Raw genomic sequence first — 72089 nt, forward strand, 5'->3', positions numbered from 1 at the left:
TGAATTGTGCTGCTAACAATATAGGGGTGCATATATCCTTTCTGATTGATGTTTCTGGTTTCTTGAGATATATTCCTAGAAGTGGGATTATTGGGTCCAATGGGAGTTCCATTTTTAATTTCTTGAGGAAACTCCATATTGTTTTCCACAGTGGTTGCACCAGTCTGCATTCCCACCAGAAGTGCATAAGGGTTCCTTTTTCTCCGCATCCTCGCCAGCACTTTTTTGTTGATTTGTTGATGATAGTCATTCTGACAGGTGTGAGATGGTACCTCATTGTTGTTTTGATTTGCATCTCTTGGATGATTAGTGGCTTTGAGCATGTTTTCATGTCTATCAGTCTTCTTTATGTCCTCTTTTTAAAGTGTCTATTTAGGTCCTCTGCCCATTTTTGATTGGATTGTTTATCTTTCTTTTGTTAAGTTGTGTGAGTTCCCTGTAAATTTTGGAGATTAAACTTTTATCAGAGATAACATTGGCAAATATGTTCTCCCATGCAGTGGACTTTCTTATTGTTTTGTTGATGGTTTCTTTTGCTGTGCAGAAGCTTTTTATTTTGATGTAGTCCCATTTGTTTATTTTCTCCTTAGTCTCCATTGCTCTAGGAGCTGTGTCTGTAAAGATATTGCTACGACATATGTCTGCTTTTTTGATGCCTATGGATTCTTCTAAGATTTTTCTGGTTTCCCTTCGTATGTTTAAGTCCTTTATCCATTTTGAGTTTAGTTTTGTGTATTGTGTAAGTTGGTGGTCTAGTTTCATTTTTTGCATGCACTGACCAATTCTCCCAACACCATTTATTGAAGAGACTATTTGTCTCCATTGTATGCTCTTGCCTCCTTTATCAAATATTAATTGAGCATAATGACTTGGGCCAATTTCCAGGTTCTCTGTTCTGTTCCACTGGTCTATATGTCTGTTCTTGTGCCAATACCAGGCAGTTTTGAGAACAGTGGCTTTGTAATGTATCTTGATATCTGGTATTGTGATCCCTCCAACTTTGTTCTTCTTTCTCAGGAGTACCGCAGCTGTACGGGGTCTATATTATTCCAGGTGAATTTTTGGAGAGTTTGTTCTAGGTTTGTGAAATATTCCGTTGGTATCTTAATGGGGATTCCTTGGAATCTATAGATTGCTTTTGGTATTATGGACATTTTAATGATGTTGATTCTGCCAATCCAGGAACACGGTATATTCTTACATTTGTTTATGTCTTCCTCTATCTCTTTTTTAAATGTCCTGTAGTTTTCTGAGTAGAGGTCTTTTACCTCCTTAGTTAAGTTTATTCCTAGGTATCTTAATTTTTTGGTGCAATGGTAAATGGGATTGTTTTTTTAGTTTCTCTTTCTGTGAGTTCATTATTCGTGTATAAGAAAGCCATAGGTTTCTGAGTGTTAATTTTTTATCCTGCTACATTGCAGAATTCATTTATTAAGTCTAGTAGTTTTTTAATGGAGTCTTTGGGGTTTGCTATGTACAATTCATGTCATCTAGGAATAATAACAGTTTTACTTGTTGTTGTTTTTTTTCAATTTGGATGCCTTTTATTTCTTCTTCTTCTCTGATCGCTATGGCTAGCACTTCCAGTACTCTGTTGAACAGGAGTGGTGAAAATAGGCATCCCTGTCTTGTTCCTGTTCTTAGGGGAAATGGTTTTAGTTTTTTGCCCATTGATTATGATGTTGTCTGTGGTTTTGTCATATATGGCTTTTATTATGTTGAGGTATGATCCTTCTATTCCTACCTTGCTGAGAGTTTTTATCAAGAAAGGGTGTTGGATTTTGTCGAATGCTTTCTCTGTGTCTATTGATATGATCATGTGATTTTTGTCTTTCAATTTGTTTATGTGATGTATCACATTTAAGGATTTGTGAATATTGTACTAGCCTTGCATCCCTGGGATAAATCCCACTTGATTATCGTGTATGATCTTTTTAATATATTGCTGGATGCAACTTGCTAATATTTTGTTGAGGATTTTAGCATCTATGCTCATCAGGGATGTTGGCCTGTAATTCTCTTTTTTTGTACTGTCTTTTTCTGGTTTTGGAATTAGGATAATGCTGGCCTCATAAAAAGAGTTTGGAAGTGTTCCTTCCTCCTGGATTTTCTGAAATAGTTTGAGGAGTGTAGGTGTTAGGTGTTCTTTGACTGTTTGGAAAAACTCCCCTGTGAAGCCATCCAGACCTGGGCTTTTGTTTGATGAGAGTTTTTTATTACTGCTTCTATTTCATTGGTTGTTATTGGCCTATTGAGGTTTATTTGATTCTTCCTGATTCCGTTTTGGGAGATTGTATTTTTCTAGGAATTTGTCTATTTCATCCACATTGTCCAGCTTGTTGGCATATAATTGATCATAGCATTTTCTTACAATCCTTTATATTTCTGTAGTGTCCATGGTTACTTCTCCACTTCCCTTTTTTATTTTATTTATTTGGGTCCTCTCTCTTTGTTTCTTGATGAGTCTGGCTAATGGTTTATCAATTTTGTTTATCCTTTCAAAGAAACAACTCTTGGTTTCATTGATTTTTTTATATTTTTTTTAGTCTCTATGTTATTTATTTCTGCTCTAATCTTCATTATTTCCTTCCTTCTACTTACTCTAGTCTTTTCTTGTTGTTATCTTTCTAGTTCTTTAAGTTGTAGGTTAAATGGTTTGTTGCTGGTTTTTCATATTTTTTGAGGTATGTCAGTAGTGCTATGAACTTCCTCTCAGGACTGCTTATACTGTGTCCCAGAGATTTTGGGTTGTTGTGTGTTGATTTTCATTTGTTTTCAGGAATTTTTTTATTTCTTTCTTGATCTTGTTGATAACCTATTCATTGTTTAATAATATGCTATTTAGCCTCCATGAACTTGAGTATTTTGGGGTGTTTTTACTATAGCTGATTTCTAATTTCATTTCACTGTGATCTGAGAAGATGCTTGATATTATTTCAATCTTCTTGAACTTTTAGAGACTTGTTTTGTGTCCTAACATGTGGTCTATCTTTGTGAATGACCCATGTGTACTTGAGAAGAATGTATATTCTGCTGTGTTGGGGTGAAATGTTTTATAAATGTCTATTAAATCCATCTGATCTAGTGTGTCCTTTAGAGTCTCTGTTTCTTTGTTAAGGTTTTGTCTGGAAGATCTGTCCAGTGAAGTCAAAGGGGTGTTAATGCCCCCTTCTATGACTGTATTGTTGTAAATCTCTCTGTTAAAGTTCTCTAGAAGTTTTTTATATATTTAGGTGCACCTATATTGGGTGCATATATGTTTATGAGGTTTATATCCTCTTGTTGGATTGATCCCTTTAGTATGATGAAGTGACCTTTGTTGTCTCTTATGATGGCTTTCATTTTAAAGTCTATTTTGTTGGATATGAGTATTGCTACTCCAGCATTTTTTCTTTTCCATTTGCATGGAAAAATTTTTTCCATCCCTTCACTTTAATCCTGTGATTAAAACAAAATTCTTTTGTTTTAAGGTGGGTCTCTTGTAGATAGCATATAATTGGGTAGTTTTTGTATCAATTAAGCTACCCTGTGACTTTTGATTGGAGCATTTAATCCATTTACATTTAGGGTTATTATTGAGAGGTACTTATTTATAGCCATATTGATTTTGTCTGGCTAGGTTTCCCTCTCTGTTTCTTCTCAGCAATCCCTTATAGCAATCCCTTTAGCATTTCTTGTAATGCTGGCTTGTTGATGATGAACTCCTTTAACCTTTTTTTTTTTTTTTTGGTCTGGGAAGCTCTTCAGTTGAACATCTATTTTGAATGATAGCCTTGCTGATTATAGTAATCTTTATTTCTATCCTTGCTTTCCATTATCTTGAGTACTTCATGCCATTCCTTTCTGGCCTGTAGAGTTTGTGATGAGAAACCAGGTATCAGCCTTATGGGAGTGCCTCTGTAGATAAGAGTTTTCTTTTCTCTTACTGCCTTTAAGATTCTCTCTTTGTCTTTAATTTTTGACATTTTAATTATGATGTGTCTGGGCGTGGGTCTGTTTGGGTCCTTCTTGCTTGAGATTCTCTGTGTCTCCTGAACTTATGTGACTTTTTCCTTTACCAGGTTAAGGAAGTCTTCTGCCATTATTTTTTCAAACACCTTATGTATTCCTTTCTCCCTTTCTGCCTCTTCTGGCACACCTGTTACTCTAATATTGTTATGTTTCACGTTGTCCCACAGCTCCCTTAAGCTGTCCTCCTGTTTTTTAATTGTTTGTTTTTTGTTTTTGTTTTCATTTTGGTTGTCTGAGTGAGTGATATTTTCAACTCGTCTTCTAATTTACTGATTTGGTCCTCAACTTCCCTTAATCTGCTGTGTATTCCTTCCAGTGTGTTCTTTATTTGTGTAATGTCATTTTTTTATCTCAGACTGTTCTTTTTTTCATAGTTACTATATCTTTTTTCATACTGTTTAGCATTTTTATCATCATTATTCTGAACTCTGTTTCAGATAAATTTCTTTGCTTCATTTATCTCTTCTTGTAGAGAATTCTCAAGTTCTTTCATTTGAGGGTTGTTTCTTTGTCTCCTCATTTTGGTTGTCTCTCTGGGTTTGTGACTATGTTTTAGGTAGATCCTCTATACCTCTCAATCTCTAGTGCAGGAGAGTGTTAAAGGCTATTTCTGATCATTGGATCAGGCAAAGACTCAAGGCCTCCAGTGACTGCCTCTGTCTACAGACTAAAAGGATTCTGACTTGAATAGCCCCAGGCAATCATCCTCAGGTGTGGTGAGAGTTTTTTTCAACAAGATGGGACAGTTGCTTCTCCCTGGAAGCTAATTGTTACTTTTAATCTCTTAAGTGGCTTAAGGGCAAGGTGTTTTCCAATAGGGTGTGTCTACTGTCTTCCCCCCAGGCAAGGCAAATGTGTATGTGGGAAAGATGTCCTCTGCTGCATGAGGGAATGACTCAGCCCAGGAAATCTGGGGTATCTGCCTTCTAAGCTCTATCCCCCGAGTCCCCAGTCCTGGCTTCTGCTCTCACAGCTCCAGTCCACTTCCTTCTGCCAGAGCACAAGATGGGTGGCTCCACAGGGAATTTTTGTGCATTGGCCTTTCAAGAGGATGCCCAAACTTTCAGTTGCCACTCCCTGGCAGACAGCACCCTGCTGCTTTTCACAGCTAGATGTTATGTGGGTACCCTCCTCATGTTTGGTGCTCTCTGCTGGGGAGCCCAGCTTGGGGATTAGATCCCAGTGGCACCCCTACCCCCCCACCCAACTGAGATATCTCTCTGGGTCTTCAGTTCCTGTCTGTAGGCACCCGGCCAGCCCTTTCACTCCACTCTTACCAGTCTCTATGTGGTCTCCACCTTCAGTCCTTGGGTATCAGGGTTCTCTTTTGTGAGTTTTTTGATGATTATTCCGGAAGCCTTTCCATATTTCAGTTGTAATTCCAGCTTGTTCGTGGGAGCATGTCTGTGCAGCATCCACCTACTGTGCCACCATTTTTAACCTTCCCAATGGGTCTTTAAGTAACATGAATCAAGTGACTGTCTGTTAACTTGAAAGGCAATTTTTGGAAAATGAAAGGTCATCCTTTGAAGAAATGTAGAAATTAAAACATAATTAGTAATAATAAAAGGCAATATCACCTAATGAATGTTTTGGAGAATAAGCATTCAAACAAGCCTTGGCTCTACCAAGTCCTCACTGGCTGTGTGACATTGGACAAATGACTTCAGGTTACTGAGTTTCCCCTCTTGTAAAATGGATACAATAGCAGAACCCACAAGAGAAGATGGTTGTGAGGAGCCAATGAAAAGATGTATTTAATAACTTGGTTAAGTACCATAAACCTTCAACAAAGTGTGTCTATTCTAATCATAATTATTATATGACAACACTTAAAAAGTTTCTTCAACTGTGCTTATGAAGACAACTGGCAAAAGCACAACAGTGGATGACACGTTTAGGAATGGAAAATAACAATTTCTTGATATGAACTAAAAGATAACAGATTCCACTATTTAAGTAATGGGAACATTAAACTGAGGACATATACCTAGGGTTTAGGAGCAAGCTTCTTAGTCTCTGATCCTTAGCTTCCTTGTCAACAAAAAGAGGCCCTAATCTCCATAGCACCAAGTTGTTGTAAATTAAGTAAATGTTACCATGTTTGTAACGCACTTAGCATGATACTTGGCACATTGTAAGCAGTCAATAAATGGTAGCTGCTGTTGCTGCCTATGTTGCTGCTTTTATTTATTTATTTATTTATTTATTTATTTATTTATTTATTTAGAGCCACAACTTTTGCAGTCATTAGTGGCCATTGTGCAGGCTACTGAGGTTAGAGCTCTGGGGATATCATCCAAACCAGTTCTCAGGCCTCTAAACCCTGGGCCTGAGAACTTCTGGGCCATTTAAAACACAAAAGGGATGGTAAGGGGCCCCCAAATGCCTCAGCTTTTCAAAGGGAACCCCTGCGCCTGGAAGAAGTTTTGATTCCGGGCCATCCGGGGTAGTGCGACGGGGAAGCCCCAATTCTGGCCCTGCCATCTTATGGGTTGGTGCTGATTGGGGTGGAGGCACGCTCGATGGGGGCTCAGGCAGCTGTGCGCCCACTCAGTCCGGTCCCTGGAGGTGTTACCAGGTACCCACGCCTCCCAGCGTTTTCGAGTGCTGGCTGCTAAGCTTGAAAAGGGCCCGCTGCTGGGCCGGGCGTTTTGTGTTTGCCAAACAAAGCATGAAGGGAGAGTGAGCAAAGGGGGCGGGGTGGGTGCGGCACAAAGGCCAGGGGCGGACCCGGGGCTGGGGAAATACAGTTCAGTGGGTTTGAATTGATATGCTCAGCCCCTAAAGCCCCAGGCTGGGCGATCACAGGGTAGAAGGCCTAGCAAAGAGCACTCCACTGCATTGATCCAATCCCAAGCCAACAAGCGAGTGAGCGAAAGACTGACTAGGAGAGGGATGCAAGGGGGGAGGGGATGGAGGAGGGGATGTGAGGGTCTGTAAGGGCCGCCAGCCACAGATTAGGCACTTTTCTTAGAAATACAGGAATCTCCAGGTTCGAATAAGGGCCCTCCAGATGAAGCAAGCCCTCGAATCCACTGAGTTCCCCAGTTCTGTGGGTAGCGGGCATACTGCGGGGACAGTTCTCTGCTCCTTTTCTGGGGAGCAGCTGCGGGTTAGGGAAAGCAGATGACTTTGGTTCTTCACCATGCCATGCCGTGCTCCTCACAGACCCAGCACGTACCTACAGTGTCTGACACTGCTTATTGATTTGAAGGGGGCAGAAATTGAATGGACATGAGAAGGACGCATGCATAGATGTGTGGTTCAATCAAATGGGTTTCTGTACCCGTTTAGGCAATTGTCTAATAAGTATTTTTGACTCTGTGGCATTGTCTCTTTTGAACGTTATTATGAGTGTTTTATTTTTCCTCTTTGTACCTTCTTGCGTTTTCCAGATCACTGAATAGGGTCACAAATTATTTATATACTTAGAGACAATATCAAAAACATTGTTCAAAATATAAATAAGACAAACTGAGGAGAATGAAGAGGGAGGCTTCTGAGACATTGAGGTGATGAAATGTAATAATGATGATACCTTACATAACACCAGTAAGTTATCTTCTCACATGCATGGCTCACATGCATTGTTTACCACAACCACCCAATACTGAACACAGGACCTGGTACATGGTATTGAATAAATAAATGGCTGGATCTGCTGCTGGTGGATTCCAATGCCATTGAACAAACAAATTAGCTGAGATTCAGAGAGGCTAAATGTTACAGAGCCAGAACTAAAATCTGTCAAATGCAAATCCAGGGCTCCTTTCCCTACACCCCATAGAATCCTGGAGGGCTTCTTCAAATACAGGCTATTTCATTTCAGTCCTCTGTGTTCATTTCATGACCATGAGGCCCCAGATTTCCTTTCTGAAGACACAAGGTTTTGTTTGTTTTTGTCGTAATGACACACTCAGCATCATTAAGTGTCCGTGAAGATGAATCTTTTAGTTGCATTAGAAACATGGTTTGTGACCACTGAAAGCCTTGGGAAACCAAGGTCTCCTAGCAGGAAGAAGCAGGCAGCTAATAGAAAAGGCTTTCTGGGAGCAGGGTTTTTGCATTCTCTTAGAACCCATTTGAGCATTATTGCTAAGGAAAAGCTTAAGCAGTGTCTGAACGGCACTGTATTTTTAGGTATAAACAGTTCAAATCTAAGGGGTTCTTACCCAGAAAAAAAAATTTCCTATCCATATCTGTTTCCCTGACTTTGTAAATTGAAACTGATACAAAATACTTTAAACTTTGCTTTGATTTAAAGTTTACTAAAAAAATCATGCAAGTAATTGAGCAAGAGTAGACTTTCTGATGTTAAGTCACTATTGTTTAAACCATTTTATATGAAATCTTTGAAACAGGTTTGCAACATAATGTATTACAATTCTTTTTTTACAAATTTCTTTACGGTGATGTGAATTTCCTTGCTTCAAAATATTCTTTGCCAGTCTTTTGTTTTCACTTTGAAACATTCATCATAATATAAATCTACTACTTTATTTTAAAATTTCGTTCTTACATGTGATTTTGTGACATTCTTAAGCCTCACTCAAAAATTTTATCTTAACAATTCATCGTGCAAATCTACACTAATTTAGTCCACCTGTTTTGATGACAAATTTCTTGGTTTTAATAGGAAATATGCCATGAATATTTCCTTGCAATATTTTTCTCTCACTGAAAAGCCTATGAATGAAATAAGACCTCAGGATTGCAGGAGATAATTTGCATACTAATTATGTAGCACAATGTAGAAGAAAGAGAGGGAGGAAAATATAGAGAGAAACTCTGAAAGTTAGCAGACAAGGGTTCCATGACTTCAAAGCAATGTGATCCTGAGCAAGTTACTTTACTGCTTTACCCTCCCTGGGTCTTAGTTCATTCATCAATCAAAACACTGACAGTTATTAAGAGGATAAAATGAGAGATATATATAGAGAGAGTCTGTCACATTAGGTGCTCAAGAAATGCTCATTTTACTACTCACAACAACCCTCAGCTTCCTCCTTTATAAAAAAGAACCAGTTTCCTCAACTATAATATGTGGATAATGACACAAAAAAGGTACTATAGTATATGATATTTACTAAGAAGAGCATGGACTCTATTAGACTCAGACTGTCTGAGTTCAAATTTCAGCCCCACTACTGGCTGTATGACTTCTGTTCCCCATTGTACTCCTGTGTAAAGACTGGGTGGTCAGGGGCTGGTGGGTGTGAGTATTCAGTGAATTAATGCAGCATAGAGCTTCCTAACCTTTTTATGCCTGGCTTCCTTTGGCAGTCTGCTAACACCTCTGGACCCCTTATCAGAATACTACTTTTTTAAATTAAATTTTATTTGGGTGACATTGGTCAACCTGAACATATATGTTTCATTGTGGATTTCTAAGTTACAAAATCTGTATATACCATGTGTCCACCACCCAAAGTCAAGTCTCCTGTCACCTCATATTAGAACCACCTTCTCCCCCACAACCCGGTAACCACCACGAACACAATACTTTATATTACAAATGGAAAACTAGTTATAATTACATTAAGTTATCAGTGTATTTTTAAAAATAAATGTAAAAAGAATTAATGCCGGTCCTTCTCAAACTCTTCCAAAAAATTAAAGAGGAAAAATACTTTCATACTCACTTTATGAGACCAGCATTACCCTGATGTCAAAGCCAGACAGACATCACTACAAAAGAAAACTGATAAATATAGACACAAAAATCCTCAACAAGCGCTTACAGGCACTATGGTGAGCAGGTCCTAAAGGGGCTCTTGAAGCTGAAAGGCATCACAGCGATTACATGATCCAGCAGAAGAAGAAAAAGAAGGACAAAGACAAGCCAAAACTCCTGGAAGCCATGGGAACGAGCAAAGAGAATGAGAAGAGGCGCAGCCTGGACAAGCAGACTCCGTCCCAGGAGGCCTTCTCTGTAGGAGAAGCAGTAAATGGAAAGGATCCTGGAGAATGGCTCTGAAACCCACAAGCAAAGAGTGGACAACTTCAACAGATGACTGGACTCACTCATGGGACACTGTGACACTCGCAAAGTCAGTTGGATGAAGTAGCCTCCCAGCCCGGGAAATGGAGTGGCACCAAAGAGAAATGAAAGGCCAGATTTGGATTATGTTTGATGCCTTTGGTATTTTCTAGAAACATTCTTTTATACACACCATTGAGTTTTCTGCTGAGACAGTGCTTTTCAAAGTAGTGTGCCCTCATTCTGGAACTTGATTAAAGTAAGACTATCATTTTACTCTATTTTAGCTTCTCAGTAGCATATTGAAGATAAACTTCTTTAGTTTGGACTCAAATTATTGAGAGTTTATCTAGAGATTAAGGTTATTTCTATGTAAGTTCCATGGAAGTGTTTTTACACTCAAGTTGCATCTAACTCATTTTGACAGCCATCCACCTGTCTTTGCCTGGATGAAACTGCCTCCAGAGGAGGAGCTGCAATGTGCAGATCCCCTTGGGGCCCTGCATAGGCTGCCCTTCCAAACTCCCTCTAGCTTGGGCTTATGCTGTTCCATCTAGGGCCTGTGGAAGCCACTTGCAGCTTTGTAGCCTTCAGACTGCCACCGGGCCAGGAAGAATAACCATCCAAGGCAAGGATGGAATGAACACTTTGCCCCTTTCTGAGCTGAGCTGGTGGCTGCCATGAAGCCTGTTCTCCCAATATCCCCATTCCAAACATGTCAAGTGGGTATTGCTATGGAAGACATTGCCAGATAAGCACCACATTCTTTGTAATGGAACCTAGGCACTGTCGACCTCACTAGTGTCACCCCTAGGCTCTAGGCAGCTTGCCAATGTTTATTCAGAATTGGCACATACATGGAACATGTTTGGTATTCCTGGCCTAAGGACACCTCAGGATCTTGGGACCAGGACAGAGCCCCAGCACAGACAGACATGGGTGCAATCCAAGGGGAGGACCTAGGTTCCAGTGCTGGAGAGCCAGGGTCTTTGAAGCTCTGCATGTCCCCACTGCATGAGGATCAGACTGCATATGCTACTGGGAAAAATGGTCTCTGTTGACATAGATCTGAAAAATAAATTCAGAGGAGAGAAAAATCTAAGTGTTGGGTTTGGGGCTGTCATATGTGAACTACAGAATAAAGCAAAACCAGTTATTAAAAATAATCCTGAACAAAATAGCAGCAAACCAAATCTAACAGCACATTAAAAGGGTTATATAAACCATGACCAAGTGAGATTTGTTCCTGGGCTGCAAGGATGTTTCAACACATGAAAATCAGTTAATGGGATATACCACATTAATAGAATAAAGGATGAAAATCACATGATCACCTCAATAGATGCAGACAAAGCAATTAACAAAATTCAATACCCTTTCATGATAAAAACTCTCAACAAACTAGGTGTAGGAGGAACGTACCTCAACATAATAAATACTATATATGACAAGCCCACAGCTAATATTTACTGAATTGTGAAAAATTGAAAACTTGATCAGAACATCTCTGAAGTCAACCCCCCTTGCCCACTCGTTCACAATATGCGGGTGGGGAGAAACCAAGATGGCGGCATAGGTAAACACCGGAGATTGCTGCCTCGCACAACCACTTCAAAAATACAACTAAAAGATGGAACGGACATCATCCAGAACCACAGAAACGCTGGCTGAGTGGAAATTCTACAACTAGAAGGAAAGAGAAAAGCATACCAAGACTCAGAGGAGGCGCAGTACAGGAGTAAAATACTAAGCTGCGGAGTGCATGCGGAGCGGGCTGGCAGCTGAGGGTGCGGTTGTCCTTTTCAATCGGGAGGGAGTCTCAGGCTCTGAGCTCCAGTTCCAGGTGAGTCTCTAGGGACCCAGACTCAAACGGGAGAAGTAGGACTGTCTGGCATCGGTCAGAACCCTAGAGCAGCTTTCTCTCCAAGGGGCTTGCAGCAATTACTGGGACACTGAGAAGCAGAGCCTCTGAGAGCAAGATTGAGAACAGCCATAACTGCTAGCCCCGCCCTGTTGATCTCATGGGACCCGCCCCGCCCAAGCCCTGCAGGGAGGCTTTTGCTGGATAGCCTCAGGCAAAGGCTAGAATAGCACCTCCCTAGAGATCCAGGAGCCAGGAAGCCCAGGGGTCAGAGTGGGACCATTCAGTTTGCAGCTCTGTGGAACCATAAAAGACACACTCAGGGGGCAGACTCAGTGAACACCAAAAAACCATTGAAGCAAGTCTTTCCCCAGAGGGGTGTCCCCAGCACAGAAGTTCTCCCACTGCAGACACAGCTGATTCTCACAGCCGATTGGCCTGGAGGTCAATTCCTCCCGGTGATAACTACAACAATCAAGGTTTAATTACAACAAGACTGTGCACAAAGCCCACAAGGGGGTGCGCCAAGAGTGTCTACCTCAGGTAATTGGGACACTTAGCACAGAAAGGCACTCTATCGACACAGTGAAGCATAAAAAATGCTGAGACGGGAGAAACTAAGATGGCGGCATAGATAAACACCGGGAAATAGTCGCCTCACACAACAATTGATAAATATCCCAAAGGACGGAGCAAACATCGTCCAGAACAACAGGAAGGCTGGCTGAGTATAATTTCTACAACTAGAAGAAAAGAAAAGCACGCTGAGAGCCAGAGGAGCTGCAGAGGCTGAGTGCAGAGGTACGGCGGCGGCTCGCGCGCGCGGAAAGGGGGTGGCACCTGAGGACGCGGCTGTCTTTTTGAATCACAACCTCCCGACTGCTCTGAACTCCGGTTCCGGGAAGTCTCTGGGGACCCAGGACTCATACGGGGAGAGGCTGCTCTGTCAGGCAGCAGCGGGCGAACTTGAGGGCGGATTTCCCTCAGAGGTGCTTGCAGCTGTTACCGGGACACTGAGACGCGCGACTCCGGGCGCGGAGAATCAGCCATAGCTTCTTTCTCCGCCCTTTTGACTCCGAGACCCCGCCCCACCCAGGCTGCAGCAGAGGCTTTTGCATGTGAATGTACCTAACTACAGCCCAGCCAGGCAGACCCGGAACTTCCAAGAGAAGGCCCAAGGCCCCACAGCGGCTTGCATTGCTTCACAGCTGAGCCTCTTCGTGGCTCCGGCTGTGTGGCCTCAGGCAGGGGCTGAATTAGCACCTCCTTAGATCCAGGAGCCACTGTACCCAGTGGTCAGAGGGGGACCATTCTCCCACTTCAGACACAGCTGCTTCCCACAGCCAATTGGCCTGGAGGTCAATTCCTCCCAGTGATCCTACAACAACCAAGGCACCAAGAGTGCACCAAGAGTGTCCACCCCAGGTAACTGGGGAGGCTGAGCCACTGGGCCCAACAGGACACCTGGCGCGCAGGGCCACTCTATCAACACAGGGAAGCAGCCAAAATGCGGAGACAAAGAAACAGGTCACAATTGGCAGAAACGGAGGAAAGCAAATGACTGGATATAGAGTTCAAGGCCACGTTTATAAGGTTTGTCAAGAATTTTATGGAAACCGCTGATAAATTTAATGAATCCCTCAAGGAGTATAGTGAGACCATGGAGGACATGAAAAAGGACCAACTAGAAATTAAGCATACACTGACTGAAATAAAGAATAATTTACAGAGATCCAACAGCAGACAAGAGGATCCCAAGAATCAAGTCAAAGATTTGAAATACAAAGAAACAAAAAATACCCAACCGAAAAAGAAAAAAGAAAAGAGATTCAAAAAATATGAAGATAGTGTAAGGAACCTCTGGGACAACTTCAAGCGTACCAACATCAGAATTATAGGGGTACCAGAAGGAGAGAGAGGGCAAGATATTGAAAACCTTGTTGAAGAAATAATGACAGAAAACTTCCCCCACCTGGTGAAAGAAATAGACTTACAGGTCCAGGAAGCGCAGAGAACCCCAAACAAAAGGAATCCAAAGAGGACCACACCAAGACACATCATAATTAAAATGCCAAGAGCAAAAAACAAAGAGAGAATCCTAAAAGCAGCAAGAGAAAGAAAATCAGTTACCTACAAGGGAGTACCCATCCGAATGTCAGCTGATTTCTCAACAGAAACTTTGCAGGCCAGAAGGGAGTGGCAAGAAATATTCAAAGTGATGAATACCAAGAACCTACAACCAAGATTACTTTATCCAGCAAAGGTATCATTCAGAAGTGAAGGCCAGATAAAGAGCTTCACAGATAAGAAAAATCTAAAGGAGTTCATCACCACCAAACCAGTATTATATGAAATGCTGAAAGGTATCCTTTAAGAAGAGGAAGAAGAAAAAGGTAAAGATACAAAATTATGAACAACAAATACATACCTATCAACAAGTGAATCTAAAAATCAAGTGAATAAATAATCTCATGAACAGTATGAACTGGTGTTTGTAATAGAATCAGGGACATAGAAAGGGAATGGACTGACTATTTGGCGGGGGGGGAAGGGGTGTAGGGGGGTGCGGGAAGAGATTGGACAATAATCGTGCACCTATGGATGAGGACAATGGGTGGGGAGTGAGGGCGGAGGGTGGGTGGGAACTGGGTGGAGGGGAGTTATGGTTGGAAAAAAGAGGAACCAATGTAATAATCTGAACAATAAAGATTTAATAAAAAAAAAAAAGAAAAATTGAAAACTTTACTTCTAAAATCAGGAGTAAGGCAAGAATCCTCATTCTTGCCACTCCTATTGTAGGTAGTACTGGAAGTTTTAGCAAGAGCAATTAGGCAAGAAAGAGAAATAAAAGGCATACAAATAAGAGAGGACAAAGTTAAATTGTCTGCCTTGTGAAAGAAATAGACTTTCAGGTCCAGGAAGCGCATATAGAAAATCCTAAAAACTTCATAAAAATTGGTAAAGCAAATTCAGTAAAGTTGCTGAATACAAAATCAACATTAAAAAAAAACAGTTGCATTTCTATACACTAACAATGAACTATTTGAAAGAAAATTAGGAAAATTATCCCCTTTACAATAGCACCAAAAAGAATAAAATAGGGATAAACTTAACTAAGGAGGTGAAAATTTTGTATACTGAAAACTATAATACATTCATGAAAGCAATTAAGACACAGCAAGTGGAAAAACACCCTGTGCTCCTGGATTGGAAGAATTAATATTGTTAAAATGTCCATACTACCAAAGTGATCTACAGTTTCAATGCAATCACTATCAAAATCCCAAAGTTATTTTTTGCAGAAATAGGAAAAACAATGATAAAATTCATACAGAACCAGAAAAGACCATGAATACTCATATCAATCTTGAGAAAGAAGAACAAAATTGGAGGTATCACACTTGCTTACTTCAAAATATATTACAGAATCCCAGTAATCAAAACAGTATGGTACTGACATAAAGACAGACAAATCAATGGAGAAGAATAGAAAGCCCAGAAATAATTCCATGCGTATACCATCAACTGCGTTTTGGTAAAGGTGCTAAAAATCAACAGTGGGGAAAAGATAATGGATTAAAGACTTAAATTTAAGACTGGAAACTGAAAAACTCCTTGAAGAAAATATAGGGGAAAATCTTCATGACATTGGTTTTTCTAATGATTTCATGGATACGACAACAAAGGTACAAGCAACAAAATAATAAATAAACAAGTGGGATTGCGTCAAACTAAAATGTTTTGTACAGCAAAAGAAACAAGGAAAATAGGCAACCTATGGAATGGGAAAAATATTTCTAAACCATATATCTGATACAAGGTTAATCTCCAAAATATACAAGAAATTCCAAATATACAAATAAAAAGTAAACAACAACAGCCCTAGCCAGTTTGGCTCAGTGGATAGAGCATTGGCCTGTGGACTGAATGGTCCAAGGTTGAATTCCAGTCAAGGGCACATGCCCAGGTTGTGGGTTCAATCCCCAGTAGGGGGAGTGTATAAGGCAGCCAATCAATGATTTTCTCTCATCACTGATGTTTCTCTCTCTCTCTCCCTCTCCCTTCATCTCTGAAATTAATAAAAATATATATTTAAAAACAAAATATGATATACCTCCCCCTCTGAAAATGATGGTGATACTAATAGTAGTAATAATAATATTAGCTCTCATTTATTGAGTGCTTATTATATGCCAAGCACTTTGCTACGGGTTTTGCATGCATTGCCTCATTTAATCTTTTTTTTTAAATATTTTAATGATTTTGTACAGAGAGGAAGGGAGAGGGATAGAGAGTTAGAAACATCTATGAGAGAGAAACATTGACCAGAGGAATCGAAACTGGGACCTTTAAGTCCACAGGCCTACGCTCTATCCACTGAGCCAAAGCGGTTAGGGCTCATTTAATCTTAATAACAGCTTGAGCTCCTTTCTCTCCAGGGCCTCAATTTCTCCTGTAAGGTAGTAGGACACAACCCAGTGTTGGGGGGCAGAGTGATGAGGAGGAAGCAGCCAAGAACTACAGCAGGAAGGCACCCTGATCCCCAGGAGCTGCTGATTGATTTCATTGTCTGGCTTCCAGTGCCAAAGGGAGAAACATTAAAAATATATCCTCGATCTATTTAATGCTGCCAAAAGGAAATATATCCATTTTATATTTAGCATATTGGAGTTACTTGAAATATCATCCTCATAAGAAATTATATTCCAATGGTAAAGTATTAATATAATAAATTTAGGTACTACTAGTTGGGCTATTTACACCTCCCTGGGAGGAGATATATATTGACAGGTGGATGATTTCTCCAGCCCAGGAGCCTGACTGGCAGATGCTAGGTAGATGTTCACCCTGTCTTCTCCCTCCCTTCTCAGGCTCTTTCCAGAGAGGAAGGTGTGCTAGATATATCATGGAAACTTCCCTCTTAAACCTGCCTGTGTTTGTCTACCTGAGCCTCAGAGGTGTTTACCTTATTGTGAGAGCTGTTCACGAACTAACCCGTTGTCTTCCACTTTTAGCATCTGATGAATTAGTTTTTGAGGCACCATCTTTTGTTACTTCTAATTTGATTACTGTTCCTTTTAATTTGCTTTATTTCCCAAAGCTTGCTCATAATCCTTAAAGGAACCAGGACAATTTGGCAGCTAGGAATTTGGGATTTAATAAGTCACCTGCACAGCCCAGCATGTCTACAAATAGCCAGTGGGATTAGATTCCTTAGAGTCATCTGAAACTTGGTACAGCTGACATGAATAATGAAATAGGGAGCCCAAAGTTATATATCCTCTCTGAGCATTGCTTCATTAGAATCCCCTTATAAAAAAAAGAAATGGGACTCATCTCATCAGCTCGATTTTATGGCATCTGATTAGACCACTATTTTCTCAGCGGGTCCCTTTTCTTTAAACAGTTAAGTATCGATGTCCTGCTGAATAGAATGAACTTTGGACCACTAAATTGCAGCATTATGGTTATTTAGTGTAATTTATGAAAAATGACAGACACCATGATCACTTACTTCTTGTTGCTAATGATATCTCCACTTATCTGAACAGGTATGGGTTTGGAATATTTCTCCCACCCTTATACGCATTCTGGAACACTTCCCAATTAGTAACCCAAAAAAGTTATTTGGAAGTACAAACTCTACAGATGATAAATTCAAAGTTAATACCACCTGTGCACAGTCATATGAACATCCACCATCAGCAGCCTTTCAGGAAAGATATGTATTTTAGCTGTGTTTACCTAATAAGTCCCTTCAAATCAGTGTTTGACTTATGATTCAACAAATTTGGGAGCAAGCTAAATGAGCCTTCAGTGTAATATAATCCATTAGTGTATCATCATCTCTCTGTTTTGAGATTTGAGAGGAGGTGTTGAAATTATGTAGTATTTATTTCAAGCACTGTGATGATTAAAGTAGTACAACATGCCACTCTTCTGATTAGTGGGAAATTAACAATCACAACTGCATTGCAAATGTAAAGCTATCTTAAAACAATTGAAGCCTGAATTGATAATCTTCCTGAATATTGACTAGATGTGGTTCTCTCAAGTAAACAGTAACCAGGGGACCAGTGTGGTGGAGTAGTAAGCAAGGACATGCTTTTTAGAGTGAGCCAGAGCTGGCTTTGCATACTTGTTCTATCAATGATGACCTTGTGACCTTAGGTATGTTTTTACTCTTCTTGAGCCTTGCTCACCTTGTGTGGAAAATGGAGATGTCAATATAAACTTCATTGGGTGATTTCAAGGGTTAAAGAAAGGACACATGTAAAATGCACAGCTCAGCTTGATTCACTCAACAAATGTCAGTGTACTTCCCTTCTAGGGGAGCAAAGCCCAGATTTAAGGCTCAATCCCACTTTACAGTATCCATGGTCATGATAGGAAATCTCAAGAAATTTTCCAAACAAAAATGGTTGTATTTAACCTTCACTTTAGAAATTAATATCAGAGATAGAACATCTAAGGGGTGGATGAGATAGATTGGGTGCCAAACTTGGACATCCCAGAGTCCAAACCACACAGGAGTTTTCTCTCTGGCAAAGCTTTCTTTCAGTAATGATCTACGCTGGAACATTGGACCAGCAGCTTTGGTTCAAAGTGAAAGTGACATGGGCCTGCTGAAATAAATAACATTTTCCTTTGTCACTGGCTCATTTGGGAGGAATGACAAAGATTGCTTGCTTTGTGTGGGCTGACTCATATAACTACAGCACTGGCAAATATTCAGTATGTCTTTGTTTTCACATTAATGATACTGAAAAATGGTCAATTTTTTGTCATAGTTTTAACATTGACACCTATAATTTTGGTTTTGGTCATGTGCTAAAATGGTGGCTTTTGATAAAGGAGAGCAGGGTACATGAAAGAGTGAGTATAGGAGAGGAGGCATTTTATACTTTACCAACACCTGAACCCTGGCTCTCTTTCATGATTCTGTGGATTAAATTCTACTTAATCATATACATGCTCCTTTAAAAGCCCATTTTTGAAATTAAGTGTGGTTACAATTGCTGCCCATACTGAAATGACCAGTCAAATTTCAGCACAGCCCTCTGGAACAGTTTTACTTTCTTTCTCTAGATTCTATCTTTGCCTCTAACTTTTTAGTAGATGCCAAAGAAGAAAATCCCTTCCAAAAACTTTCTGTGGCAACAGCTGGATCATACTGAAAGTTGAGTGCCCCAATTTTAATCTAGCTTAGCTGGTAATCATTATTGATGGGATCCTCCATTTTCTGGGCTTGTGTTTGTGTTGGGGAGGGGAACTTCTGCTAGAATGACACTTGCAGTTTCTCCACACTCCATCTGGTTGGTGCAATGGGACAGAATAACTATGTGTGCCCACTGCAGTCTTTCCTTTTATATCTGTTGGCCTACCCAGACGTTACTTTCTGCCATGCATACTGGGTAAGCTATGCACCAAAAATTCAGCAGTTAGCAAGACCTGAGCCCCTCCAGGAGGAGATGATACCATTCAGTGAAGAGTTAGACAAGTAAGTAAACAACAAAATAACATTGAGAGAGTGATAATCGCAATGGTAGAGGAACAGTCTGGGAGCATAAAGGAAGTGCATTTGACCAACTGCATCATCAAGTATGTAGGATCAGGGAGTTTAAATTAAATAAACATTGACCGAGCAACAACTTGGGGGTTGCTCTTGCAGCACATATAGTCAGCATCCCTTCTGGGTGAAGCCCTGTGCAAGGAGCTGAAGATATAAGGAAAAATAAGACACAGTCCATGTCCTTAAGGAGCCCACAGTCTAACAGGGAAAACCTCCAAGTAAGCTAAGACATTCAGTACAGTGCAGAGATGGGGTCATGCATGAATAACTGTTGGAAAACAGAGAAAGGGACATGAATGCAGCCCAGGGTTCAGGAAAGGTTGCCCAGAGGAAATAACTCCTGAGCTGATTCTGAAGGAATAAGTAGGATCTAATGAGTTGAAAAATATGGGCAAGTTCAATCCAGACAGAGGGAACAGCATAGTCAAGTATATAGAGATGGGCCTGAGCATGGAGTATTGTGGGATGAACTTTGGAGGATAAATAGGGGTCAGATAATAAAGCGCTTATATGCCACAATAAGGAATTAGAAAACTTGGATTTGATCCTCTGTAAAAGACAAACCAGATGGAGATAAGACTAAAGGTAGGAGTATAAGCTAGAATGGTTTTGGGCTATGAACATCCAAGGAAAAAATGATGAGGGCCTAAGCTAGGTCAATAAGAGATCAGAGATGTGTTATTTGGGAGGTAGACTGATAAATGACTGGGTGAATGCATGGCTGAGAGGGAAGGAGTCACCTATGATGACTCCCAGTTTTCTGATTTGTGTCCTCCCAATATTAGGAAAAGTAGCAGGAGTGGTAGAAGTGGGAGGGAGACAATGAACTTAATTTTGAACACATTGAATTTGAGATATCTCTGTGTCAACAAGTATAACAGTTACTTCCAAAGAAATACATTTTGCGAAAGAGGTTATGCTTGCTACTTTCTCTCCTTTTCTGATCTAAATTTGGGGTGTCTAATGCAATAATCATGAATATATATAGAAGAGACATCAAAGAATGTCTGGGACTCTACCAGGTATAGATTGAAAAAATGAACCTCATCACACCCTTCCAACCTGCTCTGTGTCTCCCTATTTGGTGTTCCTGCTATTCCAATGCTTAAAGTGTCTAAGTAACTATGTCACAAAATACTCAGGGAGGGAGATTAAATTGGCAATATTCTTAAAAAATCTACTTTTCGGGAGAAACTAAGATGGCGGCATAGATAAACACCGGGAAATAGTCGCCTCACACAACAATTGAAAAATATCCCAAAGGACGGAGCAAACATCGTTCAGAACAACAGGAAGGCTGGCTGAGTGTAATTTCTACAACTAGAAGAAAAGAAAAGCACGCTGAGAGCCAGAGAAGCTGCGGAGGTGGAGTGCAGAGGTACAGCGGCGGCTCGCGCACGCGGAAAAGGGGTGGCACCTGAGGACGCGGCTGTCTTTTTGAATCACAACCTCCCGACTGCTCTGAACTCCGGTTCCGGGAAGTCTCTGGGGACCCAGGACTCATACGGGGAGAGGCTGCTCTGTCAGGCGGCAGCGGGCGAACTTGAGGGTGGCTTTCCCTCAGAGGTGCTTGCAGCCGTTACCGGGACACTGAGACGAGCAACTCCGGGCGCGGAGAATCACCAGAGCTTCTTTCTCCGCCCTTTGACTCCCTGAGACCCCGCCCCACCCAGGCTGCAGCAGAGGCTTTTGCATGTGAATGTACCTAACTACAGCCCAGCCAGGCAGACCCGGAATTTCCAAGAGAAGGCCCAAGGCCCCGCAGCGGCTTGCATTGCTTCACAGCTGAGCCTCTTCGTGGCTCCTGCTGTGTGGCCTCAGGCAGGGGCTGAATTAGCACCTCCTTAGATCCAGGAGCCACTATACCCAGTGGTCAGAGGGGGACCATTCTCCCACTTCAGACACAGCTGATTCCCACAGCCAATTGGCCTGGAGGTCAATTCCTCCCAGTGATCCTACAACAACCAAGGCACCAAGAGTGCACCAAGAGTGTCCACCCCAGGTAACTGGGGAGGCTGAGCCACTGGGCCCTACAGGACACCTGGCACGCAGGGCCACTCTATCAACACAGGGAAGCAGCCAAAATGCGGAGACAAAGAAACAGGTCACAAATGGCAGAAACGGAGGAAAGCAAATGACTGGATATAGAGTTCAAGGCCACGTTTATAAGGTTTGTCAAGAATTTTATGGAAACCGCTGATAAATTTAATGAATCCCTCAAGGAGTATAGTGAGACCATGGAGGACATGAAAAAGGACCAACTAGAAATTAAGCATACACTGACTGAAATAAAGAATAATTTACAGAGATCCAACAGCAGACAAGAGGATCCCAAGAATCAAGTCAAAGATTTGAAATACAAAGAAACAAAAAATACCCAACCGAAAAAGAAAAAAGAAAAGAGATTCAAAAAATATGAAGACAGTGTAAGGAACCTCTGGGACAACTTCAAGCGTACCAACATCAGAATTATAGGGGTACCAGAAGGAGAGAGAGAGCAAGATATTGAAAACCTTGTTGAAATAATGACAGAAAACTTCCCCCACCTGGTGAAAGAAATGGACTTATAAGTCCAGGAAGCGCAGAGAACCCCAAACAAAAGGAATCCAAAGAGGACCACACCAAGACACATCATAATTAAAATGCCAAGAGCAAAAGATAAAGAGAGAATCTTAAAAGCAGCAAGAGAAAGACAGTCAGTTACCTACAAGGGAGTACCCATCCGACTGTCAGCTGATTTCTCAACAGAAACCATGCAGGCCAGAAGAGAGTGGCAAGAAATATTCAAAGAGATGAATAGCAAGAACCTGCAACCAAGATTACTTTATCCAGCAAAGCTATCATTCAGAATGGAAGGTCAGATAAAGAGCTTCACGGATAAGAAAAAGCTAAAGGAGTTCATCACCACCAAACCAGCATTATATGAAATGCTGAAAGGTATTCTTTAAGAAGAGGAAGAAGAAAAAGGAACTCTTACCATTTGCCACAGCATGGATGGAACTGGAGAGCGGATAAATACCACAAGATCTCACTTATTTGTGGAATATAATGAATAACATAAACTGATGAACAAGGACTGATCCAGAGACGGAGAGGCATTGATTGGATTGTCGGGCCTTGGAGGGAAGGTAGGGGAGGGTGGGGGCAAGGGGGAAAGATCAACCAAAGGACTTATATGCAAGCATATAGGCCTAACCAATGGACACGGACAAGGGGGGGGGGGTGAGGGGATGAGCGGGGGGGGGGGGGGTAGAGGGTACACATATGTAATATCTTAATCAATAAAAAAGATTAAAAAAATCTACTTTACTTTTGATAAATATTGTGGTTTCTGTGGTAAATGAAAAAAGAATAAACCATAAACAACAAAAAAATTGCAGGCCCATGTTCTTCTAAAATGACTTTTGAGGGGAGGAAAAATGTGTTGATTTTGCTCTTATTTGTGTCACTTTCTAAATATTAACTTTATTGAGATATAACTCACATACCATATAATCAAAGCCTCTCTGTTATCAGTCCTAAGATGCCACAACTTGGGCATGAACATAGTCACCTTGTGATAACAGTGGTTTTACCATGGATCTCTTTGTCTCTTTCCTTGATATCTCTGTTAAGCTGTCTGCCTCCTATTATTAGGCTTCACTAATTTCTGGCTGTTTTCTCTATTGTTTCCAACAATTCTTGGGGGATGCAACTTGCTGCATAGTTTAATTCAATTTAATTCAGGTACAGTTTGCATTATGCAAGTCTTTGAACTTTAATTGCAGAAGGGCCCTTCTTAGCTGGTTTATCTGTTAAATAATATGGCCTATGTTTTAGCTTGTTGCTCTCAAAGAATTACCAGTTTTCTCTTATTTGCTCACTATCAAAACCTCCACTGTTTTCTAGAGAACCCTTAGCTTGGGATTTCCACATACTGTTTCATAAAGTCAGTTTCTTTCTGGAGTGCTTCAGAGCTTTCTGTTCTTTTGGATAGACTCTCCCTCTAAGTAATTACTTTGAGCATTGGATGGGGATGGTAGACTCTGGTCTCCTCAGTTTACCTATTCCAGTGTGGAACCCTGTGTTACAAGCCAGTAGGAGGTAAGGGTGTTGAGGAACCCAGTATTTTTTCCAAACTATATAAAGTACACAAGCAACTCAATAGTAAAAATACAAAAAAATCCAATTTAAAAATGAGCAGAAGATCTAAGTAGATATTTTTCCAAAGAAGATATATAGATGGTCCAACAGGTACACAAAAAGGTGCTCAATATCACTAATTACCACAGAGATGCAAATCAAAACCACAAATGAGATATCACCTCACGCCTGTTAGAATGGCTATAATACAAAAACACAAGAAATAATGTGTTGACAAGGATGTGGAGAAAAGGGAACCCTGGTGCACTGCTGGTTGGAAATGTAAATGGTAAAATTACTATAGAAAACAGTATGGAGGTTCCTCAAAAAATTAAGAATAGAACTGCCATATGATCCAAAAATTTCACTTCTGGGTATTTATTCAAAAGAAACAAAAATATTAACTTGAAAAGATATATGCACTCCCATGTTCATTGCAGCATTATTTATAACATGGAAAAACCTAAGTGTTTATCAATGGATGAATGGATAAGGAAAAAATGCACACACGCTATAGAATATTAACCACAAAAAGTAAGGAAATCTTGACATTGGGACAACATGGATAGACCTGAGGGCATTATGCTAAATGAAAAAAGTGAGACAGAGAAAGACAAATACTATATGATTTCACTTATATGAGGAATCTAAAAAACAAAAACAAAAACAACAGAACCTCATAGATACAGAGAGCAGATTGGTGGTTGCCAGAGGCAGAGGATGGTGGGTGAGCAAAATGGGTAAAAGAGGTCAAAAAGAACAAACTTCCAGTTATAAAATAAATAAGTCACGGGGATATAGTGTACAGTATGATGACTGTAGCTGATAATACTAAATTGCATATTTATAAGTTGCTAAGAGAGTAGGTATTAAAAGTTCCCATCACAAGAAAAAAATGTTTAACTGTGTGGTGATAGATATTAACAAGACTTTTTGTGGTGATTATTTCACAATCTATACAATTATTCAATCATCATGTTGTACCCCCCAAATATAATATGTCAATTATCTTGATTTTTAAAAATTAACAATAAAAATAAAAAATTTAAGAGAGAAAAATATGGAAAAGGCATATGGGCTACATGAATTTTCACGTTTACTGAAAAACACAAAATGTGATCTCACAGATGACCAAGTTCTAACCTGCATGACCCCCTTTATGCCATGAAGCATAAATAATATTTGGATTCCAAATTAATTTAGAATAATTTTTCACCTTTAAAACTATTATCCTTTCCAGATATACTAGCTAACAATGTAATTTTTCACAAATGTAGCAAAATCAATCACGTTCTCTCAGAGATGGTCAGCTGCTGTGAAACGAAGCTGAATATCTCTTTCCTCTCCACTGGCTACCAGAAACTCATTGAAGTGGACAATGAATGCAAATCAAATTTTGTACCTTTTATGAGAAGTGTATGGCCACAGAAGTTGCTTCTGACATTCTGGGTAGAGAATGGAAGGGTTATGTGGTTCAAATCAGTGATGGGAACAACAAAAAAAAGTTTCCCCATGAAGAAGGTAAAAGAAAAATACCAGAAACAGATTCCCAAGAGACATAGGCTGTCCTCTGAAAGCATCTACCTCTAAGTCTGAGTGCAATAAAAAATGAGATTTTCTAAGAATAACAAATAATAACAAACATCAAATCTCAAAAAAAAACCACACACACCCCAATCAAGTTCAATAACTTGAACAGGACACTTCTAGTCCATTCTAAATCAATTTATGCCCAAGGAAGGAGACAGTCAGATGGAAGGAACAATGTTGCCATGTTACTTACTAACTTATGATTATGGTCAAGTTATTTAATGACTCTGGGCTTCAGTTACCTCATCTATATGTTGTCTGCAACAATTGAAATAACTTACAAAAAAATGCTTAGGAATATTTTATAAGAAATAAAACCTAGAAAGCTATGGGAAGTTTCAGATATCTTGAAGTGAGCTTATTTTATGGAGATGATATACTGATCCCGCAGGAATAAAAGGAGGCTGCTTTTTGCCTAACAAATTGAGTTTAACTCTATGAAATACTTCACGACATAACAAGGAACTCAATTACTTTTAATCAAAGTTGGGCTAATAATTCCTAACTAAGTTGTTTCCTTTCTAAAACTCAATCAAAAAGCAATGTGCTTGATTTAGCAGAAACATGCCTGAATTTGTACCTGATTGCTTGGGTTCAGAACCTGGATCAGCCACTTCCAGTCATGAGAGTCTGAGCAAATCACATACCCTCTTCATTCCTCAGCAAAAACTAAGTAATACCTTATGGATTGTTGTAAGGTATTAACTAATTAAAAGACATAAAAATGCATAGAGCAGGGCATGGCACAGAGTAAGCACCTTGTGAGAGTGATGACGATGATGATGTAAGCTTGGAGATTTGTCCTTTTTGAAAGTTATCATCCTGCCCAATTGAATTATTTTAAATTTCCTATAAAAACTGCCTTTCTTTTCTCAGAGAGGCTTTGTGGAAAGACTGTGAGGAAAATATCCCCAATGCAAAGCCATTGGTCATCATGACCAATGTGAGAAAAGGCAAGTCAGTTGTTCTGGGCATCAAGTCCCTGGAAATGTTGGAACTGACAGCATGTCTGATCAAGTGATGCCATTCAAGACATTTAGCCAAGGGTGATGCTCTAGGATGAAATTAAAAGGAAAATGACAAATAAACTGTGGCACCTAATCAATACAAAGAAGCTAACGGTCCATTTCAAGAACAGGATCTGGCTTTTGCAAAGTCTGCCTTTTTGTAATAAGAACTGGATTTTGTTATAATTGTGTTGAGAATTGCAGAGTTTAGTGCCCTGAAGTCATTGACATTGCACTATGAATATTTCTTTCTTTTGAGTTCCTTAATAGTAGTTGGAAAATGAATGAATGATAGCCAGATAGATAGATAGATACATAGATAGATAGATATACAAAGGGTTGTTATCTTAGTGATCCTATTTCAATAGTGCAATGTAAGAAATTAATTTGAAATTACACTGAAATGTTAAAACATAGAAAGACGTTGTCAGGGCTATATGTGGATTCCATATTAATCATTAAAGCAAAAGTATATGTTTTTATCTTCTGATTTACCTGCCTGAAAATAATTGTTAATTTATTTCAGATATGCTTCTTAGGCCCAGATCCTCAGTCTAGTTTCCTCTTACAAGCATTACATCCTCTTTGGCACGCAATCTCCACATTTTCATATTTTACTTAAAAACTGATTTTGTGGCATCAGTAATCTCTAGAAGAGATTGATAAATGTCTGCCACTCAGAATGTATGTCTGTAGGTCAAGCTTCCAACCCCTTCAACAGGCACCTGTGGGGTAAGTGTTGGGGGCATAGAGCACAGCACTGGGGAGCTGAAGCACTAGCTTAGAGGTTGCCAAACCTATAGCCATGGGCCAAATCTGGCCCACCGCCTGGTTTTGTAATTGGAGTTTTATTGGCACACAGCCATGTCCATTCATTACATATTTGCCATGACTGCTTTCACACTACAATGGCAGAATTGAGTATTTTCAGAAGAGAACATATGGCCCACAAAGCCTAAAATATTTATCTAGCTCTTTACAGAAAAAGTTTTCCAACCCTTGCACTAGATGGTTGTTTAAAATTTAAAATGTTCTAACATGTTTAAAGTTCCTGGGCAGGAATGTAAAATAAAGCCAGCTATATTTGCTACCTTGATTCATTTGCTTATAGTCAACTCTGAACGGGTCTGGCATAAACTAATGAAAGGGCATTTCTAGAAAGCATCCTGACAGTATTTCCCTCTGACCTTTGCTTCTGTGATCCTTCCTCCTGGAATGTCCACCCCCATTACACATCCTCTCTTCTTTCCTTCCCACCTCCTGTTGGGCCTTCAGGGTTCTACTCAAATCAAGCCTCTTTTGTGAAGCCTTCCCTCACCCCAGACCACAGGCACAAGGTAGCATTCTCTCCTCTAGTTTTCAGAGCTCATGTACTAGTACATAAGTCTGCCACAGCTGACTCAAATGGAATTGTTGGTCCCATCTACTGTAGAGTTCACAGCAGCAATGTTGTGTTTGTCTCCATAACCCAGCCTTATAGTCATTTGTTAAATCTAGGCACATATTTTTTCCAAGTGGTTTAGCACATTGTCCCCACACTGCCCACCTATCACTTGTCTCCCTGTTTTCACATTTGCCCTCTCCAGTCTGTAACTAGGGTGGAATTCTCATAGAGGAATTCAGGTTATGTTACTCCTCTGCTCAAAACCCAACACTGTCTTAAACTTGGAATCAAATCCAAAGGCTGACCATAGCCTGCAGGGTCCTGCATGACCTAATTCCTTGCCTGCATTGCCACATCGTCTATCTCTTACAGCTCTTCTCCTTGCAAGTTGCATTGCCCTGGTCTTCTTGCTATTCTTCAAATATGCCAACCATGCTCCTGCCACAAGATCTTGGCACTGGCTGTTCCATCTTCCTGGAAGAGTCTTCTTCTGGTTATCTAACTTCCATAATTTATTCAGGTCACTTCTCTGATATCACTTCTTCAAAGATGCCGGCCTTCTTTGAAGAAATAAAATACCCCCTTTTGTCATTTTCTGTCCCCTTAAATTTATATTGCTTTACAATACTTATCACTTCCTGATATTACATACAGATCTCCTTATGTGTTTATTACCTGTCTCCCTCACCATTTTAAAGGCTCTATGAGAATAGGGGTATTGTCTTGTTTACTCTTTATCTCCAGTATTTTGAATAGAGCCTGGCATCTAGTAGGTGCCCAATAACCATCCATAAAAATACAAATGAGTGGAAGAAGTTAGTCTGTTTATTCTGGCACCAGTACCACAGTGTTTTAATTATTGCAGTGTCAATGTATGTTAATACATTTTAATGAATGAGAAAATGTGATAGGGAAAGCTTGAGTTTTAGAACAGACAGATCTTAATTCAAATTCTAGTTCTAACAAGTAGTGGTTGCATGATATCTCCAGGCCTTAATTTCCTTCAACTTAATAAGGGGATAATTATATCCACAACACAGGGTCGTGAGGAATAAATTATATATAATAAGTGTATTCTGACATTTTTTAGAAGGCAGACTACAAAATATTATGAATGGTATGATTCCATTTCTTCAAATATGTTTGTGTTTAGAAAAATATCTGTAAGAGTATAGCTCAAAATGTTGGCAGTAGTCATGGGTGGTGGGCTTAGGAGTGATTTTTTTCTTCTTCTTTATATTTCTGCAGTATTTGTTTTTTACAACTAAGTACATTGTTTGAATTATCAGAGGGGGAAAGCCACCTTAAGGTTTAAAAAACTAAAATGAAAATAAAACCATGCCCTTCTCACCATACCATGTTGTCCATCTACTTTAGTACTAAACAAACAAACAAACTAGAAACACACTCATAGATACAGAGAACAGACTGATGGTTGCCAGAAAAGAGGGGGGTTGGGAGACTGGGTGAAAAGGTGAAGGGATTAAGAATTACAAATTGGTACTCACAAAATAGTCATGGGGATATAAAGTACAACATGGGAAATATAGCAGGGATAAAATCTTAATGAGTGGGTTGACAGGGGAGGGTATGCAGGAAAGGAGAGTAGGCAATAACTGTGAGAACAGAATTGGAATAGAACGAAATTCATTATCTTTTGTAGGCCATTCTTCTTGCTTAGAAGAGGTTGATAAAAGGGGCACTGAACCCTACTTTCCTTGGAGTAGTGTGAAAAAGATCAAATGAGACCATGTGTCTATGGCCAATAGAGTGTGCAATGGTTAGAACCACAGTTCTGGAGCCTGGTAACTTGAGTTCAGATCTTAGCTCCCTCCTTACTAACTGATGGCGTTACATTTTCTGAACCTCTGTTTACTTACCTCTAAAGTAGGGAGAATACTTTAAACCTGGCAAATTTACTGTGAAGTCTAAAGGAGCAAATGGCCTGCTGATCTCCAAGGAGTACTGGATTTCTCCTATTCACTTTGTGTCCTACTTTCTAAGCAGCCCTTGTGCCTCACCCCTCAGGATGGAGAATGAAGGGGGAATACTACCTCTCCTAACTCCAGACACATTTTCCTGAACCTTGTTTCTAAGCAGTGGAAAGGAAGGAGAGTTTAGGAAATAGGGAGTGAGTCATCACAAAGTGATTCCCTTTGTGTTGTTTAGAACAAATGTGGGAGGGAATCCATGTCCCTGTCGGCCCACTACCACTCAAACAGCCATTGTACAACAAGAAACACTTGGATGCCTGGTGGAGAGTAGAGAATAAAGATGGCAAGGCCAGGATGTCCAACATGAGCCAGCAGTGCAGTGGTGGCAGGAGAACTACCCTGCAGAGTTCTAATGCTTTACACAGCCTGTGTGCATTTGACATCCAGAGCTCGCTGGGATGAGCGTTGTGTCCCTTGGCCTTCCAGCTTGCATCCCTCCAGCACAATAGAGGCCTGGAACTGCTCATCAAGTTGAAGTGGATTTTATTGTTGTGAATGTTGTTAAGCACAAAACACAGAGGGAGCAGAGGCGGGAAAGTTGCTATGTTCCCCTTTTGTGGTATTAAATGTTTTGAGTTGTGATAAAGAAGTTATCAAGGTGAATGAGAATCAACCACTTCCTTCCTCCCTTCTATAACAGAATATTAAGCCCTGCAGTGTAATGGGCTTCAGTGATGCAGAGATGAATGCACCCCATGATCTGCCATAGAGGAACAGTTGAGTGGTAGAGCCAGGCATGGTCCAGGCAGTTAGAGTGCCCTGTAGTCAGGGTATACCCCAAAGGGAACAGTGATATGGTACCTATCAGGATGTGAACAGCTGTATTTCCCACTAGAGACATGAGCTAGTTCCTAAAGAAAGTCAAGGAGTTTGCTCAGGGTAAAGACCTTGAAATAGATGATCAGCAAGACACCACTGAACCATAGCAACCTGGACATGTTCAGATACTGTAAGAGGCATAGTACAAGGCAGTTAGCCAAATGAGTGCCCTTTTTGAGGCATAAGCCAGTTATGATTAATCTTCTTAACTTGTGGCATTTAAGGCTCTACTGACACCCTTTTCCACATATGGCCCCTATCTCCCTTTCCAAGCTCATTGCTATTATTTGGCCCCCTACTATAGCCTCATCTTACTCTCTACCCACTTCACTAAACATGCCTTGTGTTTTCCTGAGTCTGTGCCTTTCCAGGTGTAGTCCCATCACCCAGAGTGCTCTCCCACACATCTGATATATATATATATATATATATATATATATATATATATATATATATATATAAAATCCCTACTCCAATAAACTTGATCCTTGGGGTATATCTACCATCTTCACTTTCTTGCCTCCATACAAAATTAATCTCTCTTTCCCCTTTATGCCCAGGACACTTAGTACCTCTGTTAAGAACTTGAAACAGCCTTCCTTGTGTAGCCAGATGGTTAAGAAAACAAGCATGGACTTAGGAGACCAAACTTGGAAATGCTTACCACATATGTGACCTTAGGTAAATCTACTAACCCTTTGAGCCCTCCATTTCATCATCTGTGTAGTAGAAATAATACTAATATCTAATTTACGGTGTTATTTTTAGAATATTAGATAATACAGGTAAATCATAGTTCCTGACATACCAAGTATTCAATAAATTATAGCTATTTTTGTAGTATGGCTCTCTAATGCTCACCCTAAATTGTGAGCTACTAGAGGTCAGGGACTATTGTTAATGCTTGTATTGCCCCTCTTCATGGTAGGTGCTCTATAAAGTTTGACCAGACCTTGAAACATTGCCTTGAAGATAATAGGGCAATTCTGGGTGCTCCAAAGTTCAGATCTGATAGGCTGATCTAACATGCAGCATAACCCTAAGAGAATAAGGACCATACAATGCCTACACTTACCAAACAGCCCCATTGGGTTGGGGGACCCCTTTGAGCTGTGGTGTATGTATGTTTGTAAAAGGATTATTTTGGGGCCACTAGTGAAATACTTGGATTAAACTAGTGCAACCAGTGGATTTATTCCCTAGAGCAGTCATGTGAAGTGCCCATGAATAGGTTAAAGGAACACTCCAGATATCTTGAAGAGATGGGAAAGGAAATTAGTCATTGTGATCTGCTGGGAACAGGCCAAGGAACCACTGGGGAGAGAGCAGACATAGAGGGACAACCCCAAACTTCTGCTGAGAACTATAGGGGGTCTTGGTGAGGAGGGTGGCATGGCTAGTGCTGGCATTATTTTAAACCTCACCTGAGTATCTATGTTTGTTTGTATTGGCTTGAAGGAGGCAAACAGGAGAGGGTTAGCCACCTTCATGTGTCATGTCTGGTCACATTATCTTATTAGGCTTGAATTCCCCATGGAATAGACTTTCCATACTCTTCTTAGCTCTGGTTCCTAATTTACTTCCCCACCCTTGTTTTATATCTGCCTCAGCTTTCTCCTGTATTTTTTCCCCTGTTGAAGTTGAAATATACCTGGGAGCTACCATGACTCTTTTTAAAAAGATACACAATCTCATTTGGTGCTTAAAACACTCTTGTGACTTAGCTATGATGATCTTCAGGGATATATGGTTTGGGAAAAATCAAAAGGCTTGTATTTTCTGATGCCAAGGCAAATGGACTTTCTACCAATGAATAACTAGTTTAGCCCTTACTGTGTGCCAGTAACACTGGGCAAGGTGCCAGAGATTTCGAAGTGCTAAAAATATTCCGTTGGTCCTGTGGGAAAAGTGTTGCCATCAACACTGAGCTACAGGTGAGGAATCTGAGGCTCATGAAACTTAGGTAACTGGATGTAGTCACACAGCAGAGCAAGTAGCAGAACCCTGCTTGTTTGATCAGCACCTGACAAAAGTAGAGAGCTCACTGGTAAGGGTGCTAGAGGCCACATCCTGCCATCCACTTAGTCCACTGTTCTTAAAGTCCCATGAGTCTGTAATTACAACACTATTCACAACTAACCTTCCTTGACCACCAACCAGGTGCCAGGCACCAGCTAAATCCTTGACTTTTATTATTTCAATTAATCCTTACAGTAATCCTCTGAGGCAGGTACTAATTTGCTCCCTTTTCTCACTTCATTCCATCTCCCTAGGTGATGTCAACCAAACCCACAGCTACAGTAAGGACCCCTCCTAAGGTGGATGACAAACATCTTTACATAGCCTAGACTTCTCTAAGCATTCTAGACCAGTATTTCCAATTGCCTACTTGACTTGTTACTTAAATTCATTTATGCATTCATTTGACAAATATTTATTGAGTACCTACCTATACCAAGTATAGTTCAAGATGCTGAGGATTATGACAATATATAAAATAGACAAAACTCCTTCTCATGGAGTTTCCATTCTGGTGGGGGAACACAATAAACAAGACAAATGGAAACTGAAAAGTAAGAAGAGCTAAGGTAAAACAATAAAGCAGAAAGAGGATATTAAATGTTGGCAGAGTATTGAATTTTTAAGTAGTATTTGATTATGTAGTATTAGAATAAGGGAGGTGAGAGGGGCCACTAAATCACCTGTAAATCAGCAGGTCCAAACCCCAACCCACAATTTCTGCTCAAGACCTAATATTTTTCCAGTGATCTCACTCTCAACAAATGACCTTACCAACTATTGAGTTAGTTAAGACAGAAACACAGAAGTCACCCCTGACTCTTACTCTTTCTTCTTCCCCAAACCCTTATCACTATATCCAATCCATGACCAAATTCTAAATGCTTCTTTTGAGGCTATAAAATTTTCCCCTATCTCTATTATTACCACTGTGATCCAAGCCCCAGTTAGCTCTGATGCTAACTGGACCAATGCAATGGCCTTCTAACTGGTCTCATTGCTTCTACTCTGGCCCCCATCTAATTTATGCTCCTCAAAGAAGCCAGATGAACTTTGCAAAACTCAAATCTGATCATGCTGGCACCTTACTTAGAGCTTACCATAGCATCACATAGTTCTTACAGGTAGGACAAAGACCAAATTATTGACCTGTATGTGGTCTGACACCAATGTCCTTCTCCAGCCTCATTTTATACCAGTATTGTCTCTCCTCAAACACACACACACACACACACACACACACACACACACACACACACCCCACTAGCTTTATTTAGCTTTATTTTAGAATCTTAAATAATTCAAGTATTGTCATGATAAGGCTTTTTTTTACATGCTGTTTCCCTTCCTAGAATGTCCTTCTTCATCTATTTCAAGCCATCTTCTCATTCAGTTACCACCCTTTAAAAAACCCAGCCTTCTATGATCTTGATTATATCAAACAAGAGGCCCAGGGCATGAAATTCGTGCACTCGTGTGTGTGCGGGGGGTGGTCCCTCATCCCAGTCTGCACCCTATCACAGTCCAAGAGCCTTCAGGTGATGTCCGACTGCCGGCTTAAGCCTGCTTCCCAAGGGGAGCGGGCCTAAGTCAGCAGTTGGACATCATTAGTGCTGCTGCGGAGGTGAGAGAGGCTCCCGCCACTGCCGCTGCGCTTGCCAGCCGTGACTCAACCGATGAACAATTGGGACTGGGGAGGGATATAGGAGGTTGGTCAGCCAGGGTGGGACCACAGGAGGGCTCCAGGGCATGTCCGGCCCATCTCTATCAGTCCCAATCAGCCGGACCCCAGTGGCAAGCTAACCTACTGGTAGGAGCATCTGCCTCCTGGTGGTCAGTGCACATCAGAGCGAGAAGTTGAGCAGCCTTAGTACATCATTAGCATATTACGCTTTGATTGGTTGAATGGCCAACTGGATGACCAGACACTTAGCATATTAGGCTTTTATTATATAGTATTCTCTTGTTACAGGCTATCCTGACCCCATGGGCTTTTCTTTCTAGCACTTTTTAAAAATTAAACCTTTATTGTTGAAAGTATTACATATGTCCCCTTTTTTCTCCCATTAACCCCTTCTGACCCACCCCCACTGCTCACCCAGGCCTTCTTTGACCTATTGTCTGTGTCCATGGGTTATGTATATATGCATAAAGTTCTTTGATCTCTTCCCACCCACTCACCCTCCCTATTTTTCCCTCTGAGGTTCCCCAGTCTGTTCCATGCTCCTATGTCTCTGAATCTATTTTGTTCATCAGTTTATGTTGTTCATTAGATTCCATATTTGAGTGAGATCATGTGATACTTATCATTTTCTGATTGGCTTATTTCGCTTAGCATAATACTCTCCAGGTGCCTCCATGCTGTCTCTAATGGTAATAGATCTTTCTTTTTTACTGCTACTTACTATTCCATGGTGTAACTATACCACCACTTTTTTATCCACTTATCTACTGATGGGCATTTGGCTGTTTCCATATCTTAGCTGTTGTAAATTGTGCTGCTATGAACATAGGGGTGCATACATTCCTTCTGATTGGTGTTTTGGGTTTCTTAGAATATATTCTTAGAAGTGGGATCACTGGGTCAAATAACAGTTCAATGTTTAATTTTTTGAGGAAATCCATGCTGTTTTCCATAGTGGCTACCCCAGTCTGCATTCCCACTAGAGTGTACTAGAGTTCCCTTTTTTCCACATCCTTGCCAACACTTGTCATTTGTTGATCTGTTGATGATAGCCATTCTGACAGGTGTGAGGAGATGCCTCATTGTCATTTTAATTTACATCTCTCTGATGATCAGTGCCTGCAAGAACTTTTTCATGTCTCTTAGCCATCTGTATATCTGCTTTGGAGAATGTCTATTTAAGTCCTTTGCCCATTTTTTTTTAATTAAATCTTTATTGTTCAGATTATTACATTTGTTCCTCTTTCCCCCCCTCCCCATAACTCCCCTCCTCCCAGTTCCCGCCCCACCCTCCGCCCTCACTCCCCACCCACTGTCCTCATCCATAGGTGCACGATTTTTGTCCAGTCTCTTCACACCCCTTTCCCCCCAAGAATAGTCAGTCCATTCCCTTTCTATGTCCCTGATTCTATTATAATCACCAGTTCATTCTGTTCATCAGATTATTTATTCACTTGATTCTTAGATTCACTTGTTGATAGATGCATATTTGTTGTTCATAATTTGTATCTTTACCTTTTTCTTCCTCTTCCTCTTCTTAAAGGATACCTTTCAGCATTTCATATAATCCTGGTTTGGTGGTGATGAACTCCTTTAGCTTTTCCTTATCTGTGAAGCTCTTTATCTGACCTTCAATTCTGAATGATAGCTTTGCTGGATAAAGTAATCTTGGTTGTAGGTTCTTGGTATTCATCACTTTGAATATTTCTTGCCACTCCCTTCTGGCCTGCAAAGTTTCTGTTGAGAAATCAGCTGACAGTCGTATGGGTATTCCCTTGTAGGTAACTGATTTTCTTTCTCTTGCTGTTTTTAAGATTCTCTCTTTATCTTTTGCTCTTGGCATTTTAATTATGATGTGTCTTGGTGTGGTCCTCTTTGGATTCCTTTTGTTTGGGGTTCTCCGCGCTTCTTGGACCTGTAAGTCTATTTCTTTCACCAGGTGGGGGAAGTTTTCTGTCATTATTTCTTCAAATAGGTTTTCAATATCTTGCTCTCTCTCTTCTTCTGGCACCCCTATAATTCTGATGTTGGTACGCTTGAAGCTGTCCCAGTGGCTCCTTACACTATCCTCGCATTTTTGGATTCTTTTTTCATTCCGCCCCTCCGGTTGGGTGTTTTTTGCTTCCTCGCATTTCAAATCATTGACTTGATTCTTGCGCTCCTCTGGTCTGCTGTCGGGAGTCTGTATAATATTCGTTATTTCAGTCCGTGTATGCTTAATTTCTAGTTGGTTCCCCAACATAACATCTAGGGTCTCATTAGTTTTCTTGTAGATCTCATTAAGTTTATCGGCGGCTTCTAAACAGTTCTTGAGAGACCTTAAAAGTGTGGTTCTGAACTCTATATCTTCCATTGACAATTTTGTCCTGTTTCTTTGTCTCCGCATTTTGTTATGCTTTCTTGGTGCACCCCCTAGTGGTCTTTGTGCGCAGTCTTGTAGTTAAGCCTTGATTGTTGCAGCTAATACCAGGGAGGGTTTGACCTCCAGGCCAAGTGGCTGTGAGAATCAGCTGTGTCTGCAGTGAGAGAACTTCTGTCCTCTAGGGAGGTGCTAATCTAGCCTTTGCCTGAGGCTATCCGGCAAATGCCTGTGTGCAGGGCTTGGGCGGGGCGGGTCACACAGGATCAACAGGGTGGGCCGGTGAGAGCAGTTATGGCTGCTCTCAGTCCTGTCCCCAGGGGCTCTGCCTCTCTGAATCCCAGTGACCGCTGCAAACCTCGGAGAGAAAGCTGCACTCGCTCTGACCGAAGCCAGACAGTCCCGCTTCTCCCGTTTGAGTCTGGGTCCCTAAAGACTCGCCTGTATCTGGAGATCAGAGTCTGCAACTCCCTCCCGATTGAAAACGCCAACCTCGCCCTCCACCGCCAGCCCGCTCCGCGCACTCTGCACCTCAGAATTTGACTTCAGCACTGCGCCTCCTCTCAGTGTCCGTATGCGTTTCTCTTTCCTCCTAGTTGTAGGACTTCCACTCAGCCAGCGTTCCTGTGGTTCTGGGTGATGTCCCTTCCGTCTTTTAGTTTCACTTTTGAAGTAGTTGTTCAAGGCAGCAAACTCCAGCGTTAACCTATGCCGCCATCTTGGTTCTTCAGGATAAAATTTTCGGAAGTGCAGTTCCCACAGGCGAGAGCGCCCAGGAACTGAGGTCTGGAGGAGCCTGGGGACAAGCAACGAAGCTGGTAGGACCTGAGATGTCAGAGATGTGGTCAGACTAGGGACAAAACCCTGGAGATGTTTGAGCGCGGGGGACGTCTGGGATTTTGAGTGGAGCCGGTCTGGCGACCTCGGTCGGAAACAGGTTGTCGTCCCCCATTTTTAATTGGATTTTTTGTCTTCCTTTTGTTAAGTTGTATGAGTGCCTTATATATTTTGGATATTAACTCTTTATCCAATGTATCATTGCCAAATATGTTCTCTCATACAGTAGAGTCACTTTTTATTTTGTTGATGATTTCTTTTGCTGTACAGAAGCTTTTTATTGTGATATAGTCCCATTTGTTTATTTTCTTCTTAGTTTCCTTTACCCTAGGAGATGTATCTGTAAATATATTGTTAGGAGAGATGTCTGAGATTTTGCTGCCTATGGTTTCTTCTAGGATTTTTATGATTTCATGGCTTACATTTAAGTCTTTTAACCATTTTGAGTTTACTCTTGTATATGGTGAAAGTTGGTGGTCTAGTTTCATTTTTTGCATCTATCAGCCCAATTTTCCCAACACCATTTATTGAAGAGACTGTCTTGACTCCATTGTATATTCTTGCCTTCTTTGTCAAATATTAATTGAGCATAATGGCTTGGGTTAATTTCTGGGGTCTCTATTCTATTCCATTGATCTTTTCCAACACTTTCACACATGCAATTTTATTCTGATTTGTCTGATTATTTGATTACTGTTTACCTGCCCCACTAAATTGTAGTTCCATGAGGACAGAGGTTTATATACTAACCATTGCATCCCTAGTGCCTAGAACAGTGCTTTACACTCAAGTAGGTGCTCAGCAAATGTTTGGTGACTTAGTGAAAGAACAAATGAATGAAACACTAGTTCACAGATGAGAAACTGTATATATGCATACAAGTTCTTTGATCTCTTCCCACAGAGAGTATCACTCAAGGCCACACAGCTACTGGGTGACAGAGCAGGGACTTGAAGCTACATTTGTTAGATTCCATCTCCCTCATACTTTCTTATGCCTCTTCCAGCCTTTTAAGTTTTATAAATTTAACTTCACAATTTACATGTGAATACATTTATGCTATAAAAATTCAAACCATAAAGATTTTTTTAGAGTAAATGATATCATTCCCTTAGCCTTGCCCCTCCTGAGATGTACCACTATTAACATTTTGCGATCTATATTTCCAAGGCTCATTCTCTACTTGAACTATATCTATATCTATATCTATATCTATATCTAATCATCTATCATATATATATATATATATGGATACACATAGTTTTATTCGGGTTTATATTTTACATTGACAGATCATACTAGGTACATTCTTCTGATAGTCGTTTCATTAACATTATGCCATAGAAACCTTTTGATGTCAGTACATCAGCCTGACATACTTCTTTGCATACATGAAGAGATGCTAAATATTAAATAAATTATGCATAAAATGTACAAATGTCATTAAGTAGTTATTTTTTATCAGAAGACAGTCAAGTAATTTCATTTTGGTGCAGTTCTTTATTATAAGTTGCTGTGCTATATTTTAGGGATCCACAGATAAGGAAGACAGTTCCTGCCAGCAGAGATGGAGCTAGGAGGCATGAGACAACATAGCATACTTAGGACAACAAAAGCAGCTCTGGTCATTATTCACAGATGACATGATACTGTACTTAGAAAACCCTAAAGACTCCATCAAAAAATTATTAGACTTAATCAATGAATTCGGCAATGTAGCAGGATACAAAATTAATGCCAAGAAATCTATAGCATTTTTATACACAAATAGTGAACTTACAGAAAGAGAGATTAGAAAAACAATCCCATTTACCATCGCACCAAAAAAAAAAAAAATAAGATACTTAGGAATAAACAACTAAGGACGTAAAAGACCTATACTCAGAAACCTACAGGACACTGAAAAAAAGACATAGAGAAAGACATAAACTTATGGAAGAACATACCATGCTCATGGATTGGTAGAATCAACATCATTCAAATGCCCATACTACCCAGAACAATCTATAGATTCAATGCACTCCCCAGCAGCATATTAAAATACCAAAGGCATATTTCACAGACGTAGAACGAACTCTCCAAAAACTCATCTGGAATAAAAAATGACCCCGAATAGCTGCAGCAATCCTGAGAAAGAACAAAGTAGTAAGAATGTCAATACCAGATATCAAGCTGTATTACAAAGCCATTGTTCTCAAAACTCCCTGGTACTAGCACAAGAACAGACATATAGACCAACAGAATAGAATATAGAACCCAGAAATCGACCCAAACTACTATGCTCAATTAATATTTGACAAAAGAGGCAAGAACATACAATGGGGTCAAGACAGTCTCTTCAACAAATGGTGTTGGGAAAATTGGACAGATACATGCAAAAAAATGAAACTAGACCACCAACTTACACCATACACAAAAATAAACTCCAAATGGATAAAGGACTTAAACATAAGACAGGAAACCAGAAAAATATTAGAGGAATCCACAGGCAGCAAAATCTCAGACATATGCCAAAGCAATATCTTCACTGATACAGCTCCTAGGGCAATGGAAACTAAAGAGAAAATAAACAAATGGGACTACATCAAAATAAAAAGCTTTTGCACAGCAAAATAAATCATCAACAAAACAAAAAGAAAGCCCACTGCATGGGAGAACATATTTGCCAATGTTATCACTGATAAGGGTTTACTCTCCAACATTTACAGGGAACTCATACAACTTAACAAAAGAAGATAAACAACCCAATCAAAAATTGGGCAACGGACCTAAATAGATACTTTTCAAAAAAGGACATAAGGAAGGCCAAGAGATATATGAAAACATGCTCCAAGTCACTAATCCTCTGAGAGGTACAAATCAAAATGACAATGAGGTACCATCTCACACCTGTCAGAATGGCTATCATCAACAAACAACAAGTGCTGGCGAGGATGCAGAGAAAAAGGAACCCTCGTGCACTCCTGGTGGGAATGCAGACTGGTGCAGCCCCTGTAGAGAACAGTACGGAGTTTCCTCAAAAAACTAAAAATGGAACTCCCATTTGACCCAGGGATCCCACTTCTAGGAATATATCCCAAGAAAATAGAAACACCAATCAGAAAGAATATATGCACCCCTATGTTCATAGCAGCACAATTTACAACAGCTAAGATTTGGAAACAGCCTAAATGCCCATCAGCAGATGAGTGGATTAAAAAACTGTGGTACATCTACACAATGGAATACTACGCTGTGGTAAAAAAGAAGGAATTCTTTTTTTTTAATATATTTTATTGATTTTTTACAGAGAGGAAGGGAGAGAGATAGAGAGTTAGAAACATCGATGAGAGAGAAACATCGATCAGCTGCCTCCTGCACATCTCCCACTGGGGATATGCCCGCAACCCAGGTACATGCCCTTGACCGGAATTGAACCTGGGACCTTTCAGTCCGCAGGCCGGCGCTCTATCCACTGAGCCAAACCGGTTTCGGCAAAAAAAAGAAGGAATTCTTACCATTTGCAACAGCATGGATGGAACTGGAGATCATTATGCTAAGTGAAATAAGCCAGTCAGAATATCACATGATCTCACTCATTTGTGGATTATAATGAACAACATAAACTGATGAACAAAAACAGATCCAGAGAAGAGAAGCATCAATCAGACAGTCAAACATTAGAAGGAAGGTAGGGGAGGGTGGGGGTAAGGGGCATATAAGCCTAACCAATGGACACAGACACCAGGAGGTTGAGGGCATGAGTGGGAGAGTGGGGAGGGGGGAAATGGGGGAATAAGGGCAGATATATAATACCTTAATCAATAAAGAAAAATAATTATCTCTGCATTACCAGATCCTATAATGCAAGGACAAATTGGGGAGAGACAAGGTGTGGGACATAGGCAGGGGCTAGTTAGATCATGTGGGGCTTTGTTTATCATTAGATCATGTGGGGCTTTGTTTATCATATTAAGGAGTGTAGACCTTATTCTGAGGGCGCAGGGAACCATGTAAAGAGTACTGATTATGAATGCATTGTATGTAAGTAGCAGAAAATCTGCTCATAATAAATGTTTTCTAAAATATAACAAAGGGTCTAAAGGCAGACAGTTGCTGACTGGTTCAAAAGCTCAGCAATGCTGTTGGAACCCAGGGTCTATTTTTATATTCAGCAACCTGATTTTTTTGGTTTTTACACTCATGCTTATTGCCTCATAATCACAAAATGGTCACCAGGAGCCTCCAGCAGATTGTAGCTTATAACTAACTTACTGACTAGAATTTTGTTATATGGCTGCCCTAATTGCAAGAAATCCTGGAATAATTAGTATTTCGTTTTTCTAGCTTCTGTAATGAAGGGACACAATGACTGGGAATGAGTGTTTTAGTACCCAGCTAAAATGATCTGCCTACAGTAGGATTTTACCCAAAGAATTGGCAGGAATTAACGTATCAGGCACCTCTACCCCTGTGCTATCATTATAATTCTTTCCAAAAGATTTGTTGGGGAACTCTGAAATGTTGAGAAAAATTTCAGGCAGGCTTGACAATATTTGCTAATATCATAATGCTGGGTTCCTGATTAAAAAGAGGAAATATGTAATGCCCTTGTTAAAGTATGATATTGCCATTTCATCTAGAGAAAGAGTCTGTTTATCAGCCTCCAAATTATAGCCGTTGGCTTGAGACTGAGTTGGAAATCTCATACTATAAGGACATAGTTCTAAGAAGTCCTCTCAGGAAAAATCAGATTTGAACTGGTTGAGCACTTACAACTGCATCTGCTGCCCCACTTCAGCTTTTGGACAGTCTCACTAGGAAAGTCTATGTACCCTGTCTGGGAAACTTATAACCTACTAGGGGCCCAGTGCATGAATTCGTGCATCTTGTAAGGATCTGTGGGCCATGAGGCTGCGGTGGGCACAGAGGAGGGTCTCGGCCCATCTTCCATGCTCCTACCTGGCCCCTTCTGCCATGGCCCCTGGTCCTTTATCTGCCAGCAGCCCCGCTCCAACCACCACCACACCACGTGCGATTGGGACCAGCGCCAGCAGAGGGTGCAAGTGGGGCCAACACCATCAGCGGGTGCGAGAGGTGGCTTTTGGCCCTGCTCACCCCTCAGGAGCAGGGGGAGGTGGAGAAGCCCTCAGGAGTGATTTGGGGCTGCAGCCACTGCTTGCACTCACTGATGGTACCAAGCGATCGGGGCTTGTGCTGGGCGCCAGCAGTGGGTGCGAGCAGTGGCTTTGGTGCCAGCAGTGGGTGTGAGCCGGGCTGGTGCTGGCAGCAGGTGTGAGTGCTGGGCAGGACCGTTGCACCTGGGAGCAAAGAATTTTCAGTAACTACCAGAGACTCACCCCGATGACAGTAACCAGCACCCCGCCTTGGTCTGGTGCCCCTGCTCACCTGCTCCACCATCCCGCCACGGCCGATGCCTGCCATGTTCTGCACTCTGCTACCTGCTGCCGATGCCTGCCATGGTCCACACACGCCACCTGGTGGTCAGTGCACATCATAGCGACCAGTTGTTCGGTTGTTCCACTGTTCAGTCTATTTGCATATTAGGGTTTTATATATATAGATTGCCAGGAAATGCCATTACCCACAGAGAAGGAAGATCTACTAATGTCAGTCTCCATCCAGGCCCCAGGAAGAAGCATGTATCCATTATTCAACCTACATGTGCTACTCTCCTGAATTATAAATATGAAAACAAATAGGCCAACTTGGGCCTGGCATAACGGCTCCCACAAAGAAGTGTGGTGAGAAGGGCTGTTCTGCCATCAACGAGGTAGTGACGAGAGAACACACCATCAACATTCACAAGTGCATCCATGGAGTGGGTTTCAAAAAACATGCCTGCCGGGAGCCAGTCCATGCTTGCTGTTTCAAGGGACCTGGCATATATGGCATACTGTTCTTAATATGTTTGCTCACCTTCTTGGCACTATGTGTTTTAACCAAGGTCTCTGAGAAAGGTTGTTTCCCCAGGTAGGGATTTTCCCCTGAAGTTAGGGAGGGAATAAAACCTCTTAACTAAGTGCCAGGCGGGTAATTAATCACTTTAACTATGAACAATCATGCTTAAGCTACATAATCTTTACTCCCTGGAATGGAGATAAGAAACGCCCTAACCTTTATAATAGAGATTGATAGGATTGAATCAACTGGTATAAATACAGATGTAACAAGACAGCAAGAGACAGAGAGAGACAGAACCTAGGCACAGAACCTACACAGAACGTTCTCTAGAGACAGAAGAACTTCGCTGGAGAGAACATGGCAAAAGATCCTGGACAGAAACTGGCCTCAGAACCTAGAGACAGAACCTAGCGAGAGAACATGGCAAAAGATCCTGGACTGAACCTGACTACAGAAATTGGCAAGAGAACCTGACTAGAACCTGGTGACTGAACCTGGCTGGAGAACCCCCACAGAACCTGGCTGGAGAACCTAGCGAGGGAACTTGGCTAGAGAACCTGACTAGAACCTGGTGACTGAACCTGGCTGGAGAACCCCCACAGAACCTGGCTGGAGAACCTAGCGAGGGAACTTGGCTACAGAACCTGGCTGGAGAACCTGGAGAACCTGGCTGGAGAACCTAGCAAGAGAACATGGACACAGAACCTGGCTGGAGATCCTAACCAGAACTTCGCTGGAGATCCAAAGCAGAACCTCTCTGGAGATCCAGACCAGAACTTGGCTGGAGATCCTGGCTAGGCTGCTGATCAACTGAACACTGTCTCCGTGTCATTCCTTCTTCGCCGACTCTGTCCACACCTTTGGGGACCCCTGGACCCGCTGGGGTTGGACCCCGGCACATGCCCCTCAGGCACTCAAAGAGATCTATAAATTTACCATGAAGTAGGTGGAAATTCCAAATGTACGCATTGATATTAGGCTCAACAAAACTGTCTAGAGTCTAGACCAGGGGTGGGCAAACTTTTTGACTCGAGGGCCACAATGGGTTCTTAAACTGGACAAAAGCCGGAACAAAAGCATGGATGGAGTGTTTGTGTGAGCTAATATAAACTCAAAGTAAACATCATTACATAAAAGGGTATGGTCTTTTATTTCAATAGTTTTATTCATTTCAAACGGGCCGGATCCGGCCCGCTGGGCGTAATTTGCCCACGGCTGGTCTAGACTAAAGGAATAAGAAATGTCCCATACCATATCCAGGTGCAGTTATCCAGAAAATATAATGAGGATATTCAACAAACAAGCTCTATATATTGATTACCTATATTCCTATCACCACTTTCAAAAATCAACAGTTAATGTGGATGAGAACTAACTGCTGATTGTCGAATGAAGTTATAAAACTGAAAGAGATAAAGAGAGAGAGCGAGAGCGCAAGCAGATGGGATCCAAATCCAATTTTAAAAAATAAGAACTGAGGTTCAGGCTCTGCCATGATCCCCCTTGGCCTCAGCACTGAGTTGGTAGGAGAAAGCTACTTCTTTCCACACTTCCCTTACCTCTTTTTTCAATTTGGAGAGGCCTGGATATTCATGAATTTGGACTTCTCCAGAGTAAAGATACTTGACTGAGTCCATGAGAAGAAAACCTGAAAAATGACTTTTCAAATGTTGTGGTTGGAGCAATTAGAATAATTGACAATGGTTTTTTACCTTGTGAATAACTTAATAATATACCCATTGCTCTTGGCATGGGCTCCCAAAAGGAAAGCAGGATAGCCCCATATGCCAAGTGCCAGGTGAACTAGAATGTGGATAACTTGGACAAGTTATCTGAAACTCTGGACTCCTTTAATCCCCAACTCCACCCCTCCATAGTAAAGACACATAAATATTTTGGGGTTGCCCTGGTATCAAAATCCAGAATACAGGGAATTGGTTGAGGCTATTTTTGCACTGAGAAATTACCTGCCTAAAAACTATGGAGTATTGTAAAGGACAAGCCCATCCAGACATCTGCTTACATCTAGGTGTGACTTCATAAGTGACCTTACCAATTTACATCAACTAGTGTCACTCATCCTTTACATGAATTACCCAATTTCATGACTACCTATAGGCCTTCAATCACTATTAAACCAGACAAACAAGACTCCTGGTAAGAGCATAAGGATCTACAGTTTAAAGAAGTGTCTCTGGTTACTCTCCCTGACCTAGGGGTCATTCAAAAAGACTAGACAGAACACACACACACACACACACACACACACACACATACACACAAACAAAACAAAACAAAACAAAACAACAACAACAACAATAACTTAGAGAGATACAAGGAACATTTCTTCCAGAAGGGACTTCTCACTAGGGAAACATTCAAGCATGAGACCACCTTGATCCTGCACACACCTATCCACCCACTCACCCATCTGTTTATCTAGTCACTCATCTAGGATAAAACTATGTTTTTCAGAGTAGGATAAGATAAGATTGAGTTCTGATACAAAGCAATGAGGAAACCTAACAGATCTTAGAAAGGAGAGTGGCATCATCAAATGAATCAAATGACTCTCGTTTCTACTGCCTCAAACTCAAGCTTCTTCCTTGATCTTGTTAAAGTTTTAAAGATAGTAAAATCTGTTGTCATATTCCCTTAACTAAACACATGTATGCACATCCATTTATCTGTTAAATTCTTATTGAGCACTTCCTATGTGTAAAACATTTTACTAGGTTCCAGAGATATAGCAATGAATAAGCTAGGCAAGAACCCTGTTCTCAAGGAGTCTCTCTGTTGTCTGCTACCTTCCTTGTATTGCCATATCCCTATGCAGGTCTAAGAAAGAACCCAACATCAACAACAGAAGTTCTGGAGTGTAAATCAGTTCTGAGACCTGGTGAAGTGGATTTAGGGGTCATTAAACTAGGAGGGCACTTCTAGAAACCAGCCCCTGACCTCACATGTGCTAGCACAATTTTTAAGATGATGTAGTTAGTGTGGCAAATACTGCTAGTTGTTATGCAATATTTATTCACTCCTTTTTCCATAATAAAATAATATTAATCCAGGCATATGGCCTCCTCAAATGAAGACTAAATTTGGGGCATTGGAATGTGGACAGAAGTGATGTGTGCAGTATCTGGGCTTTTGCTTTAAATGGAAAAGATATTCCTTACCCATCTTTTTAGTGGCTGGACATGGTGAGTCATTTTTGACCATACAGATAGATAGGGTAATATCCTAGGGATGGCAGAGTATAATGGTAGAAGGAGCTTGATTTCTCATTGAGTACTGTCATTATACAGGCCCTGGGCTACCTACCTCCAGATAATTACATGAGGGAGAAGTCAACTTCCAACTTGTGTAATTCACTCTTCTCTCAGATTTTCTGTTACAGTAACAGAAACTACATCTTAACTATTATTGTGTACAATAATAAATTAATTAGTTACCTGAATGTGAATAGATTCTGTGGACTGATGAGGGCATAACTTATATAATAGTGCATTAGGGAACATGGAAGAACTGTGGAAGTAGAGATGATAAGCATAGACAAGTGTTTAAGAAGCTCATCTATAAAAGGAAGGACAGCTAGGGAAGTAGCCAGGATGGATGTTGGGTCACAAGAGAAGGATTTGATTTTGGTGTTATGATGATAAGAGAAATTTGATCATATTTCCAAGATTATGGAAAGGCTCTGATAGAGAACATGAGATTGGAATATAGAAGGGATGAGGAAAGATGATGGAAAGAAGCCCTTAAGGAGTCAGGAAGGTTGAGATCCAAAGCCCAGGTTAGAAAAAGGAGAACCAGTTCTTCTGAGAGGGAAATGATAAGGAAAGATGAGTGTGGGATCAAAATAACTGAGGGCTGGTCAGACATCTCAGGGATATTCCCTATGACAAAGTAGTCAAGGTTATCTGCTGAGACTGTGAAACAGGGCAGCCATTAATCTGAATTTCAGGGATTGCATTTGATTGGTGATGTTTTGAACAATTGGGTGGGATAGGAAATTGACCAAAGACAAAGGAATTTCAGGCTGGAATTGTGGGCTCAGATTATTTTGCAATCCATGAATCCACACTGACTTTTCTCTGGAAGAGACTAATTATAAAAAACAACAAAAGAGTGGAGAAGAAGTTCTGAAAACCCAAGCCAGTCCATTACATTAATAAAGAGAAGAGTTATAAAGCTAAAGCACTCCTTTGCAAAGATAGGCAGAGTGCAGGCCTTAACTAATGAAAGTTCATGCAACTCTCACTACAGCACAGGGAGCTAGGTATCACTGCCTAGGTCAGGTTACATTGATGGTGAGCTGTGAAGTATGGAATTCATCCCCATTTTTTTTCTGATATTAAATTTCATGCTTAAGTTATCCCCACTATGCTGCCCTAAACAGATCTTCCCTGGATACTAGAAAATGATGATGTATTTGAGAGGCTATTTTTCAGCAGAGTGCAACTATATTTTATGTGCAATTTCTTATTAGTCTGGCTTTTGAAAACCCACCTGAATAGTTTCTGCTTGTTTGTTGCCTGCATTTTTTTTTATTAAGCCCATTATTTTTTGAATTTTTCTTTGGGTCGGTCTAAAGAAGTGGGAATGTTATTAACAACCACTATTATTTATATGAAATTTATTTATACTATTTTCAATTATTGCTCCCAGACATTTTAACACCCAGTCTACATCCCTTTTGGTTAAACTGCTGGTGACTATATGGCCAGATAAATAGCAATCTTTTTTTTTTTAATATATTTTATTGATTTTTTACAGAGAGAAAGGGAGAGAGATAGAGAGTTAGAAACATCGATGAGAGAGAAACATCGATCAGCCGCCTCCTGCACATCTCCTACTGGGGATGTGCGCACAACCCAGGTACATGCCCTTGACCGGAATCGAACCTGGGACCTTTCAGTCCTCAGGCCCATGCTCTATCCACTAAGCCAAACCGGTCTTGGCAAGCAATCTTAAAGGTGTGCAGAATTGAAACTGACAAGAACCTTTACAAACTTACTAACTTTCCAAATAATAAGAAAATTTGTGAAATCAATTCTTGTCCCCTGAAACTACACATGAGAATATCTAATTCTCTGATATTTTCTCACACAATCCCACAGTGAACTTGTGGAGTAGGTACTATGATTATACCCATTTTACAGATAAAGAAACAGAAGCCCAGATAGGTGAAATGACTAATGTAAGGACACACAAATAATGAGTGATAGAATCATGATTTAAACACATCTCAAATATGTGCTCTTTTTGCCTCAGTTTAAAAATGGGTAGGATTTCAGTAAAACTTTCAATTTTAGGTATAAGTAGACAGAAATATTGCAAGGATATACTAAACCTGAACGTTTCTATAATGAGTTTGACCAGTTCACTTTTGTAGAGCATTCTACCCAAGAACAATAGAATAAATATTTTATACACATGAAACATGAACCAGGATAGAACATATGCATTTAGAAGGGTTCAAGTAGTATGAAAACGGTTCTCTGACTACATATACTTAAATTTAAAGTTCAATGATGTAAAGATCTCCTGAAAATGCCTAAATATTGAGACACTAGTAACATATTTTAAGTAAACCATGGGTTAAAGAAAACTAGAGCTTTCCGTCTGGCCGCAGCCATAAGGTAAACCAAAATGGGCGCTTAGAAGTACATCCAGGAGCCATGGAGGAAGCAGTCCAATGTAATGCGTTTCCTTCTCAGGGTGCGCTACTGGCAGTACTGCCATCTCTCTGTGCTCCACAGCCCCTCCCCCACACCACCACCACCTGACAAAGCATGCAGGCTGGGATACAAGGCCAAGCAAGGTTATGTCATATATCTGATTGGTGTGCACCATGGTGGCCCCAAACGCCCTGTTCCTAAGGGTGTGACGTACCACAAGCCTGTCAATCATGTTGTTAACCAGCTAAAGTTTGCCCAAAGTCTTCAGTCTGTTGCCAAGGAGTGAGCTGGACGCCACTGTGAGGCTCTGGGAGTCCTGAATTCTTATGAGGTTGGTGAAGATTCCACGTACAAATTCTCTGAGGTTATCCTCATTGATCCATTCCATAAGGTTATCAGAAGAAACCCAGACAACCAATGGATCACCAAATCAGTCCACAATCACAGGGAGATGCGAGGGCTGACATGTGCAAGTCGCAAGAGCCGTGACCTTGGGAAGGGCCACAAATTCCGCCAAACGATTGGTGGTTCTCGCCATGCAGCTTGCAGAAGTTGCAATACTCTCCAGCTCTACCATTACCACTAATATAAGTAATGTTTGTAAAATTCTTACTTAATAAACAATTTAGGACAAAGAAAGAAAGGAAGGAAGGAAGGAAGGAAGGAAGGAAGGAAGGAAGGAAGGAAGAAAGAAAAAGAAAAAACTCCAAAGTGCCCAACAGGTGTGGCTCAGTGGTTGAGCATCTATCCATGCACCATGAGGTCCACAGTTCGATTCCCTGTCAGGGCACATGCCTGGGGTGTGGGCTCAATCCCTTGGGGAGTGTGTAGGAGGCAGCCTATTGATGTTGATGTTTCTTTCTCATCAATGTTTGTATCTGTCTCTCCCTCTCCCTTCTTCTCTCTCTCTAAAATCAATAAAAAAAAAAACATTAAAAAAAAAAACTTGAAGGTGGAGGGAAACTAAGATGGCGGCATAGATAAACACCGGGAAATTGTGGCCTCCCACAACAATTGAAAAATACGGCAAAGGTCAGAGCAAACATCATCCCGAAAAACAGGAAGGCTGGCTGAGTGTAAATTCTACAACTAGAAGAAAAGAAAAGCACGCTGAGAGCCAGAGGAGCTGAGGAGGCTGAGTGCAGAGGTACGGCGGCGGCTCGCACGCGCGGAAAGGGGGTGGCACCTGAGGACGCGGCTGTCGTTTTGAATCACAAGCTCCCGACTGCTCTGAACTCCGGTTCTGGGAAGTCTCTGGGGACCCAGGACACATACGGGGAGAGGCTGCTCTCTCAGGTGGCAGCGGGCGAACTTGAGGACGGATTTCCCTCAGAGGTGCTTGCAGCCATTACCGGGACACTGAGACGCACGACTCCAGGCGGAGAATCAGCCATAGCTTCTTTCTCCGCCCTTTTGACTCCCTGAGACCCCGCCCCACCCAGGCTGCGGCAGAGGCTTTTGCATGTGAATGTACCTAACTACAGCCCAGCCAGACAGACCCGGAACTTCCAAGAGAAGGCCCAAGGCCCCGCAGCGGCTTGCATTGCTTCACAGCTGAGCCTCTTCGTAGCTCCTGCTGTGTGGCCTCAGGCAGGGGCTGACTTAGCACCTCCTTAGAACCAGGAGCCACTGTACCCAGTGGTCAGAGGGGGACCATTCTCCCACTTCAGACACAGCTGATTCCCACAGCCAATTGGCCTGGAGGTCAATTCCTCCCAGTGATCCTACAACAACCAAGGCACCAAGAGTGCACCAAGAGTGTCCACCCCAGGTAACTGGGGAGGCTGAGCCACTGGGCCCTACAGGACACCTGGCGCGCAGGGCCACTCTATCAACACAGGGAAGCAGCCAAAATGCGGAGACAAAGAAACAGGTCACAATTGGCAGAAACGGAGGAAAGCAGACGACTGGATATAGAGTTCAAGGCCACGTTTATAAGGTTTTTCAAGAATTTTATGGAAACCACCGATAAATTTAATGAATCCCTCAAGGAGTACAGTGAGACCATGGAGGACATGAAAAAGGACCAACTAGAAATTAAGCATACACTGACTGAAATAAAGAATAATTTACAGAGATCCAACAGCAGACAAGAGGATCCCAAGAATCAAGTCAAAGATTTGAAATACAAAAAAACAAAAAATACCCAACCGAAAAAGAAAAAAGAAAAGAGATTCAAAAAATATGAAGATAGTGTAAGGAACCTCTGGGACAACTTCAAGCGTACCAACATCAGAATTATAGGGGTACCAGAAGGAGAGAGAGGGCAAGATATTGAAAACCTTGTTGAAGAAATAATGACAGAAAACTTCCCCCACCTGGTGAAAGAAATGGACTTACAAGTCCAGGAAGCGCAGAGAACCCCAAACAAAAGGAATCCAAAGAGGACCACACCAAGACACATCATAATTAAAATGCCAAGAGCAAAAGATAAAGAGAGAATCTTAAAAGCAGCAAGAGAAAGACAGTCAGTTACCTACAAGGGAGTACCCATCCGACTGTCAGCTGATTTCTCAACAGAAACCATGCAGGCCAGAAGAGAGTGGCAAGAAATATTCAAAGAGATGAATAGCAAGAACCTGCAACCAAGATTACTTTATCCAGCAAAGCTATCATTCAGAATGGAAGGTCAGATAAAGAGCTTCACGGATAAGGAAAAGCTAAAGGAGTTCATCACCACCAAACCAGCATTATATGAAATGATGAAAGGTATTCTTTAAGAAGAGGAAGAAGAAAAAGGAACTCTTACCATTTGCCTTAGCATGAATGGAACTGGAGAGCGGATAAATACCACAGGATCTCACTCATTTGTGGAATATAATGAACAACATAAACTGATGAACAAGGACTGATCCGGAGACGGAGAGGCATTGATTGGACTGTCGGGCCTTGGAGGGAAGGTAGGGGAGGGTGGGGGCAAGGGGGAAAGATCAACCAAAGGACTTATATGCAAGCATATAGGCCTAACCAATGGACACGGACAACGGGGGGGGGGGGGTGAGGGGATGAGCGGGGGGGGGGGGCGTGTAGAGGGTACACATATGTAATATCTTAATCAATAAAAAAAATTAAAAAATAAAAAAAATAAAAAACTTGAAGGTGAAATTAGAAAGTACTTTGAACTAAATGCAAATGAAAACTCAGTATACCAAAATTTGGGGAAGCTGCTAAAGAAGTAGTTATGGGAGAAGGGCAAATTTATATCACTAGACTCCTATACAATATAGTCTTCCCTTATCTGCTTTTCACTTTCTGTGTTTTCAGTTATCCTCTGTCAACCATGGTCTGAAAATATTAAATGGAAAATTACAGAAATAAAAATGCATACGCGTTAACTTGTGGGCTGTTCTGAGTAATGTGACGGTGCCTTGCGCCTGTCCACTCTATCCCACCTGAGATGTGAATCATCCCTTTTTCCAGCATCTCAGCATCTCCTCACTGTATATACTCCTTGCCCTTTAGTGACTTAGTAGCCATCTTGATTATCATATCTACTATGAAGGTATCACAGTGCTTGTGTTCAAGTAACCTTTATTTTACTTAGTAATGGCCTCAAAGCACAAGAGTAGTGATGCTGGCAATTCAGATATGCCAAAGAGAATCCATAAACTGTTTCCTTTAAGTGAAAAAGTGAAAGTTCTAGACTTAATAAGGAAATAAAATAAATTATATGTTGAGGTTTCTAAGGTCTACAGTAAAAATAAATCTTCTATCCATGAAATTGTGAAGACAAAAAAGAAATAAGTGCTAGTGTTGCTGTCACACCTCAAACTGCAAAAGTTACCACCAGGATATATAATAAGTTCTTAGTTAAGATGGAAAATGCATTAAATTTGTGTGTTGAAGACATGAACAGAAAATATATATGTGATTCGGTATCTGAGGCTTCAGGCATCTACTGGGGGTCTTGGATTGTATCTCTCATGGATAAGGGGGGAGGTGAATTACTATATTAGAAAAAAAGAAAGGTCTCAAATGAATGGCCTCAGCTTCTATTTTAAGAAACTAGAAAAAAAGAACAGGTTTACACTGCGAAGAATAGGCAAATATGACAATAGAACAGAATAGAGAACAAGTTTGCAAAGTTTTTCTGAAGGGAGCAGATAGTAAATATTTTAGAAATTAGATTTTTTGTTCCAACTACTCAACCCTGCTACTTTGGCACAAAATCAGCCATAAACAATACTTAAATGAATGAAGCATACACATGTTCCAATAAAACTTTGTTTATGGACACTGAAATCTGAATTTCCTATAAGTTTCATGTGTCATGAAATGTTGGGTTATTTTCCAGCCATTTAAAAATATAAAAATCATGCTTAGCTTGAAGATCATGTAGAAAACAAGCACATAAGAAAATTTGTTGAAAGAAAGTGGGATTATTCACATCTTCACAGAGACTAAAATATGGCCATGTCACCTTGGAGGAATTATAATTATGCCATTCAAATACTAGGAAATAAGAAGGGGGGAGAGAGAACAAAATGAACCATTGATAGGGAGGTACAAGGAATGACTTGGAGCAAATACCCTCTCTCTTGGATGTGAGTCAACAGAATTGAACATGAAGAAAGGAGGAGGGTTGTCAGGTCAGTTTGGGAAGACTTTTAATGAGGTGCTAAAGAAAATTCTTTTCTCCAACCACAGCATCTTGGCTTTTCCAGCATCACTGCCCCTCCATCCCCTCTTGGAGGTGTCCAGACTGGTGCTTTGTAGGGCTAACATTGACTGAAGCAATGCCTTGACCAAGCAAAGCTAAAGGGTATAGCTCCTCATTGGCGATTAGGAGGGTACATATAAGGAGGGTAGAAGTCCTGGAGTAGACCACTGGATATGTGTTGCTCAGGGTTAATAACCCAAGCTGTTACATTTAATCTCTGCACAACTAAAGAAACATTCCTATATGTTTAGATACACGTGAGAGGAATAAACTGTATACATTCCATAGTCAGTGAATTACAAGAGTAGAGGCTCTTGGATTTGGCAGCTACTGGTAGATTCAAAGGATGTTGCTGAGAAGCAACAGTTTTAGCAAATAGTTCCCTTATTTACTGAAACTTGGAGAGTGTTGCTAATATTTGGGACCAAAAATATTATATAGTGTTTAACAGCCCCATGGATTTCATGAACTTTCTAGATTTTAAAATCATCATCCATGAAAAACAACTATGTCTTGATTTCAACGTGGCCCTGAGTTATTAAAATGGCTATGACTCTGAACTAGGTGTGTGTCTGTGGGAGGTTGTGGCTTAGAAGCAAATCAGAATTCTTATTTTTTGCTGGATATTTTCTAGTAGCTCTCTAGGGTCTAGGACAGGTCTAACAGTGTAAAATGTTGGCTCTTTCCTTTCCTTTAGTCTTCCCTGAAAAGAACTTCCAAGAGTGCCTTTAGAGCCTGCCTCAGTGGTGTTCAGCCCTTACTGTTCAAGTTACTTCTCTTTAGGTCTGACATAATTCCTTTGGTTTAGTGTTCTTGATGAAACCCTGAGTCCTAGGTCCAGAGGTATTTTATATAATGCATAGGGTTAGAAGCTGAATCTGACTAGAAATCAGTGTCTCCTTTACTCCTATTATCCAATTGGAGGAAATAGAAATTTAAGTAGGATCTTACCCAGTGACCAGAATTAACTTTCTTTAATTCTTAAATTCTAAGGTTCAATACACTTCAATTCTAAGTGTAATCCCAATGACTATTTATATAAAATTCCCTATATATGCTAAATATGTATCTCACTTATATGATAAACAACTATCATATATATATCTACACTAATAAAAGAGAAAAATGGTAATTGGCATATGGCGATACCTTTTTCATTGGCTAATCAGGGCTATATGCAAATTAACTGCCAACTAAGATTGGCAGTTAACTGCCAACTAAGATTGGCAGTTAACTGCCAACAAGATGGCGGCTAATTTGCATATGTAGGCACAATGCAGGGAGGCGAAAGGGAGAGCAGGAAGAAGCCCCCTGCCACTGACAGTGATTGGAAACCCAGGGGGGAGCTAAGAGCTGGGGGGCAGGGCAAAGGCGGCCCTGGGGCCGCCTTTGCCCTGCCCCCCAGCCATGATCAGAGAATCAGGCGCCTTTTCCGCCCTGGCCAGTGGTAGCAGGAAGTAGGGGTGGAGCCAGCGATGGGAGCTGGGCACGGTCGAAGCTGGCAGTCCCAGGAGCTAGGGGTCCCTTGCCTGGGCCTAAAGCGAAGCCCACAATCGCGGCGCCCCCCGCTGCCACTGCAGATCCCCGCTGCCTGGGCCGGACGCCTAGGCCAGAGGCGTTAGGCCTGGGCAGGGGCGGAGCCTGCAACCGCGGGGAGTTGGGGGTCCCCTGCCCAGGCCTGACACCTCTGCCGGAGGCCTCAGGCCTGGTCAAGCAGCCGATCCGGTGATTGGTGATCGGAGGGTGATGAGGGTCAACTCCTCTGGCCGAGGCATCAGGCCTGGGCGGGGGGTGGAGCCGGGGATTGGGGGGATATGATGGTCCCCTTGCCCAGGCCTGAAGCCTGGGTCAGAGGCGTCAGGCTTGGGCGGGGGATGGAGCAAGCAATCAGAGGGAGATGGGAGTCCCCTGCCCAGGCATGATTCCTGGGCCAGAGGCCTCAGGCCTGGGCGGGGGCCAGAGCCAGTGATCAGGGGGAGATGGGGGTCCCCTGTCCAAGCCTGACACCTCTGGTGGAGGCGTCAGGCCTGGGCAAGGGGCCGATCAGGCGATCAGAGGGTGATGGGGGTCAACGCCTGAGGGCTCCCAGTATGTGAGAGGGGGCAGGCTGGGCTGAGGGACACCCCCCACACACAGCCAGTGCACGAATTTTGTGCACCGGGCCCCTAGTGTGTGTGTGTATATATATATATATATATATATATATATATATATATATATATCAAGCTACCTCCACAGAATGACAGATTTGGGAAGGCGATGTGCGATGACAGAATCAGGACCTAACCATGAAAGCTGGACTGAGTAGCTTAATTAAATAATATGAAATTTAAGGTGAGTCAACAGTGCAATTTGCCTGTGCATGGACTTCTGGGATAGTGAAACTTGCTCTCTAGAGTGACAAAGTGAGTCCTGCACTGTTGTGGGCTAGTGTGTTCAATTCTGGCTACTACACTGGGCTAATGGATGAAGACATATATATTGCAATTTTTTTCTGAAGAAAGACATCAGAGTGCTAAGAGCACCTACAACCATCCAAATGATAAAAAGTTGGGAGGAATGAGAGTACTGGAGATGAACAACTTTAGAGCACAGGGATGCCCTAGATAGACGAAACAAGTATACAAGATGAGTGTGGATGGGAGAGTTGGAAGGGGTCAACCTCAGCGAACATACCTCAATCAGATTGAGGATGTTTTTAGCAAAGGCCAGCTTAGGAGTACCCTAATTAAGTTAATAACAGTGTACCTACCTATATAGTTTAAGTTTAAAAAATTTGACTCTCAAAAGAAATTTCAATTGTTGTACTGTTGATATTTGGCTCTGTTGACTAATGAGTTTGCCGACCACTGCCCTAGAACAAATGGGGAGTAAACACTATAAGTCCCAACTGGAAGGGTTGGATGGAAGGTGCAGTACAGAATAATAGTAAGCGCTTTCCAAATAGGGAAAATTGCCCCACATAGCAGTGATTTGTTAATCCCTGGAGGTACTTGAGCTAATTATCCACTTGGCTGGGATCCTGAGGAGCATACTCAAATATCACAAGTAAGTGACCCAGGGATGCATGGCACATAGCACCTGGCACTCCTCAACATGTAGAAATAGTAGAGCATCTCCTCCAGGACATTCACATATAGATATATAGATATGTAGATATACTAGAGGCCCAGTGCACAAAATTCGTGCACGGGAGGGGAGGTGTCCCTCAGCCCAGCCTGCACCCTCTCCAATCTGGGAGTCCTTGAGGGATGTCCCAGTGGATCAGGCCTAAATGGGCAGTCGGACATCCCTCTCACAATCCAGGACTGCTGGCTTCCAACCACTCGCCTGCCTGCCTGCCTGATTGCCCCTAACCACTTCTGCCTGCCAGCCTGATCTCCCCCTAACCACTCCCCTGCTAGCCTGATCAACCCCTAACTGCTCCCCTGCCAGCCCGATTGCCCCTAACTGCCCTCTCCTGCTGGCCTGGTTGCCCCTAACTTCCCTCCCTTGCCAGCTGGTCACTCCTAAGTGCCCTCCCCTGCAGGCCTGGTTCCCCCCAGCTGCCCTCCCCTGCAGGCCTGGTCCCCCCCAACTGCCCTCTTGTGGTGGCCATCTTGTGTCCACATGGGGGTGGTCATTTTTGACCACATGGGGGCGGCTATCTTGTGTGTTGGAATGATGGTCAATTTTCATATTACCTCTTTATTATATAGGATAGATATATGGATGTATAGATATATATCTCAGATGTAATGATTCAGTAGAAAAGATTCTGGACATTCACATATAGATCTATGGATAGATAGATAGATAGATAGATAGATAGATAGATAGATGTATAGATGTGTAGATAGATAGATAGATAGATAGATAGATAGATAGATAGATGTATAGATATATATCTCAGATGTAATGATTCAGTAGAAAACTTGTTTGGTATACATCTTCTATCAGAAATGGCAGAGATATCCTGTGACATTCCCAGATCCAAAGAAGATAGAATGGTCCTAAGGTAAACATGGTCATCATTTTTTTTTAGCAAGAGCATGATGGTACCAGAGGGAAGGAGGGTGGAAGGTAATAAAAGGTAAAGAAGGTAAAAAAAGAAAAAAAAAAAGAGCATGATGGTGGTGGCTTATCTCCTAGTCTGCTATGTTTTTTCATAGTCTAGGCCCCTCCACACTCCCCAAATGAACTGCAATTGAAGTGTTGACAAGCTTGAAGAAAGTGGTCAAAAGTAGATTGAAACTCTGTCAACAAGAATGTTTTTATATGTGGCTGAGTTGAGGGACATCTAAGAGTTTAGATATCAGGAATTGCTCTGAGTAAACAAGTTTTAAATCCCCTGGGAAATAGTCTTTCGACCTCTTATCCTTGAGACATGTCTATCAAAGACTTGCTGTGGTTCTGTGTCTTGTTCTACAAATCAGTATCCCCTCTAGACACAGTAGTGCTAGTCTGCTCACCAGAAAAAAACATTCTCTGGATAGAAACAGTCATTTATGCAGGTGACATGATCTTCTGATTTCTGGGAATAACTCTTTAAAAATTTTCTATATCTCTAGGACCTTTCTTTCCCATCCTTCCTATCCTTTTTTATCCCAAATGAATTATTTTCCAGTGGACATGTTTTTACAATAAAAACCAAAAAAAGTGTGCTTTGTAAGAATGGTGAAATTAGGGTTCTTCTTTCAGACAAGATAAGTATCAGTTTTTTCAAACTGTAGGAAAGTCATGGAACTATAGTTGATCTACTGAGACTTAAGCTAAAGCTAATCTTTTCAGTTGCTATTTTTGGGTTGCTTCTTTACTCTGCTGGTTTAAACCTGTCTTAAAGGTATGAATAGCATGGGGTATCACAAAATCTAGAACATGGTAGAAAGTGGGCTGGGAAAAAGTGGTTCTTCATTCTATAGCAATACCACTTAATGAGTGAGTCAACTACCTTGCCTTTCAGACACTGTTAGAACCACATGGGGCCTTAGAGATCACATAGTTCTATCCCCTCATTTATACCTGAGACCCAGAATGGAACTGACTAAGCTAAGTTCACAAACGCTAATGAAGAGAAGACTGCTGACCAGGTTGCCCAAAGGCCTGTTAATTACTCTTTCCACTACACAGCCAAACACCCCAATGTAAGGAAATTATACATTTTCAATAGAGTAGGCCAATGACTCTATCCAGTTTTGTGGTTTAAATAATAACAGTCACTGTTCATTGAGTACTTTATGTGGGTTATCTCATTTATTGAGCCACAACATGTAATAAGGAATCTGACACCATTTTTTGATGTTTGAATATGGCAGCTTTTAATACTCCCCCTCTCCCCCATCCCATTATTCTCCACATTTGGGTAAGCTGATAAGAAAGCTTGGGTGCACACTCCTTTATTGCTGGCAGGAGGTTCAAATCATACAAGCTCTTGGCCCCTTGTGGGAACCCTCACTTCCACCGCCTAACCAAAATAAAACCCCTGCCCAGTCTCCCTTCCTTGCTCTGTAAAGCCATTTTGGACCAGATTGGGAGGTTTTTCCTGCTCTTCCCAGAAAAAAAACAAAGTAATTAGCAAACCTTTCATACCCTCTTGGTGTGTTTGGCATCATCAGTCTTAGCATGGGAACCAAATTTGGAGTAGATGACCACAGCACGACTCTGAAACACTAGTATGTGTATTATTATCAGCATGTTACAGATGAGGAAATTGAGCACTAGAGAGGTCAAAGTAATGCACAAGGGCAGCAAAAAGGCTTGCAAAGTTACAGAAACCACTTCTGAAAATAAATATAATGCTAATGTGTGGGAAACTGATATAGGGTTAAGCCTCCGACTGACCTGCTGGCAAAGTCACAAACAATTCCCAGCTTAGGGGGCACAGTCCTCTTAGCATAATTAGGCTTGACCTTATAACACTCCCTAGATCTTATCTGGGAATCTAATGGGCTGAGGAAGTGCAGGAAGTATAACCGTGGTGTAAACAGGTGAAACTCACAAGAAAAGTGTGACTTTGGTAACCACTACCTTGTTTACCTCTCACTATAAAAAGCTTGGTGAGGCCTGAGCACAGTGGAAGTCCTTCCTCTTGAGTTGGATTTGCTGCCTGGTCCCCCAATATTCCCAAATTACCTCATGTCTTTTCTTTTTCATTTGTTGTGCAGCTCTTCTTCCAGACCCGAACCCTGAACCACGCAGTACGTGGAGGGAAACACTTACGACACTAATGTTTCAATGCAGAACCTAAGAATATTCTATGGCTACCGTGTGATATCAAAATGTAATCAAGGGATTTAAGAAGAATCATAACTTCTAGGCAGAGTTCTTACTCAAGGTCACACAGCTAGTAAGTAATGGAACTAACTGATACTCAGGCACTGGGACTCTGGAATCTACATTCTAAACACCTCAAGCTGAAATCTGTCTTATTGGAAAGCTTGTACTCTTTCCACTGTGGCAGGAAAGTAAACTTTGGTTGATGAAGCTGTAGAAAGACTATGTATATTTAAAAATAATAATAAATACTAAGCATTGTGGTAAGTTTTAAATTTAATCTTTATTACAATTCTATGAACTGAATACCATTTTTATCCTCATTTTATAGATAAGAAAATTGGAGGCTCAGAGAGTTTGAGAAACATGCCCAAGGTCACACAGCTAGTAAGCAAAGTAACTGGCTTGGAAAGCTTTATGAGTTGATGTATTAGAGGTCATAGTCTAATGTTCATTTATAATATGGGCATTTTGGGTTCTCCCAGGTCTGTAATAATAAAGGTAATATTTTCCCCTATTGAGCAGTAAGCCATTTATAAACATCGTCCTATTTAAATTTAGAGCTGTGTTATAATGTAAATACTACTTTTATCTCCATTTTACAGAAAAACCACTTGAGTCTCAGAGAGGTTAACAAAATATGTTCAAGGAAAGCCAACTAATGTATAGATCAGTGGTTCTCAACCTTCCTAATGCCGCGACCCTTTAATACAGTTCCTCATGTTGTGGTGACCCCCAATCATAAAATTATTTTCGTTGCTACTTCATAACTGTAATTTTGCTACTGTTATGAATCATAATGTCAATATCCGATATGCAGGATGCATTTTCATTGTTACAAATTGAACATAATTAAAGCATAGTGATTAATCACAAAAACAATATGTAATTATATATGTGTTTTTCGATGGTCTTAGGCAACTCCTGTGAAAGGGTCGTTCGACCCCCAAAGGAGTCACGACCCACAGGTTGAGAACAGCTGGTATAGACCTTGGACAGAGCTGTGATTTGAGTTCTGTCTGATTATAATGCCCAAACTCTGAAAGACTTACTTGCTGGTTTTATAGCTTGAGCCCTAATTCTCTTTTATGCCCACTGAAAGTACACACTATCTATCAAGGACCTAGCCATATCTTTAGGATTTTAAAGCATAGCCAGCTGCACTGCCACGGCCCTCCCCCCATCAGCACCTCTTGAGCTGTTGCAGCATATTCCTCCTCAGCACCTCCTGTCAGATTCCTCATTCCTGCTGATTTCAGGGACTGGATTGTCACCGGAATTGCCATTGCTGCTGTAGCTACTCAGGCAGCACATGCTGCAAGTCCTTGTTATCTCTGGACAGCTCTTTTTGGTATGTTAAGGATTTATTCAGTATAAAAGGAAGAAGGAAAAGAGTACCTTCTTCTGCCCATACTTTTCTCTTCATGAATATCCTGGAGTTTGTATCCCTGGAAAAGGAACTGAAAATTCACATACCCAGAAAGAGAGTTCTGCTTGGACCTACAGAAAATGGATAAGAATGCACCTACTGGGGGAGGCTCAAGAATGGTCCTCAGAGACCCATAAGCCCTGAAAACAAGTGCATCCCTACAAAAAGATCCAAAAAGTGGACATAATTCCTTCAGTTTTCTTTCCCCAAGATTAGAATATGATTATCACTACTTTACCATAAAGGAAGTTCATGTTCACACATGATGGAGACAGTGCACTAGGACTTATGTGGACCCAAAAAGAAATGGAGAAGCATCACCTGCAGAGTTAAGCTTCTGTTTTTCCCACCTTCAGAAAATTATAGATTTCAGGGTAGTGGGCAACAGGGAACATAGAAGCAATGAAGGTACTTTTATAGTAGTAGAAAGAGCCCTTGAGTTGGTGTGAGGCAGGTCTAAGTTAGTTGTTTCAGCTCTGCCCTTGTCAGTAGTATGACCTTGGAAAATCCCTCACCTTTCTCTTCTCAGGCTTTCAAGTACTTCCTCATTGGAACTTCAGTGATCTGTGTTCTTGTTTTCTCTTTTTTCAAAATTTCTTGCAGCTATAGTATTATTTGATTTTATTTAAGAATATGACAAACTTTCCTCAGGTGTCTCATAGGATGTGTCTGGCTCTGTGCAAGTTCCTCAAATAGAGCTACATTCAAAGAACCTAGGGAACACAAAGGCAGGGAGGGTCAGGGCAGGCATCTCAGAAGAGGTGCCTCTGAATCTATGCCCTAAAGGATGAGGAGCGGGAAATAAGACCAGGTAGCAAAAGGGCACAAGCTCTTCTGAATCATCTGAAGTTGTGGAAGGGTCAACAAGTACATGGCTCATTTCCAGGAACTTGTGAACTATAAGAGAAATTTGGTATTGCTCTAGGGAGGCGTGTGGTGGTAGGAAATGAGTTTAGAGAGCTAAGAGGCCAAGACCAAATCATGGATCGACTTGAATGGCTCGTCAAGGAGTTTGGACTTTATTCTGTGGGAAGCACAGGTTGCCAACAAAGGTTTTCTAGAAGTGCAATTGCATAATCAGAATTTTTGTGCAAGAACATCACTCAGTTCTTAGTATGGAGGATGAAATATAGTGGGGAGACTCTGGAGGCCAGGAAGCTAGTTAGGATGCTAGTTATATTGCAGACAAAGGACAAGGGCCCTCTGGTGGACAATGATCTCCATCTCCTGATATATGATATATATGATATATTCACACCCTTGTTCATCCCTTTCCCCTTGAGTGCAGGTTGGACCCAGTGTCTCACTCTTAAGAACAGGATGATGTCACTTCCAAGATTAGATTATGGAAAGACTGTGATTTTCGAAGTCAGCTGCTGTGTTGTAACCTGCCCTCTGGAGAGATCCAAATAGCAAATAAATTATGTCTCTGGTCAAAAGCCAGCTAGGACCAGAGACCCGTTCACAGCCACTTGAGCAAACTGGGAAGTGGGTCTTCTGAGGCAGGACAACAGCCACATCAGTAACCTTGGAAACAGATCCTATTCCAGTGGAGCTTTGAGATAACTGTACTCCCAGCCAAATCCTTGACTCCAATCTTGTGAGAGACCCTGAGCCAGCTACACCATGCCTGGATTCCTAGCCCACGGAAATGGTGAGATAATAAGTATCTATTATTTTATGTTGCTAACATTTGAGGTAATTTCTTACAAAGAAATGGATAAATAATACTAGCCCCAACTAAGGCAATGGGAATGAAGAATAGATGGATTCTGGAAATAGAAGCAAACTTGGTTGGAGTGTGAGGGGGAAAGAAATGTGTGAGTAGACATGGATAATGTTTAAATGAGGTGGAAAATAGAGTAGAAGATGTTGCTTAGTTGAGGAAAATGATGAGCTAGTTTTGTCCACTCAGTGTTTGAGGGCTTGTAGGACATACTAATAAATATATTCAAGAGGCAGTTGAATCCAAAGGTCTGAGGCTCAGAAAAAACCATATATATGGACTGGATTCCTTTATCATCAGACAAGTGTTGTTGTTGTTGTTGTTGTTGTTGTTGTTGTTGTTCTTCTTCTTCTTCTTCTTCTTCTTCTTCTTCTTCTTCTTCTTCTTCTTCTTCTTCTCTCTCTCTCTCTCTCTCTCTCTCTCTCTCTCTCTCTCTCTATCTCTATCTCTATCTATCTCTCTCTCCCCCATGTATACCTTCTCCCAAGCAGTTACCTCCCATTCTAAAATACTTTTCCTTCACTTTGTAGCCATATTTGGGTCCCAGTTTTACCTAACTGATAACTCCAAATATTAGTGAATCTCTCTCCACCTTTCAAATTTACCTGAGCCTTCTCCAAATGGGAGAAGTTCCAGTGGAAAGAATGCTCTGCAAATCTGCAGTTGGCTTCTCCTACTTGTAGTCATTGGCAAAATCTCTAGAGTTCATGTGTAGTTTATACACACAGCCCAATTTCTTCTTTGTAAATAAATCATATGAAGTAACAAAGCAGGAGAGCTCATTACAGGAAGAAATCCAGTACATGGAAAGTCTAGAAGATGTCAAGTTGATCCAAAGATCTTTTTCAGGAGTTGGTGGTGGTGAGGGTGTTTTTGTCTAACCTGCAGAATGTAAACAGAGCCTGCAGACAGACTGAAAGACAGCTCTATCAGCTCTGCTGGAGGTGTTGACACCACTATCCTACCCAGGGTGTGAGCACAGAAGTTTGTTACCATTCTAATTTTGCTGAACTGTTTGGGGCTTTTGACATTACAGATATCCTGTTCTTGTACATAGAGACTCAGAAGAATCTTAAAGTTAGAAGGCACCTTATAGGTCTTTTTAGAACAGAGTCCACAAAGTAATTCTGGATATTTAAAGCTATGTACTTGCAAATAAACAATGGTACTTCAATTGAACAATTAATAAAGCAACAAATAGAATTATTTTTAATTGAACAATATTAGTAGATGGAATTAGATTTTATTATATATAAAACCACCTTAAATTTGATGGAGCAATAGTTCATTTGAACAAAAGTGATGTGTATATAAATGATTATGGTTATACACAGAATCATATAGTACTAAACTAAAGTCACATATAAAAATCCATTCTCACCGAAACCGGTTTGGCTCAGTGGATGGAGCGTCGGCCTGCGGACTGAGGGGTCCCGGGTTCGATTCCGGTCAGGGGCATGTGCCTGGGTTGCGGGCACATCCCCAGTGGGAGATGTGCAGGAGGCGGCTGATTGATGTTTCTCTCTCATCGATGTTTCTGACTCTCTATCTCTCTCCCTTCTTCTCTGTAGGAAGTCAATAAAATATATTTTAAAAAAATCCATTCTCTTCATCTTAAAAAAGCCAGGGTCTGTGTTCTCTATCTCTATTAATGTTGCCTCCCTCTCTGTGCACCACCACACAAGGTGAAACAGAGAATCCTATCTCTTGATCCTACCACTTCTCATTTTCATTGTTACTACCCCCAATCAGGTCTTTCTTACCTGAACCAAAATGAAACAATCTCTTGGCCAATTCCCCCACCTCCAATCTCTTCTAGCTCCAATTTATCCTTCACACTGCAGCCAACTAGATTTTGATAAAGCACTGACCAAAATCCTTTTGTGGTTCCCACTGAGTACAGAATTAAAGTTCAACACCTTAGTGTATCATTTAAGCAGAACCTTTTCTACCAATCCAGTCTAATTTCCTTAACATCTCTCTATCCCCTTTCTCTGCAGCCATGCTATTTAACCACATTAAGTTCCCAGACTCCAACATATATGACTGAATCTTTTTCATGCCGTTCTATTAGCCTGAAATGTCCACTACTCCTTCTCTTCCTATAAAAGTCCTACATACTATATAGGGTTGAGCATAAATTGTATCTTCTCTACCCTTAGGGACAGCATGGATGGACCTGGAAAATATTATGCTAAGTGAAATAAGCCAATCTGGGAAAGACAAATATAACATAATCTCACTTATTTGTGGAATCTAATGAGCAGAATGAATTGACCAACAAAGTAAGATACAAAGCACAGAGGCATGGAAAAGACTAACATACCTCAATGTGGGTTGGGGGGATGGGACGAGATAAACCAAAGAACTTATATACTTACTAGAGGCCCGGTACACAAATTCATGTATGGGTGGGGTCCCTTAGGATGGCCTGCCGGGGATCAGGCTGAAACCGGCAGTCCAACACCACTGTGACTCCTGCCTGCTGCTCCCACTCATCCCGGCTCTGCTGGGCCTGCCATGGGCTAGTGCCCAATCAGCCCCTATCAGGAGAGGCTTGCACTGCAGCAGGGGTGCTCACCAGCCATGAGCCCTGCATCTGGAGCCCTTCCTGAGGGGGTGGGAGGGACTTGATCAGCTCTCTGGTGGGCGGTGGGACGCCTTTGATGGCCCAAGATCCGGATCCATCCACTGACGTTTGTGCCCAGTTGTTGGAGCCACCTGGCAGCCACTTTTATATTATTTCTTCCTTGTGGAGCATCTAGGGACTTCCAGGAGGCCTGCGGCTCTGTCAGGATTGTGCTGGTGGTGCTAGTCTAGTCCATTGGTGCCTGGCCTGTTCTCTGGAGATTGGACCTGTAGGACTACTGAGAGAGTGAGTGGCTGCCCCCGGACTGGTGGGCCTCCAGATGGGTCAATCAGCTGAGCAGCGCTCCCGCTGTGGGAGTCCAGTGACCACAAAGGGGCAGCTCTTTCATTGAGCATCTGCCCCCTGGTGGTCAGTGCATGTCACAGCAATCAGTCATTCCACTGCTCTGTTGATTTGCATATTAGCCTTTTATTATTTTACTAGAGGCCCGGTGCACAAAAATGTGTGCACTCGGGGGGGGGAGGAGGGGTCCCTCAGCCCAGCCTGTGCCCTCTCACAGTCTGGGACCCCTCGGGAGATAACGACCTGCTGGCTTAGGCCTGCTCCTGGGTGGCAGAGGGCAGGCCTAATCCCTAGGTGCAGCCCCTGGTCGGGCTCAGAGCAGTGCCGATTGGGGAGCTGGGGCACCGCCCCCTGTCATGCACAGAGCAGGGCGGATCGGGAGGTTGCGATGCCACCCTCAGTCACGCTCAGGGTAGGGCCAATTGGGGGGTTGGGGCACCGTCCCCTGTCATACTCAAGGCAGGGTCAATGGGGAGGTTGCGGCGCCACCCCCTGTCACGCACAGAGCAGGGCCAATCAGGGGGTTGGGGCGCTGCCTCCTGTCATGCACAGAGCAGAGCCCATCAGGGGGATTGGGGCTCCGTACCCTGTCATGCACAGAGCAGGGCTGATCAGGGGGTTGAGGAGCTCCCCCCTGTCGCTCACAGATTAGGGCCGATAGGGGAGTTGGGGCACCACCCCCTGTCACACACAGAGCAGGGCGGATCAGGGGGTTGGGGCATCGCCCTCTATCACCCACAGAGCAGGGCTGATCAGGGGGATGGGGCGTCACACCCTGTCACACAGAGAGCCGCAGGGCGATCATGGGGTTGGGGAGCTCCCCCTATCAGGCACAGAGCAGGGCTGATCAGGGGGTTGGGGCGCCTTCCCCTGTCATGAACAGAGCAGGGCGGATAGGGAGGTTGTGGCCCCGCCCCCTGTCACACACAGAGCCTCAGGGCAATCAGGGGGTTTGGGCGCTGCCCCCTGTCATGCTGATCCCGGTGCTGGGAGGCCTTGCAGCTCCGCTGATCCCAGTGCTGGGAGGCATATTACCCTTTTACTATATAGGATAGAGGCCTGGTGCACGGGTGGGGGCTGGCTGGTTTGCCCTGAAGGGTATCCTGGATCAGGGTAGGGGTCCCCACTAGGGTGCCTGGCCAGCCTGGGTGAGGGGATGATGGCTGTTTGCAGCTGGTCACACACCCTTCAGGGTGGGGGTCCCCACTGGGGTGCCTGGCCAGTCTGGGTGAGGGGCTGAGGGCTGTTTTCAGGCTTGCGGGTGACTGAAGCTCCCAACCGCTCCATTTTTTCTTTTTTTTTTTTTTAATTCTGGGCCAGCTTTAGCTCTGAGGCTCCAGCTCTTAGGCCTCCGCTGCTGAAAGCAGGTTTCTGGCCTTTGTTTACCTTCTGTATTTGAAACAATGTTGCGATCCTGCTGGCTGATGCCCGGCAGACTAAAACAGGTTTCTGGGGTTTTGTTTAGCTTCTATATTTGTAACATAGTTGCTTAGAGTTGCAGCTCAGAGGCCTGCAGTGGCAGGCGGGGAATGTTGGAGTCCTCTGTCACTGAAGCAAGCAAGCCTCATGTTCACTTTAAGCTGCCTGGCTGCCGGCCGCCATCTTGGCTGGCAGTTAATTTGCATACTGCCCTGATTAGCCAATGGGAAGTGTAGCAGTTGTACGCTAATTACCATGTTTCTCTTTTATTAGATAGGATTATATAGGACTAGAGACCCAGTGAATGAAATTCATGCACTGGGGGGGGGGGGGCGCGCGGGTCCCTCAGCCAAGCCTACGTCCTCTCGCAGTCCAGAAGCCCTCAGGGGATGTCTGACTGATGTGGAGGTGGGAGAGGCTCCCACCACTGTCGCTGAGCTTGCCAGCCATGAGCCCAGCTTCTGGCTGAGAGGCACTCCCCCTGTGGGAGAGCACTGACCACCAGGGGGCAGCACCTGTGTTGTGCATCTGCCCCCTGGTGATCAGTGCTTATCATAGTGACCAGTTGTTCTGTAGTTCAGTCAATTTGCATATTAGCCTTTTATTATATAGGATAGGCATAGCCCATGGACACAGGCAATAGGGTAGTAAAGACATGGTGGAGTAAGTAGAGGCTGGGAAGATGAGAGAAGGGGGGAGATATCTATAATACTATCAATAATAAAACGTATATTTAAAAATTATCTCCTCTCTAGGAAGCCCCTTCTTCAGCTTTCTCACAGACCCTGGCTCTATGATAGAATGGCTCCCATTTCATTCTGTCTCCAGACAGAGTACCTTATTGACCTTCTCTCTCCAACCCTGTGTGCTTCTTGTTGAAGCACACTTCCTGACACATAGAATACCTTAAAATTTTTATGGAATAAAAAATCTTGGGCTTTGGCAAAGCTTTTCAAACTTATTTCAAAAGATCCTGATGTTTTCACATTTAAATAAAATTAAATTTCAGTAAATTTTTAAAATAATGTCTACTTAGTATTATACATTTGTTTTTGCTTATTAGGGATTTCCAAGATCCACATATAAAAGCATACTAATAATATCTAAGGGTAATATATGTATGGTAATTTAAACTTCTGTTAATTTTTGTTGATATTTCCATAGAGAATGACATATTTTAAAAATAAATGAGCTCTTAATTACTTTTTTAACAGGACATTTTTTTCCTCTGTGAAGATTTCTTTAGCACACACAAAGTACTCACTTTTTTCTGTTAAAATATAAATCTTTATTCTCTTGGCATTTTCTGGTAACCTGGACTGGAAAAATTAGATTAGAAGTCATAATTACTTCTTTGCTAGAAGTATGTGCAGTCTAACAGATTGGGTGACTTTAAACAGATTATATTTAATTCAATTTTGTTTGTTTTTAATTTTTCCATTACAGTTGACATTCAATATTATATTAGGTTCAGGTGTACAGCATAGTGGTTAGACATTTATATAACTCATGAAGTGGTCCCCCCAATAAGTCTAGAAACCACCTGGCACTGTACAATATTATTGACTATATTCCCTATGCTGTACTAGTAATTTACAACCCCATGACTATTTTGTAACTATGATTTGTACTTCTTAATCTCTTCACTTTTTCAACGTTATCTCCAACCCACCACTCATCTGGCAACCCTCAGTTTGTTCTCTATGTCTATTTGTCTCTTTCTGTTTTGTGTGTTCATTTATTTTGTTCTTTAGGTTTTAAATGAAATACATGGTATTTATCTTTATCTGATTTATTTAACTTGGCATAATACTCTCTAGTTCCTCCATGTTTTCACAAATAGTAATATTTCATTCATTTTATGACTGAGTAATATTCTATTGTATACATGTACCATCTTTTTATTTAAAAAGATGGATTACTTCCATAGCTTAACTATTATAAATAATGTTTTAATAGTCATAGGGGTGCAAATATATTTTCAAATTACTGTTTTGAATTTCTTTCCATATATACCCAGAAATAGAAATGCAGGGTCATATAATAGTTCTATTTTCATTTTTTGAGGAACCTCCATACTGTTTTCCATAGTGGTTGCACCAATCTGAAATCCCATCAACAGTGTTCAAGGACAAATGTGAGGAGATAGTCCATTGTGGTTTTAATTTGAATTTCTCTGATTATTAATGACATTGAGCATCTTTCCATTTGTCTATTGGCCATTTGTATGTCCTCTTTGGAGAAATGTCTATTCAGGTCCTTTGCCCATTTTTTAATCTGATTGTTTGGGAGTTTTTGGTGTTGAGTTATATGAGTTCTTTACAAATTTTGGATACTAATCCCTTATCAGATATATCATTGGTGAATATGTTCTCCCATTAGGTGGGTTTTCTTTTTATTTTGTTGATGGTTTCCTTTGCTGTGCAAAAAAAAAAAAAAATTAGTTTGCCGTAGTCTCATTTATTTTTTGTTTGTTTGTTTGTTTCCCTTGCCTGAGGAGATATATTAGAAAAAATATCACTAAGAGTAACGTCACTTTACTGCCATGTTTTCTTCTAGGACTTTTATGGTGTCAAGTATTGCATTTAAGACTTTAATCCATTTTGTGTTTATTCTTATGTATGCTGTAAAAAGGAGGTCTAGTTTCACTTGTAGAATCTATCTGTCCAATTTTCCCAACATCATTTATTTAATAGACTATTTTAACCCCATTGTATATTCTTGTCTCCTTTGTCATATATTAACTGACCATATAGGCATTGGATTATTTCTGGGCTCTCTATTCTGTTCATTTGTTCTCTGTGTCTATTTTTTATAGACACAATATCATGCTGTTTTAATTACTATAGCCTCATAGTATAGTTTGATAACAGGTAGCATAATATATCAAGTTTGTTCTTCTTTCAGAAGATTTCTGTGGCTATTTGGGTCTCTTGTGGTTCCATATAAAATTTTAGATTATTTGTTATAGTTTTGTGCAAAATGTCATAGGTATTTTGATAGGGATTGCATTGAATCTATAGATTGCTTTGGGTAGTATGGACATTTTAGTGATGTTGATTCTACCAATCCATGAAAATGGTATATTCTTCCATTTGTTTAGGTCTTCCTATATCTCTTTTTCAACGTCCTGTAGTTTTCCAAGTATAGGTCTTTTACCTCCTTAGTTAAGTTTATTCCTACGTATCTTAATTTTTTTGTTGCAATGGTAAATGGGATTATTTATTTGGTTTTTCCTTTTGAGAGTTCATTATTGGTGTATAAAAAAGCCATCAATTTTGTAGTGTTGATTTTGAATCCTGCTATATTGCCAAATTCATTTATTAAATCTAGTGGGTTTTTTGGTGGAGTCTTTAGGGTGTTCTATGTACAATAATGTCATCTGAGAATAATGAGAGTTTTACTTCCTCCTTCCCAATTTGGGTGCCTTTATTTCTTCTTCTTGTCTAATTGCTGTGGCTAAGACTTCCAGTACTATGTAGAATAAGAGTGGTGAAAATGGGCATCCCTGTCTTGTTCCTGTTCTTAGAGGAAATGGTTTTTGCCCATTGAGTATGATGTTCTCTGTAGGTTTGTCATATATGGCCTTTATCATGTTGAGATATTTTCCTTCTATTCCCACTTTGCTGAGAGTTTTTATAAAAAATGGGTGTGGGATTTGTGGAATGCTTTTTCTGCATCTATTGATATGATCATGTGATTTTTGCCTTTTAATTTGTTTATGTGATATATCACATTTATTTATTTGCAAATATTGTACCGGCCTTGCATCCATGGAATAAATCCTGCTTGGTCATGGTGTATAATCTTTCTAATGTAATGCTGGATCTGATTTGCTAGAATTTTGTTGAGGATTTTCGCATCTATGTTCATCATGTATATTGGCCTATAATTCTCTTTCTTTGTAGTGTCTTTATCTGGTTTTGGAATTATGATACTGCTGATCTCATAAAAAGAGTTTGAAAGTGTTCCTTCCTCTTGGATTTTTAAAAATAGTTTGAGAGGTATAGATGTTAGTTCTTTGAATGTTTGGTAAAACCCCCTTTGAAGCTGTCCAGACCTGGGATTTTGTTTGCTGGGATTTTTTTTTTTATATATTTTATTGATTTTTTACAGAGAGGAAGGGAAAGGGATAGAGAGCTAGAAACATCGATGAGAGTGAAACATCGATCAGCCACCTCCTGCACACTCCCCACTGGGGATGTGCCCGCAACCAAGGTACATGCCCTTGACCGGAATTGAACCTGGGACCCTTGAGTCTTCAGGCCACCACTCTATCCACTGAGCCAAACCGGTCAGGGCTGCTGGGAGGTGTTTTTTTTTTTATTTTGTTTTTGCTTTTATTAGTACTGCTTCTATTTCATCAGTCGTTATTGGCCTCTTCAGGTTTTCTGATCCTTCCTGATTCAGTTTTGGGAGATTGCATTTTTCAAGGAATTTGACCATTGCATCCACATTGTCCAGCTCATTGGCATATAGTTGTTCATAGTATTTTCTTATAATCCTTTGTATTTCTTCGGTGTCCATGCTTACTCCTCCCATTTCGTTTCTGATTTTATTTATTTTGGTCTTATCTCTTTTTCTTGATGAGTCTGGCTAATGGGTCATCAATTTTGTTTATCCTTGCAAAGAACCAGCTCTTAGTTTCATTGATTTTTTTTGTCTCTATGTTGTTTATTTCTGCTCTAACCTTTATTATTTCCCTCCTTCTACTTACTCTGGGATTTTCTTATTGTTCTCTTTCTAGTTCTTTCAGTTGTAGGGTTAAATAGTTTATTGCTGATTTTTCTTGTTTTTTGAGGTATGCCTGTAGTGCTATAAATGTCCTTCTCAGGACTGC

General features: G+C 41.3%; 1 pseudogene across 1 annotated transcript; it reads left to right on the plus strand.

Annotated features, from left to right (window-relative positions):
- Positions 1 to 9817: 9817 nt before the first annotated feature.
- On the plus strand, positions 9818 to 49417 carry LOC308511830 (large ribosomal subunit protein eL15-like; annotated as a pseudogene). The gene is made up of 2 exons: positions 9818 to 9958; positions 48815 to 49417. The product of its transcript is annotated as a large ribosomal subunit protein eL15-like (transcript).
- Positions 49418 to 72089: the final 22672 nt, after the last annotated feature.

The sequence above is a fragment of the Myotis nattereri genome (genome assembly GCF_964212035.1).
Source record: "Myotis nattereri genome assembly, chromosome: X".
Lineage (NCBI taxonomy): Eukaryota > Metazoa > Chordata > Mammalia > Chiroptera > Vespertilionidae > Myotis > Myotis nattereri.